The following is a 72,089-nucleotide window of genomic DNA, read 5'->3' as shown; positions in this document are numbered from 1 at the left end:
CTACCAATTTGTCTTCCTAATTATTATCTATTATTTATCATATGAGCCTGATTCGTTGTTAAACGCGTAGTTAATTTGTGAGGTGTATTTTTTTTTTAAAACGTTTGGATTAATAGACGGAATCACTCAAAATCAATTCACAAGTAATAACAGATAAAACAGTTATAAACAACCACACATAAATACATCACGAGTAGCTAGCAACATTCAGTTATCTAGCTTTTATTAGAGTATAGACCTTTAGTTAGAACACCCCTAGATATAGCTAGATAATAACTTTATACATATACATACATACAACATCCCAGGTCCTGACCTGTTCAAAGGTCTCTAAGCTGGCACCTAGGCTAGCCTAGACTCTTTACTCACCTAGTCCCTCTAAAATACTAAAGCGAGGGAAAGTATGTTCTAGGTCATCAAAATTCAAGCCAAGTGGAACGTCATCAAAAGATAGAACATCATCTGCTACTCCTCTGCACGATCAGACTTTTCCACAGGACGTCTCTCTGGTACCTCATGAAGTAGCCACACAATAGGAATCTCGTACACAGGATTTAGGTTAAAGTACGCATACGAACGGGGTGCAGACGTTGGCTGGTCTCACAGTATATACATATAATCAGAGAACGATATTCACCCTAGACTAAGAAGACTATCTAGAGCAGAATCCTCTTCTTGCGAACGGTCATCAGCGAACTATGGTAAGGTACTCTTACTTCCATCTGAAGGGGAAAGGGAGAGAGAAGGGGTAAGAACTTGGGAGTTCTTAGTAGGGTCGGGGTTATTAGTTACGTTCATTTATTTGGGGTCGATTAGTAGACGAGTAACATAATATAGCGAAGCAGTAAATAGAAGATAAAGATAGAAAGAGAAAGTAGAGACAACAAAAAGCAGAACACAAACAAAAGAATACAAGAAAATAAAACACAGAAATAGCATACGAGCAGACAAACATAAAGAAGTAGATCACACACAGAAAGGAATGCAACAGAGAATGATGCGCAGACAAGAATGATGCATGTCTAGCCCTAGCGCAGGCCATGAGCTCATGTGTCGGTTGGCTGCCCGCAATCCCGACATTTATCCGGTCACGAGTAATCCCGATTTCCCGAATACGATTTTCCGTTCCTAAATAAATGCGCATATAATAATAGCCGCTCATTTGAGACAGCCTCTGCTTACTGCAGGAAAATATATGTATACTCTGCTCTGCTCTGGGGAAGCGGAAAATAGCTGTAGGTAACTTAGTTTCCCTACAGAAGCTCTGGGTTGCATTAAGCAACTAATATATATTAAATATAGCTCTGGGTTGCATCAAGCAACTAATATATATATATAAATATAGCTCTGGGTTGCATCAAGCAACTAATATATATATAAATATAGCTCTTTATTATATTACTCTTCTCTTTATATCTCTTTACTCTGTTCTGGTTTCTCTTTTCTCTGTATCTCTTTACTCTGTTTTAATTACTCTGTTCTCTGTATCCTTTTTCTCTTCTCTGATTACTCTTTTTATCTGTATCTATATTACTCTTTTTCTCTTTATCTCTTTACTTTACTCTGGTTACTCTGTTTTCTGTGTTTCTCTACTCTGCTCTGATTTCTCTGCTTAACGTATGTATTTAAAGTTTATGTAAATTTCGGTATGAATAGTTCGCCTGTCCCAAGTATAGGTTCATTAAGTCTATACTGAAACAGTTTAACTTTTCATATTATACCTAACCCTAGTCGCAACTCAAGGACTAACTATGTTGCCCTAGTTCGTTCACTAATTTCTGTCTGTTTTTCTGTTATTAAAACCTTACAGACTTTTCTTTAGTTTTTATCTTTTCTTCAACTTTTTATCTTTCTTTTATCTTTGCCTCACTAATATGTTCTTACCACTCCCTAAGTATTTTATGAAGGTAATTATGAGATTCTGCGCTTAAAGTTGTCTTTCTAAACCTTTTACAGAAAACTGCCTTTTTCGCATTATTTTATTATTTTTATTAAAATATTATTTTTAAATAAATATTATTATTTAATATTTTATTATTATTTATTATTTTATTAATATATTTTCGAAAATTAAGTTACCTTTTACTTTTAACCTTTAAAATTTACTTTTTACCACCCGTAACTTTTAATATTTCTACTTTTACCATCCTAACTTTCAGAAATTACCAAATAACCCCTCAAACACCAAAATAATTACTTCCTTGCCCTTTTATGAATCAAAAAGGTGTTCTTCATTGTTCTTCACCACACTCAAAGTGTTCTTCATGTTCTTCATAAATTCTTCAGATTCTTTCTCTGTTTTTACCCGTTTTTCAGTCTTTTCAGCAACCGATTTTTGCCAAAATTCAAAATAAATTCCCAGCCACTAAAACCCCATCTTTTCTACATGATTTTAACACAAATTGAACCCCAATTTATGGCCTAGGGTTTCGTTTTCCAGCAGCCACAAGAACACACATTCATAGCTTGAATTTCATCAAATTTCATCAAAATTTCACCAAATTTTCACCAAGAATAAATCATATATGCAACCAATTTTTAGGACAGCTAAATCATACAACATTCACACATCTCAAACACAAATAATCAAGATTAATTTCGTGACACCCTACCTTGATTTGCTGCTCCAAATCCGGTTAAACTTTCAGGTGGTCCTGAAGCACTTTTTCCTCCCAAATCACATCAAGAACAACTTTAAATCCAAAAACTCTCAGCTGACCAAATATCACTCAGTATGTTAGGAAGAGATATCTCACCTTAGACTTGCTGGAAATTCACGTTTCTTGGCCCTCAAGTCAAGTTAAGCATGATTCCTAAGGAAGAACAACAAGAAAACACATGTTTTGCATGGTTTTCCTTGAAAACCGAATTGAAATGGGAGGGAGACAGCCATCTCACCTTATTTCCAGCCTTGATATGTTATATGGTTATGTAGAGGAAGAAGAGAGGATCATTTTGGTGAAATCGGAATTTTGATTTGAGTTTTAGTTCAGAAGAAATCAAGCTTTGAAGATTAAGTGTTCATGAAAGTTTCTCTCTTTTCTCTCTTGTTATTTTCGGCCAAAATGATGAAATGAGACAGCCTTGGAGGTCTTGGGGGTGTAAGGTGAATTGTGATTGGTTGGCTTGAAGGTGGATTAAAATAATATTAAAATATCTCTGGTGTACAACTACTAAAACTAGGTGTACTGGAACACTCGTAAAAACATCTCTAAAAATTATTTTCTGAGCTACTAGCATAAATGACACTAGTAACATATTTATTATGATAATAGAACATGTATAATGAGGCCTTGGTATTACTAAATTCATCAGAGAGTGTTGGTGCTAAGCTGCACCAGTAAACCGTAAACCCGGTTAAACCGATTTTCTGTTTTTAACAAAAACAGACCAGGTAACCTTATAATATCATTCAAGCATTTTCTAATACTAATATAATGATAATATTATACTATTATCTCTCTCCTCTCATGAATCGAGTCCGGTTCGTCAAACAGAGACTATTTACGAAAATCAGAATCAAAACTGCCAACCGATACGGTTCAAAAACTAGGTTCTTCGCGATTGCATTATCGAGCTTGCCTCAAAGGAGGTTCTAGCTTAAGGATGACGTAATGATAATGAGGATTGAGATTCTTGATGATATAACAGAGGTGTTCCCTTTACTGATTTTCTGGAGAAACCCGTACTTTCAGAAAAGATCTCATGTACTCGAAAATCAGGGTTGTTACATTCTACCCTCCTAAAAGAAAATTTTGCCCTCAAAATTTCAGTTACCTAGGAATAAATGCGGGTAATCATCTTTCATCTTATCTTCCAGTTCCCAAGTGTGCTCTTCCTCTCCTCTTGGTTCCCATGCTACTTTTACTAAGCGAATAACTTTGCCTCTTAGCTGCTTATCACTTCTTTCTACTATCTGAACCGGTGATGCTTGATATGTCAAATCATTTCGTAACTGTACTGTATCTGGTTGTAAAACGTGACTCTCATCGGGAACATATTTTTTTTAAGTTGCGAGACATGAAAAACATCATGAAGGTTTGATAAATAAGGAGGAAGGACTATTTGATAAACTACTAGACCGACTCTTTTAAGTATTTGGAAAGGTTCTATGTATCGTGGGTTAAGCTTTTTAGTCTTAAGGACTTTACCTATTCCAGTAATCGAAGTTACTTCTAGAAAGACATGATCTCCCTCACTAAACTCTAAGGGTCTATGTCTATTATCGGCATAGCTCTTTTGACGGCTCTGTCCTGTCTGGATCTTCCGACGAATCTCCTTTATCTTCTCAGTAGTTTCTTACACTAAGTTTGGACCTAAGACACTAGCTTCTCCATCGTCATTCCAACACAATGGTGTCCGACATCTTCTTTTGTAGAGAGCTTCATATGGTGCCATCCCGATACTTTATTGGCAACTGTTGTTGTAGACAAATTCGACCAACAGCAAATACTTATCCCAGCTGCTTTGGTTGTCTATCATACATGATCGTAACATGTCTTCTAATGTCTGGATTGTCTGCTCTGATTGTCCGTCTGTCTGAGGATGGTATGCTGTACTCATGTGCAATTTTGGTCCCAACACTTTCTGGAAAGCTCTCCAGAATCTGGATGTAAACATCGGATCTCGATCTGAAACAATTAACAAAGGTATCCCGTGCAATCGTATGATTTCTTGAATATATATCCGTGCCAACCTTTCTAAAGTATAGTCAACTCGAATCAGAAGGAAGTGCGCTGACTTTGTCAACCTGTCCACAATTACCCAGATGGCATCGTGTCCTGTTGAGGTCCTTGGCAATCCCGTGACAAAATCCATAGAAATCTGCTCCCATTTCCATTGTGGTATTTCTAAGGGTTGCAGGGTTCCTGACAGCTTCTGATGTTCCACCTTCATCTTCTGGCAGGTTAAACACTTTGAGACATAATCAGCTACTTCTTTCTTTAAGCTCGGCCACCAGAACATTTGTTTTAAATCTTGATACATCTTTGTCACTCCAGGATGCATAGAAAGTCTACTTTGGTGAGCTTCAGCAAGAATCTTTTGTCGCAATTCTCCAGAGTTAGGCACACAAATTCTTTTCTTGTACCTCCATAGGCCACTACGATCCTATCTCACAGCTTCTTCAGCTCTGCAAGCAATGGTGACATCCAATACAGTGCTATGGAAATCGGTCCGGCTCCAGGTACTAGATCAATGCTGAATTCTATCTCTCGCTGAGGAAGAGACTCAGGTATGTCGTCCAAGAAAACATCAGGAAATTCCTTCATCATTCAGATTCGTTCTAAGCTTAATTCACTATCATTCGAGCTAGCCGCTAACAGAACGTACCCCTCACAATCACTCCCGCCTAAGGTAACTCTTACAGAATTCAGATATAAGGTGTGGGACAGAAATGGTTTAGTACATAGACTATCAGATGGAATAACAACAGTTCTTTTAAAATAATCAAGGAAAACATGATACTTAGATAACCAATCTAATCCTAAAATAACTTCTAAACCATATGGAGGCAAACAGATTAGATAGTGTATAAAAGTCCTGTTCCTAATAGCGAATGGTACTTGCAGGCACACTAAACTGGTCAAAGCATTTTGGGATGCAGGTGTATGGACAATCAAGTAAAAATTCAATTTAAAGAAATATAATCCTAACTCGTGAGCAATAGTTAGAGAAATAAAGAATACGATGCACCCGAATCATACAGTACAGTTAGAAATCGATTCTTGACATAACACTGACCTTGAATGAGGCCGTCCGATTGCACAACATCGTCAATAGTGATAGCAAACACTCGTCCTTATTGTTGGGTTCTGACTGGATTTTGAGTAAATCCCTTCGGACAATCCTTGGCAATATGTCCAAGTTCTCCACAAGCATAGCAGTTAGGTAATCCAAACTGGCAAGACCTGTTACTATGATCTTTTCCGCATTGCTTACATGCAGGGTTTATGTAAGCCTGACGGGCTCGTTTACCATTGCCTTGCCTTACTTTACCTCCATTCTTACCCGTAAGGCGAGCAGTAATGTTACCAACTTATAGGTTCTTATGCTGTCATATGCCACGCGCTTTAAAATGCACCCTTCTTCCAGCTGCCTGATGATTGCTAAGACGCCTTGGTGGAAATCCTTGGCAACTCACCTTGGCCACATTCACTTTCTTAATACATTCTTCTACTAACTTACTCTTGTTGACTAATTCAGCAAAATTACGTATCTCCAGCGAAACTATTGAACTCATCAGATCATCACGAAGGCCTCCTTCAAACTTCAAGCACTTCCATTCTTCAAAGTCAGTAGGACTCCCTTGACAGATCTTAGAGAAACGACACAAGTCATCGAAATTACGAGCATACTCGGCAACAGTCATACCCCCTTGCCTCAGCTGCATAAGCTCTATCTCTTTAGCATCACGCACTGCTCTTGGGAAATATTTCTTGTAGAATTCATCTTTAAAAATATCCCAAGGAATGTCACCTTCATTACGTTGTAGCAGTCGCTGTATCCCTTGCCACCAGTACTCAGCTTCTCCCTCGAGCATATAAGTAGCAAACTCCACGTGTTGTCCTTCCGAAACATGTTGCGCTCTCAGTGATCGTTCAATACCTCGAAACCAATTATCAGTGTCAGTCGCAACGAGTGTACCCTTGAACTTAGGCGGATTAACCTTCAGAAATGTCGCAAGGGTCATAGGTCTTTCAGGATGCCCTAAGTTGTTCTCATCATTCCCATTATATTCTCTGTATTCATTCTCGTTCCCATTTCTCACCCCGAGACGTTTAACAGCCCTAGCCGCTGCTACAGCAGCTTCACGCACTACTTCAACCACGTTGTTCATGGTAGCCATAAACGTTTCCTGTTCCCTCTCGTAGTTAACATTAGGAATTTCTTCCCGTACGCCTCGTCTCCATGAACCCATTGTAGTCTTGTTCACACCAAACAATCATTGTTAAGGTGATCAGTCTTAACACTTCAAGTCAAGTGTGAACATTCCCAAAATGAAAACACAGAGACAATCATGCAGCATATATCACTGGGATATCCTATACGTATGAGACACACAACAGAGTATGCAATGAAGCATAGTCAGTCCACTCCCCAGGCTCTACTGGGAACGAACTGCTCTGATACCAAATTGTAACGACCCAATTTTCAATATGTCTAGATCATACCGAAAACTGAGCGCTACCAATTTGTCTTCCTAATTATTATCTATTATTTATCATATGAGCCTGATTCGTTGTTAAACGCGTAGTTAATTTGTGAGGTGTATTTTTTTTTTTAAAACGTTTGGATTAATAGACGGAATCACTCAAAATCAATTCACAAGTAATAACAGATAAAACAGTTATAAACAACCACACATAAATACATCACGAGTAGCTAGCAACATTCAGTTATCTAGCTTTTATTAGAGTATAGACCTTTAGTTAGAACACCCCTAGATATAGCTAGATAATAACTTTATACATATACATACATATAACATCCCAGGTCCTGACCTGTTCAAAGGTCTCTAAGCTGGCACCTAGGCTAGCCTAGACTCTTTACTCACCTAGTCCCTCTAAAATACTAAAGCGAGGGAAAGTATGTTCTAGGTCATCAAAACTCAAGCCAAGTGGAACGTCATCAAAAGATAGAACATCATCTGCTACTCCTCTGCACGATCAGACTTTTCCACAGGACGTCTCTCTGGTACCTCATGAAGTAGCCACACAATAGGAATCTCGTACACAGGATTTAGGTTAAAGTACGCATACGAACGGGGTGCAGACGTTGGCTGGTCTCACAGTATATACATATAATCAGAGAACGATATTCACCCTAGACTAAGAAGACTATCTAGAGCAGAATCCTCTTCTTGCGAACGGTCATCAGCGAACTATGGTAAGGTACTCTTACTTCCATCTGAAGGGGAAAGGGAGAGAGAAGGGGTAAGAACTTGGGAGTTCTTAGTAGGGTCGGGGTTATTAGTTACGTTCATTTATTTGGGGTCGATTAGTAGACGAGTAACATAATATAGCGAAGCAGTAAATAGAAGATAAAGATAGAAAGAGAAAGTAGAGACAACAAAAAGCAGAACACAAACAAAAGAATACAAGAAAATAAAACACAGAAATAGCATACGAGCAGACAAACATAAAGAAGTAGATCACACACAGAAAGGAATGCAACAGAGAATGATGCGCAGACAAGAATGATGCATGTCTAGCCCTAGCGCAGGCCATGAGCTCATGTGTCGGTTGGCTGCCCGCAATCCCGACATTTATCCGGTCACGAGTAATCCCGATTTCCCGAATACGATTTTCCGTTCCTAAATAAATGCGCATATAATAATAGCCGCTCATTTGAGACAGCCTCTGCTTACTGCAGGAAAATATATGTATACTCTGCTCTGCTCTGGGGAAGCGGAAAATAGCTGTAGGTAACTTAGTTTCCCTACAGAAGCTCTGGGTTGCATTAAGCAACTAATATATATTAAATATAGCTCTGGGTTGCATCAAGCAACTAATATATATATATAAATATAGCTCTGGGTTGCATCAAGCAACTAATATATATATAAATATAGCTCTTTATTATATTACTCTTCTCTTTATATCTCTTTACTCTGTTCTGGTTTCTCTTTTCTCTGTATCTCTTTACTCTGTTTTAATTACTCTGTTCTCTGTATCCTTTTTCTCTTCTCTGATTACTCTTTTTATCTGTATCTATATTACTCTTTTTCTCTTTATCTCTTTACTTTACTCTGGTTACTCTGTTTTCTGTGTTTCTCTACTCTGCTCTGATTTCTCTGCTTAACGTATGTATTTAAAGTTTATGTAAATTTCGGTATGAATAGTTCGCCTGTCCCAAGTATAGGTTCATTAAGTCTATACTGAAACAGTTTAACTTTTCATATTATACCTAACCCTAGTCGCAACTCAAGGACTAACTATGTTGCCCTAGTTCGTTCACTAATTTCTGTCTGTTTTTCTGTTATTAAAACCTTACAGAATTTTCTTTAGTTTTTATCTTTTCTTCAACTTTTTATCTTTCTTTTATCTTTGCCTCACTAATATGTTCTTACCACTCCCTAAGTATTTTATGAAGGTAATTATGAGATTCTGCGCTTAAAGTTGTCTTTCTAAACCTTTTACAGAAAACTGCCTTTTTCGCATTATTTTATTATTTTTATTAAAATATTATTTTTAAATAAATATTATTATTTAATATTTTATTATTATTTATTATTTTATTAATATATTTTCGAAAATTAAGTTACCTTTTACTTTTAACCTTTAAAATTTACTTTTTACCACCCGTAACTTTTAATATTTCTACTTTTACCATCCTAACTTTCAGAAATTACCAAATAACCCCTCAAACACCAAAATAATTACTTCCTTGCCCTTTTATGAATCAAAAAGGTGTTCTTCATTGTTCTTCACCACACTCAAAGTGTTCTTCATGTTCTTCATAAATTCTTCAGATTCTTTCTCTGTTTTTACCCGTTTTTCAGTCTTTTCAGCAACCGATTTTTGCCAAAATTCAAAATAAATTCCCAGCCACTAAAATCCCATCTTTTCTACATGATTTTAACACAAATTGAACCCTAATTTATGGCCTAGGGTTTCGTTTTCCAGCAGCCACAAGAACACACATTCATAGCTTGAATTTTATCAAATTTCATCAAAATTTCACCAAATTTTCACCAAGAATAAATCATATATGCAACCAATTTTTAGGACAGCTAAATCATACAACATTCACACATCTCAAACACAAATAATCAAGATTAATTTCGTGACACCCTACCTTGATTTGCTGCTCCAAATCCGGTTAAACTTTCAGGTGGTCCTGAAGCACTTTTTCCTCCTAAATCACATCAAGAACAACTTTAAATCCAAAAACTCTCAACTGACCAAATCTCACTCAGTATGTTAGGAAGAGATATCTCACCTTAGACTTGCTGGAAATTCATGTTTCTTGGCCCTCAAGTCAAGTTAAGCATGATTCCTAAGGAAGAACAACAAGAAAACACATGTTTTGCATGGTTTTCCTTGAAAACTGAATTGAAATGGGAGGGAGACAGCCATCTCACCTTATTTCCAGCCTTGATATGTTATATGGTTATGTAGAGGAAGAAGAGAGGATCATTTTGGTGAAATCGGAATTTTGATTTGAGTTTTAGTTCAGAAGAAATCAAGCTTTGAAGATTAAGTGTTCATGAAAGTTTCTCTCTTTTCTCTCTTGTTATTTTCGGCCAAAATGATGAAATGAGACAGCCTTGGAGGTCTTGGGGGTGTAAGGTGAGTTGTGATTGGTTGGCTTGAAGGTGAATTAAAATAATATTAAAATATCTCTGGTGTACAACTACTAAAACTAGGTGTACTGGAACACTCGTAAAAACATCTCTAAAAATTATTTTCTGAGCTACTAGCATAAATGACACTAGTAACATATTTATTATGATAATAGAACATGTATAATGAGGCCTTGGTATTACTAAATTCATCAGAGAGTGTTGGTGCTAAGCTGCACCAGTAAACCGTAAACCCGGTTAAACCGATTTTCTGTTTTTAACAAAAACAGACCAGGTAACCTTATAATATCATTCAAGCATTTTCTAATACTAATATAATGATAATATTATACTATTATCTCTCTCCTCTCATGAATCGAGTCCGGTTCGTCAAACAGAGACTATTTACGAAAATCAGAATCAAAACTGCCAACCGATACGGTTCAAAAACTAGGTTCTTCGCGATTGCATTATCGAGCTTGCCTCAGAGGAGGTTCTAGCTTAAGGATGACGTAATGATAATGAGGATTGAGATGCTTGATGATATAACAGAGGTGTTCCCTTTACTGATTTTCTGGAGAAACCCGTACTTTCAGAAAAGATCTCATGTACTCGAAAATCAAGGTTGTTACAAGAACACTAGTTAAATAAAAATTAAAGCATTTCAGATTTTCAGTAAGCTAGCATAGTAATACCTCATACTTTTACGAAATCTATTTGTCCAGTCCTTCAAGAGATAATTAACTTCATTTAAAAGCTTTCATTTTTGTTGGACCCACATGATAACACTTGTCTATATTCTAGTGGATATTTGAGCATTTCGACAAATTCGGAACCGCAATCCTTAGGCACGGAAGAACTCACCATATTTAAATATAGGTGAATTCTATCCAACCCTCTCTAAAATAACATGTAAGTTGCCTTTCATCATATGTCACATTGTAATTGATCATTATCTTAAAAGTAAAAGACATATCGGTCGCTGACCTTTTTAAAATTGGACATTTTCGTCCCTTAAAATTTGAAAATACTTTTAACCCCCTCACCTTGTAAAATCTTGGACAATTGAACCCCTCCGTTGATCTGGGTTGGAAAACGTCACCGGAGAAGGCTGATGTGGCTGGGGGGAGTGTGAGCTGTCCGTTTAGGTTGCTGAGCTGGATGGGAAACTTAAATTTCAAGGACAGAATGATCCCTCACACACAAAATGATGTTGTCCCCTTCCCTGAGCCCTATTTCACATATTGTTATTCCCATAACACCCAGAAGCCACGCCTATAATTACTGAAAACTCTACCAGAAGACAAACAGTTTCTTTCTCCCTCCAAAAAAAGAACGTCTTCAACTCGTTGAGAAGGTATTGTGTGCTCAGTGGACGTTGCGGGTGGCGAAGGGTTTGACAGGATTCATCCACCAAGAAGCTGCCGTCTGCTACAGAGGTAAGAGTATTAGTGGAATATATTGTTCGTTCTTGTTTCAGAATTTGGTAGAATATAATGCATGGGGTTGGGGTTAGTCATGATCGCATGCTCTGTTTCGGAGAAAAGACTGAAAAAAATTCTATAGGGATTTAACTGATTTCAAAATCTCAGGCACTTGAAATAGGGTTTAATGTGTGATTGCTATATCTGTGCATAATGCAGATGGTTGATATATATGTTGTACCTGTTTTTTACCATGGAGGTCATTTTGGTAGAGGACCCAGTGGCACTCTTGAGTATGTTGGTGGGAAGGTTGAAAAATTTCTAGAGATGGATTTGGACTTTGTGAATTTTGGGAATTTGGTTACACTATTCAAGGGTCTGGGGTATGCAACATACAGGGCCGTGTATTGGTATGACCCAACCAGCAATGATCTTGAGACTGGACTGCACATTCTGAGAGGAGATGCAGGAATCAATGAAATGCGAGAGAACAAGCTGAGGAATTCAACTAGCAACGAGTTCTACATTTATTTCGATCACCCTATTGATGAGCCACAGATTGTGGAAGAAGATGCTGCTCTAGAACAGGGGCCAGAAGAATTTGATGATGCAGTTGATGTGGACAGTATCATGCGGGAGCTTCAGTCATCACCATCGACAGCAGGGGATGGGAATGGTAGTGGGGAGGATGAGTTGTATAAACCTCCTCCGAATGGCACTGGAACTAGTTCTGATGATGACTCTTCTAGCTATGATGAGGAGAATGATGTTATGAAGAAAAGAAGAACTCTGAAAGGAAAGGAGAAAGTGCTGCCAAAAAGAATGGTTACTGTCAAAGAAGGGCCAGGAGCAAAGTCAAGTGGGAACAAAAGAGGTGCTAGGAGAAAGACTGCATGTGTGCCTGATGGCAAAGGTACCAGGCCAGCTGCCAAGCCCAAAGGAACTGGGCCTAGTGCAAAGCCCAAAAGAACCAGGCCTACAGCCAAGCCCAAAGGAAGTGTGCCTAATGTCAAGCCCCAAAGAACTGGTGCTGCTATGCATGCTGAAGAAGATGTCCCATCTGTGCAGCCGAATGACAGGCCTCCAATAGGGCTCTATGTGAATGAGGAGGATTCAGATGATGATGACCCAGTTTATGAGTATGCATCTGAGGACCTTCACACACCAGTGTCCTCAGAGGATGATGGAGACAAGCATGAATTTCCAGTGTTTAATGAAGAGTATAGGTTTGGAGAGGGGAGATTTGAGGTGGGTACCAAGTTTACAACCATAGATGGCGTCAAAGAGGTTGTCAAAGATATGTTCATATCTGAGGGAGAGAACTGTTGTGGATAAAAAATGATAAGGAAAGGGTGAGAGTTGGCTGCAGAGGTGAAAGCTGTCCACGGCTGGCACATCTATCTTACAACAAGACACTGTTATGCTTCCAGATTAAGACTTATAAGTCTGAGCATACATGCGTAAGAGATCTGGGTAGCAATGTTGCTGATCAACACTGGATCAGTAAGAAAGTGGAAAAGAGAATGGGAAGTCAACCTCATACGACAACTAATGAGGCAATTGATTTTTTCAGAGAGGAGTTTAACTTAGTTATGCATCCGAAGATGGTATATAGGGCAGTAAAGGAAGCCAAGGAAAGGCTAGTGGGAAACGAAAAAGAACAGTATGGAAACTCAGGGACTATGGGATGGAGATTCTCAAGAGCAATCCTGGGTCGACAACAAGAATTGATGTGAAGCCTATCCCTTAGTCCCTCCCTGTCTTTGACAAGATATATATCTGCTTCGAGGGCTGTAAGCAAGGATTCAAGAGTGGATGTAGGCCTTTCATCCATCTAGATGGAGCCTTCCTTAAGACATACCATGGAGGTCAGTTACTGTCAGCAGTGGCCCAGGATGCCAACAACTAGTTCTATGTTGTGGCTTTTGCTGTTGCAAGATCTGAGACCAAGGAGTCATGGAAATAGTTCCTGACACTACTCCAGGAAAATCTGGGTGATGCCTCCCAATTCGGTTGGAACTTTATGTTCGACCAGCAAAAGGTAAGACTCTTACTTTCCTTTATGTGTTTATTGAATTGGTGTTCATTGAATTAGCCTATAATTTGCTTATTTGTTGGTGTTTATTGAGTTAGCCCACAATCTGCTTAGTTGTTGGTGTTTATTGAGTTATCTTATAATCTGTTTATTTGTTGGTGGTAATTGAGTTAGCTTATAATGTGTTTAGTTGTAGGGTTTATTAAAAATAGATAGCCCGCAACTGATTATTTGCTGGTGTTTATTACTTTCCAAAAATATATTTGACTAGGGCCTGCTACCAGCATTAAAAGAGGTAATGCCAAGGGCACATCATAGAAACTGTGTCATGCATATATGGAAAAACTTTATTAATCGGTTCAAAGACATGCATATTAGAGACATTGTGTGGGAGTGTGCTAGGTGTACAACTGAACCAGAATTCAAGGAGAAAATGGATAGGCTGAAGGGGGTTAACAATGCGGCATGGGAATATTTGATAAAATTTGAACCTACCACTTGGGTTAAAGCCTATTTTAGTCATGGACCCAAGGTGGATAACCTGACTAATAATATGTGTGAAGTGTTCAATGCAAAGGTAGTAAAATACAGAGTTAAACCTGTTTTGACAATGTGTGAGGAGATTAGATGCTACTTAATGAGGAGGATGACCAAGCACATTAGAATGTTAGAACACCATAGTGGTAAACTAGCACCAGTTTAGGGGAAAAGGTTGCAGATGAAGATAAAACCAAGCAGTAGGTGGATGGCTGAGTGGGTGGGAGACAATGAAAGAAAAAGGTTTGAGGTCACTAGAAAGAAGACGAAAGTGGATGTGGATCTAATCAAACACACCTGTTCATGCAACACATGGCAATTGACTGGTAAAGGGTTTAACCCCAAAGCTTATCTAAAATTATGCTGGTTTACATGTAAGTTTTACTGATTATGCAGGAATGCCGTGCATACATGCTATTGCTGCTATCAGAAAGAGGCATGACCAGGTTGAGGATTATGTGCATCCATGGTTGTGTATGGAGTCCATTCACAAGACATATGCACATTGCATCAAGCCCGTTCCTAGTGAAGAATTCTAGACTGCGACTGAGCAGCTGAGGCCTATCCCGCCACCTATCAAATGGCCTATTGGGAGGCCAAAGGTGCACAACCGCAACAAGGACCCTGCTGAGGCTCATATTCAAGGAGACAAGCTGAAAAGAAGCTTCCAGGTTACATGTAGCAAGTGCAACGAGAAAGGGCATAACTATAAAACTTGTAAAGGAGCTCCAAGCAACCCCAACTGGAAACCAAAGAAGAAAAAATCCAAGAAGACAGTTGACAACTCACAAGCTCTGGTGCTGCTTCCCCTTTCACAATCAGCCCCTCAACTGGAGGTAAGCCAGCACCAAAAATACTTTAGGACCATTTTATACTACTTATTATTAGTCACTAAATAAACATTGGTTAGGTTAAGCACTAATTACCCCATTTGGTTACATTTCTGTCTTGTTGTTACATAGGATTAAAATCAATCACAGGGTGAAAAATTGAGTGAACCTAGTGCTGGGGAGGCATCTGGGTCTGCACCAGTTCCTGCTCCATTTATGGCCCAACCTTCTGCTCTAGCACAGACTCCATTCAGACCTCCATCCTAGCTGCCAAGAATGGACCAACCAGACTCCAATGCTGCTGCACCTACTTTCAGACCCAAGCAACCAATTGTTCGACCCCCAACAAGTGCAAATCCACCACCAAATCCACCACCAAATCCAACACCACAGACACAACAAACTCAAAGCAGAAACACCAGCAGGGGACCCTCGAAGGAGACCTTGAAAGCAGCTACCAGTGCCACAAAGAGAATTCTGAAGCCTCAGAAGAAGTGAACAAAGCAGCATCAACTCTGTGTGTGTGTTTTTTTTTTTTTTGGGATAGTTATTAGTATGACATTAGACAATACTTTTTAGCAGAGTAATCTTGACAAACTTGTTTACATGCCAACCAGACATTTTCATATTTTGGAGTTAACTCATGTTGTTTAGCTATGTTTTGGATTAAATCAGATATATTGTCATTCTAACGTTTTGGTTAAAATTTATCCAGAATTACTATGTTGCATAATGCTTGGAATAATGTTTAGATGTTCTAAATACAAAACAAAAATGGAATCAATCCACTAATATACCTTTCATTCAAAAGCTAGCAATGACAAGTTTCATTACAACCAATTCCATGTACATCAATCATTTTTACCCCTTCAACATACATACAGCAATAACAACAACTACTACACCAATCACAGTTATATGCCACAAACTCAATTTTTTTCCTTCAATAGACAACAACTTTCTCTCCAACTCTTCTATTTTTTCCTCAATATCCTGATTTCGAAGCACCTGTTCTACAACGGCTACTCCCTCAGCTTCATCCACCGCACCCAAGGCTTCAGGCTCCACGGCCCTAATTTTTTTGAAATGTTCATCCAGCCAGACAAAGTACCGGCAGTACGGTTCTTTTGCCTGGAACAAAATTTCAGTGAATCACCCATTAACACTCAGCACACAATAACTCAACTATTGTAAAAATCGCTCACTTACCTTGAATAATGGACACCCAAAAAACACTCTATTAGGGTTACTAGTCGTTCTTGACTTGTACATGATGGCATAGACACCACAGTAGCACTTGGGCGCAATCGCATCTCGCTCACATCGTCCAGGCACAGCGCATGAAGATCCCCCTCCAGGTCTTGTGCATGAAGAGCTCCCTTCACTCATCATGGACGATCGCAGCATCAAGACCCATGTCTTCCTCCAAGGTTTTCGATCAAATAGGGCTCAGGGAAGGGGACGACGTCGTTTTGTGTGTGAAGGATCGATCTGTCCTTGAAATTTAAGTTTCCCATCCAGCTCAGCAACCTAAACGGACAGCTCACACTCCCCCTAGCCACATCAGCCTTCTCCGGTGACGTTTTCCAACCTAGATCAACAGAGGGGTTCAATTGTCCAAGATTTTACAAGGTTAGGGGGTTAAGAGTATTTTCAAATCTTAAGGGACGAAAATGTCCAATTTTAAAAAGGTCAGGGACCGATATGTCTTTTACTCTTATCTTAATTATAGTTAGGTTATTTTGTAATTTATTACTTGAAATGGTAATGATATAATTTTTTAAAATATCAACACCCCACTCCTGTTAATGGAAGTTTCGGTCCTTCCAAGTATCGCCGTCGCCGTAGTGACAAGAAGCATGATGTCGTCGTCATCTACGGTCCTCTCAGTCAATTTCTCTTTCTTCATCCTTTAACGACGTCGTTGAATTACCGTCGTCAGTAACTTTGCCGTCCTATTCAATGTAGCCAGCGTCGACATCATCGCTATCTCCTATCCTCTCACTTGATCCCTCTTTCTGCCGTGGATCACTCTTTACTAACAACAGTAATATTTAATTTAGTTATTAAATTTTTTTATTAAAATAAAACTTTATTTAATTACACAATAGAACTATATTCATATGTAAAATATAATATAATAAAATAAATCTATTCAGAGTACTTAAAAGTATAATTAAAATCAGGAACATACAAATATAATAATAAAATTTATACTCTAAACAAGTAATCATATCTTTTATCATACATAAATTATTTTAAAAAAGAATAAATTTATAAAATTAATAACACAAGTTTAAAATTATAAAATCTAACTTTTTTACAAGTATTTTATATAATATTTATATTCTTTTAATTTTTAATTTATTCGTATTTTATTATTTAATTAATGATTAAACAAATTATTTTCATGAGAAATTATTTTTTGTATTATCTTAACGAAGAGAGCAATATAACAGTTTAAAAAAAAATATAAAAATAATTTTTAAATAAAAAATAGATAATATTAAAATTTTTAAATATAAAAGTAAATTGTATAGATAGATATTTAAGAGATAAATATGAAATACATGTCTAAAATAAATAAAATAGACAAAAATAATTTTCTACTTCTTAAGAGTACTCCCATTTTATCTGTTTTATTTATTTTAGGTATGTATTTTATATTTATTTCTTAAATATTTATACAATTTATTTTTGTATTTAAAAATTTTAATATTAAATATTTTTGTTTAAAATATTATTTTTTAAACTGTTATATTGGTATCTTCTCTAATATAATACAAAAAATAATTTTTATAAAAATAATTTGTTTAATTATTAATTAAATAATAAAGTACTAATAAATTAAACAAATAAAAATACTATAAAAAATACGGTAAAAAAATTAAATTTTATCATTTTAAATTTTTATTATTAATTTTAATAATATATTTATTTTTTAAATAATATATATATGATAAAAAATATATTTATTTGTTTGGAGTACAAATTTTATTATTATATTTGTATGTTCATAATTTTAATTATATTTTTAAATACTTTGAATAGATTTATTTTATTATATTATATTTTATATATAAATATATGTTCCATTACGTAATTAAATAAAGATATGTTTTTAATGAAAAAATTTAATAACTAAATTAACCATTAACTATGTTGGTAAGCAGTAATCCACGGCAAAAAGACGCGCCGAAAGCACAACGAAGTTACGGTGGACAGAATTCAACAACGTAACTAAGAGATGATACACTGAAGAAAGAGAGATTTTGTGGGAGGAAAGTAGATGGCGACAACGTGGGAGTGGGAGTTTGATATTTTAAAAATTGTATCATTTTCAGTCTCAAATAATAAATTATAAAATAATCTAACTATGATTAAGATAAGGACAATATAACCTATAATAAAAAATAACTTACATGTTATTTTAGAGAAAGTTAGATAACATTCACCCGTATAAAATAATCAAATGGACAATTAAAATAAGTTAACGAAATATTCCGTGACTGGAATTTGCATTAGCTAGGAATATACTCTAATTAAATTAACTGACCCATCATTATAGATGATAACTAATATTTGGAATGGAATAGGATTCTATATCCAAACTAAATACTTAATTAAATTTAATTAAATTATTATAATTATTTTTTAAATTATACATTTTTTTTAATTTTTATTTTTTTACTAACATTTCAGTTATTATTTTTTTGTTATTATTTTTATTATTTTCTTCTCTTTTTTTTTATTTGATTTTTTTTTATTCGTTTTTTTTTCTTCTTCTCCATCATCATCATCATTATTATTATTATTATCATCATCATCATCGTTATTATTGTATCATTATCATTGTCATCATTATCGTCATCGTCATCTTTTTATTATTTTTATCATTATTATTGTTATTATTAAATTTTTGTCATATTAATGAGGTTGTCTGATCCAAAATTAATTTAGATGTGTTTTGTTCATGATTTAGTCTTGTTTGTGTGCTTATTCTTTAACTGAATTTGCGTGTTGCAATCATTAAGTAATTTTGGTGTAGAAACTAAAATTTATGTGTATTTGTTAAGAAGTTTCGGTGTATTTTTATTCTAATAAATTTTGCATAACTCAAAACTCAACACAATGGAGAAGTCCAACCATTCCTTCTTCAAGGTGAAAGAGAATATTATCTACAACCCGGTTAAAAAGCACATAATTTATCTGATTATTCCTGCACATTAACTTGCTAATGAGATGTCGCAGTACTAAAGTGTTAATCATTCCATAACTACTTACATTAGGTCATGATAAATTACTCTAGGTCTTGCAACTGTTTCTTCTTCTTTTTCATCATCATCATCATTTTCTTTTTTTCTTATTCATCTTTTCCTTCTTGTTTTACCTTCTTAAGTTTCTTCTTGTTTTACTCTCTTAACAAGAGTAAAAACAATGAACCTATATTCATTCAACTAAAAGAAAGAAAAAACTAAAGAAAAAAAGAAGAAAAAATTGCAGCATTAAAAAAGACATTTTTGTGCTTTTATAGCAAAATTTTGGTGTAAAAACTAAAAAATTTATGTCTATTTGTTAAAAAATTTCGGTATATTTTTATTCTGATAAGTTCTACATAATTTAGAACTCTTCCTCTTCCTTTTTTTGAACGAAAGCTCAACACAACAGGTGGAGCAAAGGGATAATCAGCATAGAAAGAGTAAGGTAAAAACTAAAATAAATAGACCGAACAAATGAAGTTGTAGATCTCCCTTTGTCATCTCCGGCATTGCCATCAACAACAGAAAGGGTCAACCCCTAACCACTCCTTGTAGCTCAACGCACACATGTTGATAATCTCCTCAACCCCTTTTCCTTTGTTCTGAAAAATTCTGCGGTTCCGTTCCAACCATAAGTTCCAGATGATCGCGCATAAACACACCATCCATCTCTTGCATTCCTGTTTTGTTCTTGAGCTCTCAGTCCAACTCAGGAAGTGGTCTTTTACTGTACCTGGGCACACCCAATGCATTCCAACATATGATAACCAAGCACACCATACCTGCCAAGCAAAGCTACAGCCAAGAAATAGGTGATGGATATATTCTACATTACTGTTACATAAAACACACAAAGTATCTTGTTGGGGGATGATCCCAAGTCGACTCAGCCTCTCCTTCGTATTCACCCTGCCAACCAGGACAAACCAGACGAACAATTCTACTCTGGGTGGGACAAGGCCTTTCCAAATGGTCCTAGTAAAGCTGTAACTATGTATATCCTCTGGAGCCATTTCCACCTGCAACACCTGCACAAATGAGTTAGTAGAAAAAATCCCTTGTTTATCATACTTCCATACAACTCTATCCTCTCTCCCAAGATCAAGTTTGACCAGTCTCAGAGTGAGGTGAAGCTGGTTAACAAGATCCAATTCCCATTGGAATAACTCTCTCCTCCACTGAAAATTCTATCTCCACTTTAACCCATCCTAAAACCCAAAATCCCCTATCATTGATCCTGTTTGGTTTGAAACTGAGAACAGCCTTGGAAAGCGGTCTTTCAGAGAACCTCCATCAATCCAGACATCCTCCCAAAATCGAGTTCGTCTCCCATCACCCACCTCCATAGACAACCCAGTAAGCATCTTTTGTCGGATTTCTTGACTCTTGAACTGTAACTGACAGATATCCTTCCACCGGCCACCTCGGGTAGGTAGTTCCTGGGAGAATAGGGGTTCATTTGGACTGAGGTTGTTACAGGAACATACCACCTTCTTCCACAGGGGGCACTCCTCTTTAGAGAACCTCCACCACCGTTTAAACAAAAGAGCTGAATTTCTTATCATAGCATCCCCAACCCCCAACCCACCTACCTTCTTAGGGGCCTGAACCACTTCCCACTTAACCAAAGCCATACCACCCTTTCCATCCTCTTTATTCCATAGAAATCTTCTCTGCAATGAAATCAGTTTTTCTGCAACAGCCTTTGGCATCTTGTAGAGGCTCAGATAATAAACCAGTAGACTATTTAATACAAATTTGATAAGTACTAGCTTACCAGCCTTATTGAGGATCTTGGCCTTCCAGAGACTAAGCTTCTCCTCCACTTTGTCTATTACTGGCTTCCACGTCTTCACCAGCCTTGGGTTTGCTCCTAGCATGATACCGAGATATTTAACAGGTAGATTGGCTTGCTTACAGCCCAATACTCCGCACATACGTTGTATCCACTGTTCATCACAGTTAACAGGAATCAAACTGGATTTATCAAAGTTAATGCTTAAACCTGACATCAACTGGAAGCATCTAAGCAACCTCTTGTAGTTCTTAATTGTGTCTTCCTCTGGAGGGCAGAACAAAATAGTATCATCTGCGAACTGTAGATGCGACAGCTCAACCTGATCTCCCCCAACCATCAACGGTGATATGCGACCGTTTCTCACAGTTTCTCCAATCATCCTATGTAGGACATCGACAACAAGTACAAAGAGAAATGGGGACAGAGGATCCCCTTGTCTCAGGCCCCTTTCCATCTTGAACGGCTTGGATGGTGAACCATTTATCAGCATTGACATAGAGCATGTGCTAATACACTCCATCACCCAACTCCTCCATCTTCGACCAAACCCCATCTTCTGCAATACAAGGTCTACAAAACTCCACTTGACTCTGTCATATGCTTTCTGGAAGTCCAACTTTATTATGATCGCTTTCCTCTTCCGTTGTTTGATCCACTGAACCGTTTCACATGCAATTAGAGCCCCGTCATGAATCTTCCGACCCTTTACAAAAGCACTCTGTGTCTCGCCTACTAGTCCTGGCATAACCCCTCTCATTCTCCTAACCAGCATCTTCGAAATTACCTTATATACACACCCCACCATGCTAATCGGACGCAAATCTTTGATTTCCTTAGCACCAGGAAACTTGGGGGCCAGCGCCACCCATGTGACATTAGCATCAGGCGGTAACCTTGAGGATTGGAAAAAACCCAACACCGCTGCCGTGAAGTCCGATCCTATATCATTCCAACACTTCTTTATGAAGTTCATGTTGTACCCATCACATCCTGGGGCCTTGGATGATTCACAATCCCACACCGCCGCTTTGATCTCCTCAGGTGACGGTAGTACCTCTAGTGCAAGAGAATCCTCCTCGCTGATCCTTTCCACCAGACCATCTCTGAATCCCACCTCCGGGGACCTCTCTTGATGATATAATTCTTTGTAGAACTCCCTAATGGCAATTTTAATCCTAGCTTGATTCCTTATCAATCTTCCATTAATAGCTAGTGTATCAATTCTGTTATTTTGCCGTCTCGCCGAAGCTAAGTTATGAAAGTATCTCGTATTTTTATCCATGTCCCTTGCAAGCCTCGACCTTGACATTTGCTTCCAATGTAATTCTTTCCTCACATACCATTTCTCACAGCACTTAACCAACGCCTTCCTTCTTGCTTCCACTGTCTCATCATAGTTTCCATTGCTAACCATGTCATCAATCTTCTGAATCTCTTCCTCAAATTTCAAAATTTTCCTGTCCATATCACCAAAGTTGTCTCTGTGCCATCTCCCCAAAGGAATCGTCAACGCCTTCAGTTTATCGGTGAATTGTATCTCTCCCAGCCCTCTCTATTCCTCCTTAACCATCCTTAGAAACCCTTCATGAGTAAACCACGAATCCAGACTTCGGAACGGCCTCGGTCCAACTCTTAGTCTCTTCTCTTCCACTAAGATGGGACAGTGGTCTGACAACCCCCGTAACCCACCTCTCAAACGAGTCTCCGGAAATGCCTCCATCCATTCCAAACTAACCAGAGCTCTGTCAATGCGGCTACATGACTGTCCTCTGAACCATGTAAACTTACGATCTGAAATTGGCAAGTCCACCAGACCCATGTCATGTACCCAATCGTTATAGTCTTGTGCCGATGGAGGTAAGCTTTCTAGACCTCGCCTTTCTTCCACTTGTCCAATCTCATTAAAATCCCCCATAAAACAACAAGCGCCTGGACATAAACCAGCCATGTAACTCAGCTCCTCCCACACAAAACATTTCTCATCTCTCGTGTGAGCCCCATAAACCAAGAAGAATGCACAGTTAACAGACTTCTCTGCCAGTACCCCTTCAACACAGAACCATCGCTCACCTTTATAGCAATTTTGAATTTTAAAGAAAGCATCATCCCATATCAATAACAGGCCACCGGAGGCACCATCAGACTCTACATATTCCCATCCCGCGCTTCCACTCCCCCATATTTTTGATACATCAAATCTTGTCACTAACTGTCTTTTAGTCTCTACCAAGCCTAACATATCCAACCTATGTTTCCTCTTGAGTTCTTTTACCATTCTCAGCTTCCCGTCACCCCTTAACCCCCTAATATTCCATGAATTGATAATCATTTTGAATTATAATTACACACCTTTTTGATATTTTTTGGCCTGCTTCGTCTTGCTTTAGCCTTCTGTTTTGCCACTTTTTTATTCCGAGCAATCTCTTCATTATGTTCTTGGAGGATAGCCATAATGACTTCTTCTTCATCAAGCAACATTGCTCCAGACTCTTTTGCTAGCTCTCATGTCTTGCGGTTTTCCAGCATTTTCATCCAAGCTTTCATACTCATGACTGCTGTTCTCATCTTCGTTGAGGTGTCTTTGTCCCTCTTTATGATCACCTCTATCACCATACCCTTCTCCACATTCTGAACGGCCATATTCTTGTCACTAGCCAAATCAGTTCTCAATCCTGGCTTCTCTAAACTTGCATTGCCATTGATAATAGTTGCGTGATTGGCCTCATTACTATGCCGGTTCCCTTCCTCAACCGGTTGAACCTCCTCATGACTCATCACAGACCTCTCCTTCCTGACAACATTTTTCCCAATCCATAATCCCCTGTCCTTACCTCTTTGTCGCCTTCTGCAGCCTCCCGGTCTCCATCGATACCGTCCCTTATCGGCGCACAGCTAACAGTCATCCGGGCATCATCTCTGTCAGTTACTCTCCGTCTCGATGATTTCCGGCCGATGGACGCAGAACTCCATCCTTCTTCCTCGCTCTCAGATCCGGCACCCTCAACCAGCTCACCCTCTTCCAACCTTTCCGCAGTGCAGCGTTCATCACCTCCTGCATCGTGCACAACGCATTCTCCGCCACCTTCCCGCTTACCGAACTTGCCGCTCGACGCCTCTAGCACGCGAGGTTCCCCTAGCGGCGCAGTTGGGACAGCAGGAACCGATCTAATCTTTTGGGGCTGTCTGGCCCGACCCGCGAAGGCATGGTGGGTTCCTTGGATCAGACCAACCCGGCCCACAGGACTGTCCTCCAGTCCAGCGAAGCAAGTGCCGCTTCTACCCACCCCAGCTGTTAAAGAATTTGGGCCTCCTTGGCCCAACATGGCTTTTTTATTTTTGGTTGAATTGGTGGCCCTTCCTTCTCTCACACATGTTCCATTGGGCTTCCCTCTTTCTAGCCCATTTTGGTTGCAGGTGTAATTCCACGGAATTGTTAGCTCCGAATCAGTTTGATTACTCTCTCCCAATCCCATGAAATCTGCTAAGCCATCAATAGGACAATAAATTTGCTGATTCTTACCCGAATTCATTTGATTGAGCTTTAAGTGGTCATAACTCCATTCATTCAAAATTGACTCCGAAATTACTACTCTATCCTCATCTTCTTCTTCCCGTCGTACCCTTCCCGCAACCACTAACGCTGCCTGATCTCCATAGTCTAACAACTTTGTGAGGTCTGGCGACATTGCAGCATCAGCATCAAGATTTCTATCTCTAACGTTATTTTGGAGAACGCAGGGTACACCTTTATCCGCTCTTCTTTCCAACTGACATTGTGAACTGTAAACTTCTTGTCCCACCTCTTTTACCAAGACGTCAAAGCCACTGGTATCTAGAGTGATATGAACCCATTCATTGATCACATCCATAACACAAGTATCGATTAGTACACGACCGACGCTAAACGAGGCGCATGCTTCCGTCCCTTTATCACACCCAACCACCTCTCCCCATTGACCTCCGATTTTCTTGAAGGTATCCATTGACCAAATATGTAGCGGGACCCCATAACACTCTAACCAGACTCTTCGAGAATCACTTTTCTCCGATTTGTCCCACCTCCATACGTTATGAAATATTCGTAACAGGCTATTCATTTTGAATGTGTACGTCTCTTCCGCATTCAACAAGCTATCGAACGTCAGCAAGGCTTTGTAAGCTCCCAATTCTCGTACCTGAACAACTTGTGGGAAGTTCTTAGTAACCAGATCCTGTAGCAGTCCATAGTCAATGGCCGTCGTTGTTCCACCTATCAGGCTTTTCTGCAACCAATGCAAGTTCTCTTTCGCCATAGCCACTTCCAGCTTCTTTGTCCAACCGTTCCCACGTGGGTCTGGTATCTTATCTTTTCTCACATCCTTAGAACTACTAGCTGGGAGAGCTGGAGCATCCTCCCGTTCCTTTTCCGGCTGGCGGTCATTTTCTCACCGAACAATCCCTCATTCCTGCATCTTCTGTTTGCCAACTACAGGCGCCAGTCTCCTGTATTTTGCTTCCCCAACAAACACAATCTTGCCTCTCAGTCTCATACGATTCATCTCTGTTATGGCCTTTAAAGCCCCTCCCTTCGTGGTGTATCGTATGAACGCGAATATGTATAAACTACCATTTTTTTGCTTCCGAGCAAGATATATGTCGTTTATGCGTCCAGTCCAACTGAATAGTTCGAACAGTTCTCTCTTTGAGATGTCCTCTGGAAGGTTATCCAGGAAAATCGAAAAGGACTCCGTCTCCAACCGCCGATACTCTTCTCGATTCCAAACTCTAGGATCTTTGATCGGATTCCTAAACCTACCCCCCACTGTGTTTCCCACCCACACTCTCTCTCTCTCTCTCATTCTCTCACTTTTGTATTAAAGCCACGTTATACATATCCATACATGAATCCAAGCCATTAACTCTTCCTCTTCCTCTTCCTTATTTTCTGCTGCTTCTTCTTCTTTTTTTCCATTATCATCTTTTTTTTCTTATTTATTTTTTTCTTCTTGTTTTACTTTTTTAAGTTTTTCTTGTTTTACTCTCTTAACAAGAATAAAAACAAAAAAAAAATCAAACAAAGAAGAAGAAAAAAGACATAATGTTGCAAAATTATTAGGAAGAAAATAAACATACGTTCATTCAACAAAAAGAAAGAAAGAAATAAGGAAAAGAAGAAGAAAAATACGACATTAAAGAAGACATTTTGTACTTTTGTAGCAAAATTTCGATTTAAAAACTAAGAAATTTATGTGTATTTGTTAATAAATTTTAGTATATTTTTATTCTGATAAGTTCTGCACCATTCAAAAATCTTCCTCTTCCTCCTCTTTTTATTATTCATCTTTTCTTTCGTATTTTACATTTTTAAGTTTCTTCTTATTTTACTCTCTTAACAAGAATAAAAACAAAAAAATCAAACAAAAAAAATGAAAAACACATAATGTTACAAAATTACTAAGAAGAAAATGAACATACATTCATTCAACTAAAAAAAAAGAAAGAAATAAGAAAAATGCAACATTAAAAATGACATTTTTGTGTTTTTCTAACAAAATTTCGGTGTAACAAATGAGAAATTTATGTGTATTTGTTAAAAAATTTTGGTCTATTTTTATTCTGATAAATTCTGCATAATTCAAAACTTTTCCACTTTTTTCTCCTCATATTTTGCTGCTTCTTCTTCATCTTATTATTATTATTATTATTATTATTATTATTATTATTATTATTATTATTATTATTATTATTATTATTTCATTTTCTTATAATTCTTCTTATTTCACTTTCTTAAGAGGAATAAAATAAAAAAAGACAAAAAAGAAATGCTGCAAAATTACTAGAAAGAAAAAGAAAAAAAATGCAACAATAACAACAATAATAAAAGAACGACGATGGAGAGAAAATACGCGAAGAAGAAGAAGGAATACGAAGACCTAAAATGGTATGTTTGCGTTGGTGATACGTGCGTGTGTACACGCTGGGTGTAATGAAAATAATTTTTATTAGGTCTGGACTAACTTGATTAAATTTGGTTGACAAAAAAACTTAAATGTAACAAAATTATTTGAAATTTTGGATTAGTAATTATGGATAAGTTAAGACTTTTGTTAGTAGAAATTCTTTAATAAATATATTAAAATTTAAATTTTATAAATTTTTAAATTTCTTTTCAACTGATATTTTAATATTTATTTTTAAAATATATATTAACTAAATTCTATTTTTTTTTAAGCAAATCATGGATGGGTATTACCACTAATTTATTTAAGAATGATATTACATACACAAAATTTTTTATAATCAAATTCAATCAAGTTAATATCAGTTGAAAAAAAAAATACAAATATATAATGTAGTAGTTTTTTATTTTCGTATTTTTTAACATAAAAATTTTATTATAAAGAACACAAATTTTTATATATAATACAAAAAATTTGTAGTAATACATAAATTTATGGATATAATATAAAAATTTTTATACCATAAAAAAGTTTGTGATATAACAAAATTTTTTTGTATTGTATGTGTATTAATTTTTTTGTTATGCATTAAAATTTTTATGTTGTGTATTAAATTTTGTGTTTAATATTTTTGCTGAATGATGATGATAATAAAAAAGAATGAAAAGAAAGAAAAAGACAGTAATAATAACAATAATAATGGTGACGATAATAGTGATAGCAGCGTAGCGATAATAGTGACGGCAACGAAAATGACAAAGACCATATTAAAAAAAATGCATAAAAAATATATAATGAATGATGAACAAAAAGAAAAAAAAAAGTAATACGTAAAAAGAAGAAAAAGCATAGTTAATTGGAATTTGGTTTACAAAACGTTTGGAAGCTTAATTTTATTGTTTATTTAATTAAATATAATCTCTCAAGCGATATGGAATTGGAATCTAAGACGAAGGTTAGGCTAGAGAAATCGGATCAAATAGTTTTGGTCGCTGGTCATTACCCAAGAAAATAATATAAACAAAAGAGAATATTCTAGCACATTCATTAGCTAACTCTCGAAATTAAAAAATAATATACCTCTTGTCGTGGAATATTCGTGTGTGGGGCACTATTATCATGATTATTGCCTTGTCTTATATGCAGAAGACTCCAATTGCAGCTTTCATCCTTTGTTTTTCGTATATCGAGTGTGAACATATAATAATTGGCAACTACTCAAATGAAGATGCTAAAAACATCTTTTTATGAAGATTCTTGTGTTAAAAGTGTACTTTGTTTGTTTAGCCACACTTTAAAAAAAATAACACTTTTGCAACACATCAAAATCAAACCATACATTTTATCATCTAATGGTAAAAAAGAAGTATCTTCATATGAAGACAATAGTAAAATCTTCATGGTAGTATCCAACATCAATATAAAATCTAACACCATCCTCATGCATGTAAAAGTAAAGTTTCTTTATTTAAATAAAATAATGAGAGATCTAAATTACTTAATTCTTTTAAATCGTATTTTATCACGTAAATTTCCTATTTGAATTAATATATAATTCGTTCTAAGATGATGCGGTTTAATTAATATATTAAATCTTACACTTTATTAGAACGATTTATGTGTAGAAGTTCTCTCATATAATAAGTATAAATCATTCTAAAGTATTGAACTTCTCAAAATGAATGTAAATCGTTTTATCTTAAAATGATTTATACTTTTACACATAAAACATAACAATCTGGCACAATTTATGTTCAAAACATAAATTTTAAAACTCTGTAATAATTTATATATAAAGAGTTAAATTCTTAGGATTCTGTGATAATTTATGTGTAAAAAACTAATTCTTAGGATTCTATGGCAATTTAAGAAGATAATAACTCTATAAATAAATGAGAATACTCTAACGTGAAGTTAGAATTTTGGAAGAGATGATTGAGTGTATCTTTACTAGTTCATCATCGAAGAAAAATTGACAAAAACACAAGTGAGAGTGTTACATTTTCTAGTAAAACGTAGATTGATCTGTTTGTCAATCTGTCAATGAGCTTGATGGATTTATAAAATAATATATTACAGAAGTTAGGAAAGTGTGGCAAAAAACGTGTAAAGCAAGTTTTTTTTTCAGATTTCTATCTTACTTAGGTAAGGGTATGTCAAGTTTGGAAAATATGAAATTATAGGCGATGACGACGTGCGAGTTATATTTCATAGTCAAGCTAGATTTTCATATTTGGGTGCTATGGAGTTGTTTGCGAGAATGGTTGATGTAAAGGGTAGCTCTGGTGGATCTACTCCAAATCCGCCAACCGGCGGAATAGAAGGGAGTTCTAGGGCCATTCCAGCAGTTCAATAGGTTACTGCCTATGTTTCATCTCCATCATTTGCAATAGATTTGCCGGTCCAGGCAGATAATACAGATGACTTGGGTGATGTGCGTACCTTTGGGGAGCTTGCAGCTGCAATGAGAGCAGCACCTGTATTGAACGGTGCACCCGCATTCATGGAGGTCGGAGAAAGAAATCCAATTACAGAAGTTATAGGAGATGATGGGTCAGATTCGGAACCACACATCATTGGTGATGGTAGCGATGGCGAGGAGAACACTATACTTGGTGGAAGGTCGCAAGCCTAGTCAAACTCTCAGACACAACAGTACCCTCCACACTTCTCTAACTTGGATCTTGAGGCAATGAATAAATCTGCATTTCCATATCAACAACTTCCTGCTATTCATGGAGATGGACCTGGGATGCTTAGTGTAACACCCTCACTATCAAAATGTCACGCTTCTAACTGCGCCACTATGATAGCGAGAATATTACGACGACTTTCATATATTTAATAATATGATATTAGCCTTTAACTCAAAACCACATCACTATTTTCTTGGAAAAACTGAAAATACTTTTAAATTTTTACCAACATGCATATACATATATACAAAACTTCTTACATAAGTAACTTATATATATTATATACATACAAATCATACAACTCCTATCCCTCTTACAAAATTATAATGATAAAGGCAAGGAAAAAACTATGACTAATATATATACAAACAGAAACAGTGCAGCTAAGGACTTAGCAAAAACTTCATTAGCTTCCTCGTCTGTCCTGAAAAGAGAAGTCTGTAGGAGGTGAGAACATCGTCCTTACTAGTTCTTAGTAGAGGATTTTTAAGAATTGTCATAAGAAGATATTTTAAATAAAACTATTTTCAATCGCAGTAATCGTCAGTTCATTATCCAAATCTAAAACCCATATTTTTCTTATAAATATTTCACGCAAAATAATATTTCATACATTTCACCACTTACTAAGGAACCATTTTAACCAGAACTTACCACTAATCCAACATATCACGGCCTCCGGCCCAAACGCAATCAGTTCACAGCCTTCGACCCAACATATAATCAAATCAATAATCAAATAATCACATCAAGAAATGACCTTCAGTGTCACCACCACCAGCATAAGGGATCCTTAGTTGTTCAAACATATACAAAGCATTACAAGAAAAACACAAATAGAGAGAGCAGGTACGGCAAATAGATCAAGTAGCAGTTAATTACAGTTAGAAAGTAGGCAAGCCAAATGTAAAATCCAGAACTTTTGAAAAGTCTTATTATGATCAAGTCTCAAATCATATGGTTATTTATAGCCTTAATTTTAGAAATTATTTTATTAAAGGTAATTAAGACAAGTTTTGATTTATTGGATTTGAGATAAGTTATGATTATTATCCAATTTTACAATTATTGGATTATTTTCTATATGTAAAGTATAAGGTTGATAGTTATGAAATAATAAGGATTTTATATGATTTGGATTAGATAAGTAATATTTTAATTTATTGATATTGCTATTTTAAAAAATAGAGAAATTAATTATATTAATTCTAAATTTTGGATTTGGACATTTTATTGAAAATAAAGTGTGAAATTGATGAGCAAATAATATTTTATGCACTATTATTGTTGAATTAGAATTTATTTCTAATTACTACATTATACCTATTTTTAAGTGAAATTACCGAATTACCCTAACCCTAATTTTTGAAAATGAAACACTCTAACCCTGAAAACCCTAACCAGAACCCGTTTCCCCCTCTGAGCCCATCAGCAGCAATACGCATGTTTTCCCTTTTCCAAATTAGTATGCAGTAACCATGGAGAAAAGGAGGAAAGGGTTAGAAGGAAACGGGTAGAGACGGAAGAAGGGGAGGAGAGGAAGAAGGAGTTGACGCCGGCCAGGGGGAGAAGAGTGCTGCCACCACTACGTCACGCCTTGCCGCCGTGCCTCGCCTTGCCGCCGTCGTCCTCGCAGGCATGAAGGAAACCCTTGCTGCCACTGCTGCCCGTGGATCCGACGCCATCGCGGGTCAGAACTCAGGCGGGAGAGAAGGTCGCGAAGGAGGAGGGAACCGCGCCATTCTGCCTCGCCATCGCCACTGAAGCCGCACCCAGCCCAGCCGCGCCGCCGTCCCTGCGCTGTCGCAGAGCAGATCTGAGGCGAGGGATAGGATCGCGATGGGGGAAAGAGTCGCGCCACCCAGTCGCCGGTGTTGTCGCGAGGAAAAGAGGGAGAGCCCGCCGGAGAAGAACCGCCGCAGAACTGTCCCTGCCGCTGCACCCAACTGCTGTTGGGAGCCTTGTCGCCGCTCATGGGGGTGCGCCGGTAAACCTCTGCCGCCGGAAACGCCGCTGCCGTCGCCGGAAGGCTTTGTCGGTAAGGATTTTAAGCTGGTTCTCATTCTCCGTTGAGTTTCTGGGAACCTCATTGTCCCTACATGTTGTTCAGGTCGCCGCTGCCGCTTGAAGTGGCTGCCGGGCCGCCGCCGAACCGGTTCAGAGATCGCCGCTGTTTCAGTTCAACCATTCTTCCTCAGTCTTGGTAAGCGTTTTGGTTTGCGAAGCCTTTTTGTTGCTGTTCAGATAATTTAGGCTGAGGTGTTGTGGCGTTATTTGTCACAGGGTGGTGTATCGATGCTTGCGTGTCTTGCTCGGAGTTTGCGACTGCCTCGTTTCGCTAGTTCAGTAAGTAAGTTATGTTTCGAATAGCCTCGCGTTAGTATTCGGTTGTGTTTGATTAATGAATATGAGTCTTGGTAACGTGGGATCGAGTCCTGATTATTATATGCTGCGATTAGTGTTGCTATGGCTATTGCGAAGGTGGCTTGGAGCTGAGGATTTGGTTGCCGTTAGTTTGGGCTGAGGCGGAAAGGACTCTGTGAGACGTTTGGGTTATGGATTTGCGTTTCGAGGTAGGGGCGCTTTCCAAAAACTATATTGTATATATTGGAATTATTACATATGGATACTGATGTGAGTGAATGTGTATTTGGTGATTGTATCGGCCTTATGTATGGCTTGATTTGCCTTGGTTGGTTATGAACGTCTGTTGGTTGAATTGTTATGTGGTTTTGTGAAACGAAATGCTTTTCAAGTTGATTCTTTTAAAGCTTTGAGATCGAGTTTAACCTGTTGAGAATTGATTTGAGTTAATTTTATTGAGAATGTGAAAAATAGAATCCACCCTTGAATTCAGCCTGGCTTGCTTTAAATGATCTGGTTTGATAAATGAATGTTGCGGAACCGTTTCCTTAAAGCTTTGGAAATGAGTTGATTTAGTTGATATGGTGTGATTTTGAAACGGTTTTCTTGAGATATGCCAATGAGGCGACTGTTGGATTTAGCTTGATTTTGGATTCTGGACTGTTGAAAAGGATTGTGGAACGGTTTAGTGGGGACCCGAACCGGGTGGCAAAGTCCAAGTTTTAGGGGAGGTGCTGCCGAAATTTCTATAAAATTCGAGTCTTTATTGAATGTTGTCTGAAAAAAATGATGAGTTAAAGACTTCTACTATTTTACTTGAATTATCAAGAAAAGAATGATTCATGCTTTTGAAATGAATTATTAAAGAGGAAATTGTGATTCAGTCTTACTTCTTAAGAAATGCATTGTATCTTTTCAGAAGAAAGTTATTTAGATGAAACTTGTGTTTTAAAGCTGTTTGGATGTAAAAAGGGTTTATGCCTTCGAATTTGACTTGGGGGTTTTAATTAAAGGAGTTTCAATGACTTTGAAAGAACCTGAGTGTCTATTGACAAGTTTCATTTTGAAATGTTTTGAGAAAGGTTTGAGTACTCTTTGAATTCTGAATCCTTGCAAGACTAAAACAATTTTAACAGATGAAACGTTTTAGAATTTGTCATGGGGGTTAAAGCTGGTTTTGCCTAAGTAGAGGAAACGGCTTTGAAGGAAGTAAATGATTACGTGACTCGGTTTGGCTTGGATCCTATTTTATTACTCAAATCGGAAAGCCAATGTTTTAATGATTTTAAATGAATTTGGCGAAATGAGTTATGCTGTTCTCCCCTAAGGACTTGGGACTCTGCCGAGGAACTTTTGTTACAAAAATCTCATTGTTGGATGGGTGATTTTGAATGAGTCAAAAGGAATCTTTAACTTTCCATGGTTTTGGAAGTTTTGGAAAGAGGAAGCCGAGAGTGGCTTATTTCAAAAAGGGAATTTTCCTTGAGTAAAATTGGCTTATGAGCCTGAGATAATTTGAGAAATGAGATCTTTAAAGCCAAGGCTGAAAAGAGTTGAAACTTGATTTCAAAGTGAAATGAATTGAGAAAATGATTTATGGCTTAAATGCCGATTTTATGAATTTGATGATTTTGAATGTGGAAGTGCTGTTTTATTATGAGCCGGAATGACTATGTATGATTATGAATATTGAGTGGTTCTGGATTGAACCGTGAGCCAGAATGGCTGTGTGTGATTATCAATATTGGCTGGTTCTGGACTGAACTGTAAGCCGGATGGCTGAGATGGATGTTGATCCATGGATGAGAATGAATGCATGTATATGCTGAATTATTGATAATTGTAATTTTTGCACTTCCACTATTGGAGATGAGGGTTTCCCTGGGTAGTAGCAATGGCTAGCCACCATGTGCTCCAGGTTGAGACTCGAAGCTCTGTTAACCCAATGTCGTAAGTGTGGCCGGGCATTGTGAAAGGCCCGGATGAGCTCGCCCCCATAAATATTCACCAGTGATGGTGATGGATAAATATTCACCAGTGAGGGTGATGGATATGGATCATGATTATGATCAAGTTTATGATGAGTATAACTCGAGTTGGGGATGCACGACAGAGGGACGTCCAATGGTTAGCTACCAGGACTTGTCGGGTTGGCTCTATAACCGACAGATGATATCATCAGCCACTAGGGACAGGCATGCATCATATGCATTTGTGTGACATTGGTTGGGTGTGCATATTATACTTGGTTTGCCTATGTGATTAATTGCTAACTGTTTTACTTGTAATAACTGTTTGTTTGTGCTTGAACCTCCTATCTGTGTTTGCATCTGGGACTCTGTTGGATTGTGGTGATTGGTTGTTGGTTGGATTGTTTGGGCCTAGGGCCGTGGTTGGAATGAGATGAACTGATGGTTGATTTCGGTTTTGTGTTTCTGGTTTGGAATAAAATATGAAAGGCTATTTTGGTTTCGCTTAGATAAACCGCTTTGAAAGGCTTCTGAGTTTTTGAGAATTGAACGGTTCTTCTTTCCGAAAAGATTTCCGACTTTACTTTCATTGTAAACCGTTGTTTTTGAAAAGAGGCATAAGACGGTTATGAATCACTGGTACGGTTTATCTTCACGTATCCTATTACAGTAATTCCTAAAAACCCTCTACTGAGAACCCTTTCGAGGATGATGTTCTCACCCCCCTACATTTTTCCCCTTTCAGGATATGGGCGCAGAAGTTACGAAGAGCTTATTTAATTGTTGTTGTAATGCTCTGTATTGTTTTAGTTATGGTTTATTGTACCCTCGCCTTTATCTTGATATAATCTGTAAGAGGGATAGGAATTGTATTGGATTATGTTTGTAGTATTACTTATATATATGTATGTATATATATGGATGTACTCTTTATGAGTTTTTGTACGTTGTATGGTATTTATGGATGTACGTTATCGAACGAAAGAATTTTTGGGAGCGGTATTGCGGTTTAAAGTTTTAAACAGGCTCATATTTTAGTATTAAATAATGTAAAAGTCGTCGTAATGTCCGAGCTATCAAAGGCGCGCAGCCGGAAGCGTGAGCTTTGGTAGTTAGGGTGTTACATTATGGTATCAGAGTAGTTCTTCCTGTAGAGCCTGAGGAATGGACTGACTATGCTTCAATTGCATACTCTGAGTGTTTGTCATGTATTAGGTCTTGTCGAATGACGAGAATTAGAGCTTTATGCACATGACGGTCTATTGATTAACGCTGTTAGTGTTGCATTGCATAATTTCTGATATTAAGTTTGGCCGGCTTAATACTAGTGAATTATGTATATGAGAGCACTAATGGGTTATCATAGATGATATACAAGTTTTGAGTAAAGCGAATCGCAGGTTTTGGGAACGTTGGAAACTATTTCTCGAGGCTATTCAGTTGTGTGTCTTGAATTTTGTTCGAGTCGACCTGTTCTTTTATATCCTAACTTGAAGCTCTTGTTTGCTAGTTCTTTTGAAAAGTAGTTTGATTTTTCAACTCTATTCCTCTATCCATATGCATTCTTGTTTGACCTTAAGTGCATATGCTGGTTTAAGATCCTTGTTGCATCTATCCTCCTCTGTTTGAGTTCTTCTTGATTCAAGTATTCTTTGATATAGCCTTGAACTTGTCTTAATGTGCTGTGACTTTTAACTCCGGGTTCCGTGTTCATTCTTAGAGAACTTGTTGATTCAGTTTTCCTCTTATTTGACAGTGATTACAGCTAATTTTGAGATTTTTATAAAAATTGCTGTTGACTAGATATACACTTATCTATATGTGAAACTTTGAAGATTTCTTACACATTTTAACAACTACTTATCTTAACACATCGCCTGTACTTTTACTGGTTTACGGAACTGCACTTACTTTAAAAGTAAATTGATTTTCTAGTAATTTCACTATAGTTCCAATGCACATCTTCATTTGATTATGTATTTGGATATTTTTCAAAATTTTGAAAAGAAGGGATTTACTAATTTTGTCTCAGTTGAGTTTCGTTTGATAAGCTTTACTTAACTTATTTTGAATTGAGTTTGATTTAGCATGCTATATGGTTTATGCCATTGTTGTTCTTTTGAAAATGTTGGATTCATAGCTTTCTTCTTATGAATGGAATCGTTCCTTCTTAAGCTTTTCACCTCTATGAATGTCATACGTGATTCTGTTTTTAACTAATCTTTTGCACCTTGTGAACATTATCATTGATCTTGGTTTTTCCTCCCTTGTGAATCTCACTCTTATGTGAGTCAGCTTGATTTGTTTCAAATTTGTGCATCGTCTATCCTCTCATTGTCTTTACAAGAGTTTTTAATCAAAGATTTATCCTTGGGAAATTTCTAATGATTGATTGATCTTTCCCTAAGGCTTAGTATTCTCTTGGATCAATGGAAAGCTTGTTTGATGACTCATGCCTAGTGAATCTTGTTTGAACTACTTTGGTTTAAGATTCTTTCTTGTATGGCTTGACTCCTTTTTAAGTACATCCTAATATTCTTGAATATCCTTTTGAAATGGTGATTTCAAGTATACTTTTGGAGTCTTGTTTTGAACTTTTAAGGAAGTTTTAAATTCTCTTATAAGAAGTTTTAAACGGAATTTATTTTCTGTTGTTTGATTGAGATTGAAACCATTGTTCAATTTTGGCGAAGTTAATTTAAAGTTGGCATGCACTATTTTAAATGAAGTTTTGAAAAGCTTCCTTGTTTAGTGGAAATCGGTTCGTTTGTAACGCACTACTTATTTCCTTTACCAAATTGTAAGCAAATTTTTACTTCGGAGTTTCTTTTCTAAAAAGAGTTTAACTTCCTCTTTCGTACTTGCTATAAGTGTTATACACGCTTGTTTGAATATGAATTTTTAGAATTTTTGAACAAGCATTTGATCACTTCCGAGTTTTTATGAACTGCTTTTGGTTAAGTTGTGCTCTAATTATCTTTCTAAAATATTTGAGGAAATATTTTAGCTCTTAGCCAAAGTTGTGTGCATTTTGTTTTTGGAACTCTACAAAATCTACTTCAACATGAAATTGTATTGAAGTAAAGCCACGTTTATCCTTTTGTTACTCCCTTGAAGGATGTTTGTTGTTTAACTTCTCTTTTAGACTGCGAAGTGATATTTTTACAAGTTTTCGATTCTTTTAAGAACAATGTATTCGGAAGTATTTCAATTATGCTCTTGAGTTCTGTGAGCTTTGTCTTGGGTTTGAGAGATTCTTCTCTATAAACTTCATACTTCTTCGACTCACCTTGAATTTATTTCAAACTAATGCGCTGATCCTTCTCCTTGTTGATCCTATTGGATTTCTTTGATTCAAGGGTTATCTTTGAGGTTGTCAATTGAATTGTGTCTAGTAAACTTCATTGCTTGAGTATCCTTGGTTATCTGGGATTGGATATATTCTCTCAAACCTATTATTGCTATCCTTGACATTTGACTCTCCTTTCTAAATCTTGTATCCTTCTGAGTAGACTCGAGAATTGTTTTGATATCACGTGCGACTTGTAGACGTATACGTAACGCGATGAGTTAGTTCTTTAAGACGTGATATGTGTATATGGAAGTTGAAACGGTAGGTGTACAACGCTATGAGTTATGGGTGTTTTGTTCCTTGCGAACGGGTTTGCGGTTGTCAGGCTTGTGATCGAGTATGGGGATTGTAAAGTGCTTGATGGAGTTGGAAAGTTGAAACTTCGAGGTGGATATGAGATTAGTGTGCGGATGTTAAGCACGTCGTTTTAACCCCATCATGTTTTATAGCCTTAATGCTTTGCCCTTCTATCACATGATTGACCCATGTTATCTTTTGCATTGAGTCTACCTTGTAACGTTTGCTTTGCAATCACACTCCTACCTTTACATCCTTATGCTTATGACAATCAAAGTATTTGAAAATCGTATATATAATTATATTGTGAGATATTTTTGCTTCTTCCTTAAATGTGTTCAAGGGTGAACTGTTTGGAATTTCTTTCATTTTGTATCAATTTTCGAGGGCGAAAATTTTTATAAGGTGGGTAGGATGTAAAATCCAGAACTTTTGAAAAGTCTTATTATGATCAAGTCTCAAATCATATGGTTATTTATAGCCTTAATTTTAGAAATTATTTTATTAAAGGTAATTAAGGCAAGTTTTGATTTATTGGATTTGAGATAAGTTATGATTATTATCCAATTTTACAATTATTGGATTATTTTCTATATGTAAAGTATAAGGTTGATAGTTATGAAATAATAAGGATTTTATATGATTTGGATTAGATAAGTAATATTTTAATTTATTGATATTGCTATTTTGAAAAATAGAGAAATTAATTATATTAATTCTAAATTTTGGATTTGGACAATTTATTGAAAATAAAGTGTGAAATTGATGAGCAAATAATATTTTATGCACTATTATTGTTGAATTAGAATTTATTTCTAATTACTACATTATACCTATTTTTAAGTGAAATTACCGAATTACCCCTAACCCTAATTTTTGAAAATGAAACACTCTAACCCTGAAAACCCTAACCAGAACCCGTTTCCCCCTCTGAGCCCATCAGCAGCAATACGCATGTTTTCCCTTTTCCAAATTAGTATGCAGTAACCATGGAGAAAAGGAGGAAAGGGTTAGAAGGACACGGGTAGAGACGGAAGAAGGGGAGGAGAGGAAGAAGGACTTGACGCCGGCCAGGGGGAGAAGAGTGCTGCCACCACTACGTCACGCCTTGCCGCCGTGCCTCGCCTCGCCGCCGTCGTCCTCGCAGGCATGAAGGAAACCCTTGCTGCCACTGCTGCCCGTGGATCCGACGCCATCGCGGGTCAGAACTCAGGCGGGAGAAAAGGTCGCGAAGGAGGAGGGAACCGCGCCATTCTGCCTCGCCATCGCCACTGAAGCCGCACCCAGCCCAGCCGCGCCGCCGTCCCTGCGCTGTCGCAGAGCAGATCTGAGGCGAGGGATAGGACCGTGATGGGGGAAAGAGTCGCGCCACCCAGTCGTCGGTGTTGTCGCGAGGAAAAGAGGGAGAGCCCGCCGGAGAAGAACCGTCGCGGAACTGTCCCTGCCGCTGCACCCAACTGCTGTTGGGAGCCTTGTCGCCGCTCATGGGGGTGCGCCGGTAAACCTCTGCCGCCGGAAACGCCGCTGCCGTCGCCGGAAGGCTTTGTCGGTAAGGATTTTAAGCTGGTTCTCATTCTCCGTTGAGTTTCTGGGAACCTCATTGTCCCTACATGTTGTTCAGGTCGCCGCTGCCGCTTGAAGTGGCTGCCGGGCCGCCGCCGAACCGGTTTAGAGATCGCCGCTGTTTCGGTTCAACCATTCTTCCTCAGTCTTGGTAAGCGTTTTGGTTTGCGAAGCCTTTTTGTTGCTGTTCAGATAATTTAGGCTGAGGTGTTGTGGCGTTATTTGTCACAGGGTGGTATATCGATGCTTGCGTGTCGTGCTCGGAGTTTGCGACTGCCTCGTTTCGATAGTTCAGTAAGTAAGTTATGTTTCAAATAGCCTCGCGTTAGTATTCGGTTGTGTTTGATTAATGAATATGAGTCTTGGTAACGTGGGATCGAGTCCTGATTATTATATGCTGCGATTAGTGTTGCTATGGCTATTGCGAAGGTGGCTTGGAGCTGAGGTTTTGGTTGCCGTTAGTTTGGGCTGAGGCGGAAAGGACTCTGTGAGACGTTTGGGTTATGGATTTGCGTTTCGAGGTAGGGGCGCTTTCCAAAAACTATATTGTATATATTGGAATTATTACATATGGATACTGATGTGAGTGAATGTGTATTTGGTGATTGTATCGGCCTTATGTATGGCTTGATTTGCCTTGGTTGGTTATGAACGTCTGTTGGTTGAATTGTTATGTGGTTTTGTGAAACGAAATGCTTTTCAAGTTGATTCTTTTAAAGCTTTGAGATCGAGTTTAACCCGTTGAGAATTGATTTGAGTTAATTTTATTGAGAATGTGAAAAATAGAATCCACCCTTGAATTCAGCCTGGCTTGCTTTAAATGATCTGGTTTGATAAATGAATGTTGCGGAACCGTTTCCTTAAAGCTTTGGAAATGAGTTGATTTAGTTGATATTGGTGTGATTTTGAAACGGTTTTCTTGAGATATGCCAATGAGGCGACTGTTGGATTTAGCTTGATTTTGGATTGATTTTGGATTCTGAACTGTTGAAAAGGATTGTGGAACGGTTTAGTGGGGACCCGAACCGGGTGGCAAAGTCCAAGTTTTAGGGGAGGTGCTGCCGAAATTTCTATAAAATTCGAGTCTTTATTGAATGTTGTCTGAAAAAATGATGAGTTAAAGACTTCTACTATTTTACTTGAATTATCAAGAAAAGAATGATTCATGCTTTTGAAATGAATTATTAAAGAGGAAATTGTGATTCAGTCTTACTTCTTAAGAAATGCATTGTATCTTTTCAGAAGAAAGTTATTTAGATGAAACTTGTGTTTTAAAGCTGTTTGGATGTAAAAAGGGTTTATGCCTTCGAATTTGACTTGGGGGTTTTAATTAAAGGAGTTTCAATGACTTTGAAAGAACCTGAGTGTCTATTGACAAGTTTCATTTTGAAATGTTTTGAGAAAGGTTTGAGTACTCTTTGAATTCTGAATCCTTGCAAGACTAAAACAATTTTAACAGATGAAACGTTTTAGAATTTGTCATGGGGGTTAAAGCTGGTTTTGCCTAAGTAGAGGAAACGGCTTTGAAGGAAGTAAATGATTACGTGACTCGGTTTGGCTTGGATCCTATTTTATTACTCAAATCGGAAAGCCAATGTTTTAATGATTTTAAATGAATTTGGCGAAATGAGTTATGCTGTTCTCCCCTAAGGACTTGGGACTCTGCCGAGGAACTTTTGTTACAAAAATCTCATTGTTGGATGGGTGATTTTGAATGAGTCAAAAGGAATCTTTAACTTTCCATGGTTTTGGAAGTTTGGAAAGAGGAAGCCGAGAGTGGCTTATTTCAAAAAGGGAATTTTCCTTGAGTAAAATTGGCTTATGAGCCTGAGATAATTTGAGAAATGAGATCTTTAAAGCCAAGGCTGAAAAGAGTTGAAACTTGATTTCAAAGTGAAATGAATTGAGAAAATGATTTATGGCTTAAATGCCGATTTTATGAATTTGATGATTTTGAATGTGGAAGTGCTGTTTTATTATGAGCCGGAATGGCTATGTATGATTATGAATATTGAGTGGTTCTGGATTGAACCGTGAGCCAGAATGGCTGTGTGTGATTATCAATATTGGCTGGTTCTGGACTGAACCGTAAGCCGGATGGCTGAGATGGATGTTGATCCATGGATGAGAATGAATGCATGTATATGCTGAATTATTGATAATTGTGATTTTTGCACTTTCACTATTGGAGATGAGGGTTTCCCTGGGTAGTAGCAATGGCTAGCCACCATGTGCTCCAGGTTGAGACTCGAAGCTCTGTTAACCCAATGTCGTAAGTGTGGCCGGGCACTGTGAAAGGCCCGGATGAGCTCGCCCCCATAAATATTCACCAGTGATGGTGATGGATAAATATTCACCAGTGAGGGTGATGGATATGGATCATGATTATGATCAAGTTTATGATGAGTATAACTCGAGTTGGGGATGCACGACAGAGGGACGTCCAATGGTTAGCTACCAGGACTTGTCGGGTTGGCTCTATAACCGACAGATGATATCATCAGCCACTAGGGACAGGCATGCATCATATGCATTTGTGTGACATTGGTTGGGTGTGCATATTATACTTGGTTTGCCTATGTGATTAATTGCTAACTGTTTTACTTGTAATAACTGTTTGTTTGTGCTTGAACCTCCTATCTGTGTTTGCATCTGGGACTCTGTTGGATTGTGGTGATTGGTTGTTGGTTGGATTGTTTGGGCCTAGGGCCGTGGTTGGAATGAGATGAACTGATGGTTGATTTCGGTTTTGTGTTTCTGGTTTGGAATAAAATATGAAAGGCTATTTTGGTTTCGCTTAGATAAACCGCTTTGAAAGGCTTTTGAGTTTTTGAGAATTGAACGGTTCTTCTTTCCGAAAAGATTTCCGACTTTACTTTCATTGTAAACCGTTGTTTTTGAAAAGAGGCATAAGACGGTTATGAATCACTGGTACGGTTTATCTTCACGTATCCTATTACAGTAATTCCTAAAAACCCTCTACTGAGAACCCTTTCGAGGATGATGTTCTCACCCCCCTACATTTTTCCCCTTTCAGGATATGGGCGCAGAAGTTACGAAGAGCTTATTTAATTGTTGTTGTAATGCTCTGTATTGTTTTAGTTATGGTTTATTGTACCCTCGCCTTTATCTTGATATAATCTGTAAGAGGGATAGGAATTGTATTGGATTATGTTTGTAGTATTACTTATATATATGTATGTATATATATGGATGTACTCTTTATGAGTTTTTGTACGTTGTATGGTATTTATGGATGTACGTTATCGAACGAAAGAATTTTTGGGAGCGGTATTGCGGTTTAAAGTTTTAAACAGGCTCATATTTTAGTATTAAATAATGTAAAAGTCGTCGTAATGTCCGAGCTATCAAAGGCGCGCAGCCGGAAGCGTGAGCTTTGGTAGTTAGGATGTTACACCAAAATAAATGCATACTCAAACAAATCATACAAGTGCATATGATGCATGTCTGCCTTATGGCCGATGATATCATATGTCGATTATACATCCAAACCCGACATGTCTGGTTGCGAACCCTGGACAGAAACACCACATCACGGAGCAAGTGAAACTAAGCCACAATCATTACATACTATCCGCTTAACTCAGAGCAAGTAAAACGAACCACTACTCCTGCGTACTACCCAGGCGGGTATTTACAAACTCAATTTGGAGTAAATGGGACAAACCACAACCCTTGCATACTATCCAGGCATAAAAAATAATAACCCAGAGCAAGTGGAACAAACCACAACCCTTGCTACTACCCAGGTGTCTCAATTACTAACTTGCAACAAGTGAGATGAACCACAACCCTTGTATACTACCCAGGTGTCTCAAACATTAACTCGGAGCAAGTGGGACGAACCACAACACTTGCATACTACTCAGGAAGTGCAAGTATCAAAATATGTTTTAAAACCAATTCACATCCATTTCTTTTTCATAAAACTCCTTTTCACCAAATCAAAAGTCTCAAATTTTATAAAAAAAAATTCGACAGCACCTTCTCTAAAACTTGGACTTTGCCACCCTTCAAAAGTCCCAACCAAACCACTTCTCAACCTTTTTCAACGGGTTCAAAACCAAATCATTTTCCAAAAAAAAAAAAATCAAACTTCCAAATATCAAATCATTTTCGATATCAAACCAATTCAAAATCAAACCGCTTCCAAAATCAAATCATTTCCATATCTCAAATTATTTCCAATTCTCAAAATTATTTCCGATAAATCAACAAAACCAATTCCGATGTCTCAAATCATTTCCAATAACGATTCATTTTCAATATCAAATTAAATCCAAAACCAAAGAAAATCACTTTTCATAATATTCAATCAATCAACTTTCCAAATCAATTTCTTATTAACAACCGCACACTGACCCAAACAAATTAATAATTCAATCAAGCAAATAAGTTTATTCATCCAAAGCAATTCAGTTCAATCATTAAAACTCACATAATCATAAAAATATTTCTTTCATATTAATATCGACTTGTAACAATTCTTGAAAGTAAAATGAATTTAAGAAAAGCACCCCTACCTCGAATAGTTGAAACCCCATAAACCAAAACACGTCAAAAAAACCATTTTCTCTCGAACCGCAACCAACGGCAGCTGCAACCACAGCTCCACTATATCTGTAGTCATAGCAACAACTTTAATTCACCAACATGAAATAACCAGGATTCTATCTTACAAATAACTAAGAACACCGAGTTGCGGCAGCTTCAGTGATGACGCAACAACTTGATGTTGCATGCAACACCCACTAAACTCAACACGCAAGACTCGGAACACGACCCTATGTTACCATTATCTCATAACCTTTAACAAATCAGAACAAAATACTAATTTCAATGGTTACAAAAACAAAAATGCTTACCAAGAAGACATGGGCTTCAGCGGTGGTTTTCGGCAACCAAAACAGTGGCGACGGTGGCAGAACACTACGGCAGTAACAGTGAACCCAGCAACGATGACGGCACGGCTTTCTCCCGCTCCATCGTGTTCTAGTTCTCTCCCGGCGACGATGTGCATGCGACGGCGACAGATCCAATGGCAGTGACAGATCTGGCGGTGACGAGTGGATTCTTCTCCGGCAGCGGCAATGGTGGAGCCTTCGATAATGGTGACAATAGCTCCGTGACAGCTCCCTTTCACGTGTCTTCCCTCTGTTTGCGAACCTCCATTGACGGCAGCGATGAAGACCTCGACGGCGACAGTCTCCCTTTCGCGCAGGACCCAACAGCGCTCTCTCTCTCTCTCTCTCTCTCTCTCTCTCTCTCTCTCTCTCTCTCTCCTCTGACGCGCGATGATGGCAGTAGTAGTAGGATGCGGCGGTGGCGAGCTGAGCACGACGATGGCGTGGTGGCGGTGCGGCTTTCTCCTTCCTTCTCTCCATTCTGGTTCGCATCTCCCTTCTCTTCTTCGCTTTCTTTTCTTTGTTTTCCTTATTCTCGTGTGTGTGTGTGTGTGGGTGAAAGGGTGGGGTTGACGGTTGAGGGTGAGTGATGGTGTGGTAAGTGTTTATTTTCTAGGATTAGGGTAAAATTAGGTAATTTTAATAAAAAAAAGGGTAAAGTACTAATTGAAAACCAATTTTTATCCAACACTAATATTTATAAAAATACTATTTAATTGTCAACTTGCAAATTATTTTCAAATAAATACTCTAATTCAATAATTAGAGATAATCAAATTAATTTCCTTTAAATCATAAAATAAAGTTCAAAGTATAATTATTCAAATTAAAGCATATAAAATCCTCATTATTTTTCGATTATTAAAGCTTTTAAATCAATAATAAAAAAGTAATCAATTAATATAAAAAATTTTGAAAATATGTTCTCGAATAAATAAAACAAATCATTAAATAATTTATTACTAATTTTCAAAAATTTGGGGTCTTATACTTGGCACACCCGAGTTTAAAATCGGCATGCAGTTCGAAAGCAAAGAAGAGGTTGTACTCACGATGAAAAGGTATAACATTTATCGGGGAGTTGAGTATATTTAAGTCCAATCAAATGAAGTATCATGAAAAGTGTGTGCAGTTTGGGAATGGATGCATTTTGGGAAGTATCATCGATAAATCCTGCAATATGCGCAATACCGTTTAGGCAGTACATATCACCTTTATTGGCGGCCATCCTTGTTCCAAAATGCTGATTCTCCCTGCTCCGCCGCACCGTGCCCCTCCGCCGCACTGTGACCCCTCTAACGCACTACGCCGCTCAACCCTCTTCTTCCTCAACCTTTCTTCTCTCTGAAAACTTTGAAACATTGGTGGCTGGCTCTTTGGCTAATGTTAATCACAGCAAACCATTGAGGATTAGCTCTTTACACATAAATTGCCATAGGGTCCTACGGGTTTAGCTCTTTACACATAAATCGCTACTGGGCCTGAGATTTACGTTTTGAACGTAAATCATGTCAGGTTGTTGTGTTTACGTGTAAAAAGTATAAATCCTCCTAGAGTGGAATGATTAACGTTCACTTTGAGAAGCTCAATACCCTAGGACGATTTATGCTTATTATTTGAGAGAGCTTCCATGCATAAATCATCTTAGGTTGTAACTATTAACATATTAACTAAACCACACAACCCTGGGACGATTTATATATTAATTCAAATAGGAAATTTTTGTATTGAAAAACGATTTAGGAAAATCAAGTAATTTTGGATTCTCTTTATTTTATTTAAGTAAAAAAGCCTAAAAGTAAGCTAATATTTATCTTATCTTGAAATCTTTTCATACGTGCAAAATGAATTATTAGCCAATTTTTTAGAATATAATAAAAATTATTTAATTTGTTTTTGTACGCACACAATTAAATTTCTAACACTACACAAAAAATCATCGGATTTACCGGTAGATTTATTAAGAAAATTTATGGGAAATTTATTTACTATTGGATTTAGTGATAGAATAAATTCAACAGTATAAACCTCGCCAGTAATTATTTACCAGCAATTTTTTTCATTCACTGCTAATTACCGGTAGATTTGTGATGCATGAGCATCTTTAATTGTTTTTCCTTTGAATTTTAGTCCATAAGCTAATGATTCTTGTCATTATAAGTAATTATTTCATGGTTTAATGCATATACTTTGAGTTGTGTGAATTCTTTTGTTACAAGAGATTTTGAAAGCAATCAAACAAAAACAAGAAGGAAGAGAAGCAAGCAATAGAAACAAGCAGGACAAGGATAGAAGGAACTAAACAAAAGAGTTTCTGGACAAAGTAGAGGAATTTTTGTTCATCATAGAGAGCTCTCTAGATGGCCAAGCTTCCCTGTGTCTAACACAGGCCCTCATACATCTCACGCAACCTCCAAACTCACCTCCAGGGGCTGCCCTCCACTCTTTCGTCTAACGCAAGCCTCCCTATGTCTAAGGCAAGCCTTTGTGTGTCTAACACTGCCTCCCAATTCACCTCTAGGGGCTGCTCAACCTTGCTTGCATCTAACGCAATCCTTGGTGTGTCTAACGCACTATCACGGAGGCCCAAGAATCCTCAAATTGAGCCATGCGTTAGACGTAGCCTCGAAGCATATAATGCACCAACAATGGGCCAGTCAAAGGACTTGTGAATCCTTCATTAGTCCTCCTTAATCTCTTACTAATCTCTAATTCTTTAAAGCACTTGAGTTGATGATTAAAGTCTGTTCATCTTTTTATGGAGTATTAATCTAAGTGTTTTACTTTATTTGAGGTTTATGCTTTGTTCTATTTCATGATTGAGTTTTCGTTCTTCATCCTTAAAGATTTAGAATTGTTGAAAAATATTCTAACTCAATTTTGAATTCTAAATATTGTTTTGGAAAAAAAGTAATATTGGAATTAGCTTGAAAACTCTTGCTCAAGTCTTTTTTATTTAACTAGGAATAGTGTTTCAAAGAGTTTGCGACACTTATGATTTTTAATTGCTCTAATTTGAATAAGTGACATAAAATTCGGATTAGAAAACTTTTGGAACCATTTTTTCTTGTAAGTTTCAATTGTTTAGGACTAGCTTGGATAAGTGACATAAAATTCAACCTAAGGACTATTCTTGAATCTTGTTTGAAACTAAAATAGATTTGTGCTTCATCTCTTTTCTTAAATAAATTGGAAGGAATTAGCGATTAATTAGGTTAAAGAGAAATTGAATTACCAAGGAATTGGAATTTGATTATTTATGATTTGTCATGATTGATCTCCTCATGCCTCAATTAAATGAACATAAGGATTATTTTTATAAAGAGTGAATATCTTTAAAACCTTAACATTCTCACTATCGTTGTCTTCACATTCACTATTTGCTATTTTTATTGCTCTCTGTTGACACGTTTACTTTAATTCCTAATTCATTCCTCTGTTTCTTGAATTATCTAATTAGAATGATCAATTAATCATTGTTGCTTAGTCCTTTAATTCTCGTGGAAATGATAACTCACTCACCATGATATTACTTGATACGATTCGGTGCACTTGCCGAGTTGTGGTTTTGAAAAATTTCGCATCAAGTTTTTAGCATTGTTGCCGGGGATTAATTGAGATTGACAACTACCACATTAATTAATCCTCCAAATTATATTTTTTTTCTCTTTTCTTATTTTTATTTTATTTTCTTTTGCTACTCACTGGAATTCCCATTCACTGTGACGTTGAAAATTCTAACTTTTCTTATTGTCTGTGTATTTTCATGCAAGGTAACAAGGACAAAGAACCTCTTCAATTTGATCCAGAAATAGAGAGAACCCTCAAGCAACTAAGAAAGGAATCAAGAAATTAGAGAGAACTAGAAGAAATTGAGGAGCTTGAGCCAGAAAGCATGGCAAACAAGAATGCCAATGCTAGGAAGACTCTTGGGTCTTTCACCAAATTCACTTCTAAAAATTGTAGAAGTAGTATTGTGGCACCTGCTGTGGAGGAAAATAACTTTAAATTGAAGCCTCAACTCATCATCTTGGTGCAATAAAATTTTCAAATTAGTGGGAGTCATCAAGAAGATCCTAATCTTCACATATCTATCTTCCTACAAATATGTGACATAATCAAATCCAATGGTATCTCTGATGAAGCCTATCAATTGAGGTTGTTCCCATTCTTTGTAAGGGACTGAGCCAAGCAGTAGCTTGAAACTCAACTAAAGAAGAGCATAGCAACATGGGATAATTTAGTCAATAAGGTCTTAATCAAATTCTTTCCACCACAGAGGTTAGCAAAGTTGAGACATGATATCCAGACCTTCATACAAAAAAGATGCAGAATCCCTTTATGAAGCTTGGGAAAGGTATAAAGAAATGCTAAGAAAGTACCTCCTAGATATGTTTGCTGACAGGGTACAACTCCAATTTTTTATGATGGAATTACTCCCAGTTCAATGAACTTACTGGACTCCTCACCTGGAGGATCTATGCACATAAAGACCACTGAAGAAGCCTTGGAGTTAATTGAGATAGTGGTCAACAATCAATATTTGTATTTCTCCGAAAGAACAATGAAGAAAGGAGTGATGGAATTGGATACACTGGACACTATCTATCACAAAACAATGCTATGGCTCATCAAATCAGCACACTCACTAAATAAATGAGACAAATACAGGTCTTAGTAGTGGGAATATAAGTGATTTATAACTTATGTGGAGGAGCTCACAAGGATGACGAATGTGGGTTACTATAGGGAGAACAAGTATCTATGGAGCAAGTAAATTACATAGAAAATTTCTCAAAGCTACCACATAATGACCCCTTCTCAAAAATTTATAATCCTAAATGGAAAAACTACCCTAATTTTAGTTAGGACAATCAAGAGCAATAAAGCTTCACTGCATCTCATCAACAACAATTTTATCCCATACAACAACAAATTCAACAAAGACTCTCCTCTCTTGAAATGAAATTCTCTTCCCTTGAAACCACCATTACAAAACTAGCCCAATCCACTACCATACTAACCCAATCCACGTCCACATTCATGGAGGAGACAAGAGCCAACTTCCAAAATCAAAGAGCATCCATCAGGAACCTAAAAGTGCAAATAGAACAAATTGCCAAGCAACTCACAGAGAGGCCACCCAACACTTTTTCAAGTGATACAATTTTCAATCCAAGAGAAGAGTGTAAGACCATTAGTTTGCGAATTTGAAGGATGGTTAGCAAAAAGGATGAAAATTCTACTAAAGCACTAAAGGAGGACGTGGAAGAAGAAAAGCAAGAGAAAGAAGGCAATGTTCATGCACCAACAATTAAAGCTCCAAAAGAGAAGGAAATAGTGACTCCTTGCCAACCAAAAATTCCTTTTTCTCAGAGGTTCAAGAAACAGCACCTTGATGGACAATTCTCCAACTTTTTGGAGCTGTTCAAAAAAATTCACATCAACATTCTATTCATAGAAGCTTTAGAACAAATGCCATTGTATGCTAAATTCATGAAGGAGCTATTGTCCAAAAAGAGAGTCTTGAGAGGAGATGAAACTGTGGTGATGACCAAAGAATGTAGTGCCATAATTCAAATAAATTTTTTAAGAAAAATGCAAGATCTAGAGAGCTTCCAAATTCCATACACCATTGGGAGCATAACTTTTGAAAAAACCTTGTGTGATTTAGGGTTAAGCATTAATTTAATGTCCTTGTCTGTGATGAAAAAGCTACAAATCAAAGAGGAGAAACCAACAAGGATAGCACTCAGGGGTGGAGCTAGCCTCAATGTAAAAGAGGGGCCAAAAAAATAATTTTACATTTAAATACAATAAAATAAAACTTTTAGAGGGGCTAAATTAAATTATATGTATAATTTGTAGAGAAAAATTGATAGTTTGGAGAGGCCATTACCCCCCTTACCCTATATAAGGCTCCACCTCTGATAGCACTATAAATGGCAGACAAATCAACAAAGTATGCACATAGAATAGTTGAGAATGTCTTGGCCAAAGTGGAGAAGTTTTTCCTCCCAGCAGATTTTGTGATTCTTGACATGGAGGAGGATGAGAATAACTCCATTATTCTAGGGACACCATTTTTAGCCACTGAAAGAACTCTCATTGATGTAAAAAAGGGGTGAATTAATATTGAGGATGCATGATGAATGCTTAGTTTTTAATGTTTTTAAAACCATGCATCGTTCAAGTGAGAAGAAAAATTGCATGAATGTTGAATCAAGTGATTCAAGCCTCCAAGAATCCCCTGACATCAAGCCTAAGTTTCGTGCTGGGTGTGTATCATCAAATGAAGAATACGAAGTATCCAGAAAGAAGACCAAAGATTGGAAGAACAATATACCCACAAGTAATTTTTCATTTGGACAGAGAGCACTACAAGTCCATCTACCAGGGATATGGTCAACAAGATCCCCCACATGGTCAAGGTCTTACATAGTAAACAACATTCTCTCTTTTGAATACATTGAGATCATAGATGAAGACATAGGGAGAAGATTTACAATGAGAGGGGAGAAGTTGAAGCACTATAATCAACCACCACCTTAGCAAGAACCAACCGTCAAACTAGTTACGATAAAAGTGTACTTGTTGGGAGGCAACCCAACCGTTGGTAGCCTTTTATTTTGTCTTTTATTTCATTTTATTTTTAATTTCATTTGTTTTATTTGAATAAGCTTTTGCATCACTTATTTACTTTCTCCAGATAATCATGATTATTCATAATTTTGTCACCACTATTTTTCTTTGTTGCTTGAGGACAAGCAATCATTCTAAGTTTGGTATTGGAGACTATGCTCTACGTAGCCTAGAAGATGATGAAAAAGGAGGTAACTCTATCCCTGAGTTTTTATTTCTTATATATTGCATCTAGTTGATAATCATGATTTATTCCTCTTCATCTCACCTTACTTTTGAAATTGTTTGCACCTAATATCTTTAAGCATGCAACAAAAAGCTTTAGATAAAAAAATCTAAGAAAAATTTTAAATTTTGGGACAAGTAAGATTAAGAGAAGTGGAGGTTCTGATAATGTGAGTATGCCATGAGGTTTCATGTTTATGAAAACTTGCATAGGGAGCTCTAAGACATGGAATGAAGTTTACAGAAATATTTTAGAGGTTCTCAAAAATCTATAAAACTAAGAAGCAACAAGAAAAAAAAAAAGCAAAAAGAAAAAGAAAAGTAAAGAGCAAGACCTAAGGCTCTGAGCACCAATGGCTAGGAAGGTTAAAAAGAAACAAAGCTCAAAGAGTTGTTTTCCTAGTTAAGTGCTTGTGATGTGACTGCGTCAAGGAGAGATGCTTAAGCAAGTAAATTCAAGGGGTGCTTCATCACCCGATACCTTGAACCAACTGGTTTGGAAGTGTCGATTGAAAACTCATCTAAAAAGTAGCCTTGAGATAGAACATTTCGAGTCAAAGCCAAGTGCAATTACCCCACAAAAAGAAAAGAAACAAAGCATTACAAAAAAGAAAAAAAAAAAGAGAAAGTTGTTCTCAAGGTGAAAATATATAAAGAGACCTCCGTAATATCATTCGAATGGAATTCCTAAGTTCTAAGACTTTCAATTGTAAGCCTAGTAAGCACTGGGATACATACATGCTCACACAATTCAGAGTTTATCCCATTGTCACTTGATCACTTTGATGCCAGGGCATCTTAGGCTAGTTTCACTATCCTTTTTTCTTTGTTTTTGATAAGTTTTATGCACTTTCTTGAGCTATAAGTAAGCAATTGGGTTAGGAATTCATGTATGCCTATGTTCATTTAACCATGAGTAATTTGATGCAATTTCATGATGATTTATGCTATGATTACTTGTATGCTAAGAATGATAAGAATTCTCATTACTTTAGCAAGGCTTTGATGCATTCATTGGTTGATGATAGGTGAAGGAAAGCATGGAGGAAGGTTGAAGAAGGAGCATAGAAAGGATGAAGAGGAAGCAACGTTGGTGGCCAAGTTGGACCACCAACGTTGCCTCAAACGCTGGAAGAGAAACACAATACGTCTCTGTAAACAATGCTGATGCTCACGTTTGAGGTAGCGTTGGACATCCAACGTCAACCCCAACATGGTGATAAAAACTTCAATTTTGGAGCCAAATGAATTTTGAGTGGCGCGTACGCGTCTATGACGCGTAGGCGTGAAAAAGCAAAATTTGATATCCGCGCGCAAGCGTACGTTACGCACACGCGTGGAATTGCAAAAATTGACCATTCACGCATACGCGTGGCTCACGCGTATTACGCGTCAAAATCGAACGTTGGAGGTCCAACGTTACCTCAAACGCTAGCCTCCAACGTCCGCAATGCTCAGCCCAGAATTCAAATTTGAAAATTTTGAATCGTATGCGTGGATAGAAAAAAAAGTGATGCACGCTTAAGCGTGTAGCATGCGTACGCGTGGATGAAAAAAAATACCAATGCACGCACAAGCGTGGAGTACGCGTACGCGTGAAAACGCTAACGTTAGAGGGAACGTTGGGGGTCCAACGTTGAAGCCAACGTCCCTTGCTTTGTTTTAAAACTGCAAAATAAAAATCTTGCACCCACGCGCACGCGTGAAGCACGCGTACGCGTGGATGAGCATTTTTGAACCTTTTGTGCGGAAGCGCAAGGTACGCGTACACGTGGGTTAGCTGACATTGGCCCTCCAACGTTGAGTCAAACACCAATGACAGCAAGCTTTTTGGTTTTTCTGGTTTCGTTCTACATGGTGTTCGAGTCAACATTGGCCCTAAAACGTTGACTCAAACGTGAAGCATCAGGATTCAAATTTTACACAGATCTCTTCTCAACACCAAGGGCAACAAATTGGAGCCATTTTCAACCCAATTCCATTAAGGCCAAAAGCCCAATTCAGAGCTTGAAGATCAATGGAAGAAATTGTATAAATAGCTTAGAATTCAAGTTAGAGGGGGACGACGGGGACTTGACCATTGTTTTTACTTTGCTGGGCACTTTTACCATTTATTTTTCATTATCTGTTTTGTGAATTTCTAGAATGTATATTTCAATTCCAATTTCCATTTTGAGAGCTATGAACAACTAAACCCCTTTCATTGGGTTAAGGAGCTCTGTGTAATTCAATGGATCAATATTAGTTTTCATTCATCTTCTTCTTTCTTTTCTCTTGATCTTGCTAGAAAGCTTTCGTTCTTCATCAAATTGGATAGTTATCTTGGGAAAGAAGCTATTCATAATTGGATCTCCTCGAAACCTTGGAAGAGGAATGACGAGATCATGCTAGAACTGCTTTCTCACATTGGATTAGATTGGGGTTTGGATGGATATAGTGACATGTAATCCTACCAATACTTTGAACTATGAATTTGTGTGGTATAATCAGTGACCAAACTTCATCTCTTCCCATGAGCACTTAAATCAAGGAATTGGGCAATTGTTCATGCTTAGAGAGATTCGTGAGCCAAGGAATTGGGATCCAATCACTTAAGATTGCCAAGGAGATCAATGAATGTATTGATTGTGGAAGAGATGAAAATGAATTTGATCCAGAGAATTATACATCTCCTGAACCCAATGAATTTCCCATCTCTGATCTTACCCATTCTATTTACTTTCTGCTCTTTAATTTGATGCTAATTCCCCGATCCCTTTTAATTTCCAACAATTTAAGATTCTGTCACTTTAATTCCCTGCAATTTAATTTTCTGTTCCTTTATTTTCTTGCAATTTAAGTTTCCCCGCCAAATATACTTTCTGCAATTCCAATTTTATTCTGATTTTGCTCAAATAGTATAATTCACCAATTAACATTGATCGATCTACCAATCCCTGTGGGATTCGACCTCACTCTACAGTGAGTTTTTACTTGATGACAATCCGGTACACTTGCCGGCAAGAAAATTGTTGAGAGACAGTTTTCGAGCGTATCACACTTCACTCACTAAACTTCATGCAGCAATTCTTCAACCCACTCAAATTTAGAGGACTCCTTTGTGCATAGTTCTTTTCTTGCTCGGGGACAAGCAAGATCTTAAGTTTGGTGTTGTGATGCATGAGCATCTTTAGTTATTTTTGCTTTGAATTACAGTCCATAAGCTAATGATTCTTATCAATATAAGTAATTAGTTCATGGTTTAATACATATTACTTTAAGTTGTGTGAATTCTTTTGTTACAGGAGATTTTTAAAGCAATAAGCAAAAACAAGAAGGAAGAGAAGCAAGTAATAGAAACAGGCAGGACAATGGTGATCTTTGTTATATTTATACTACTCTTAATGACTAAGGATTATAGAACATAAGATAAACTAGTCTTATAGTGCGAAAATTCACTTCTGGGGCCCACTTGGTGAGTGTTTTGGTTGAGCTTGAGTGTCTCCCATGAACTAGACCCTTCTTGGGCATTGAACACAACCCTTGGGCTCCCTTTGGGTGTTTCAACACCAGCTGCTCCCCTTTGGGCATTGAACAGCAGGGATGGGGCTGGAAGCTGGCGTTGAACTCCAGTTTTGGCCTTCATTTTCGAAGCAAAGTATGGACTATTATATATTTCTGGAAAGCCCTATATGTTAGATTTCCATATCCATTGAGAGCGCACCATTTGAACTTCTGTAGTTCTAGAAAAGCTCCATCGAGTGTACAGAGATCAGATCCTGACAGCATCTGCAGTCCTTTCTCTGCTTCTGAATCAGACTTCTGCTCAAGCTCCTCAATTTTAGCCAGAAAATACCTGAAATCATCGTAAAATACACAAACTCAAATTAGAATCCAAAAATGTGACTTTTTCACTAAAACCTATGAAAACTTAATAAAACTTAAACAAAACATACTAAAAACTATATGAAAATAATGCCAAAAAGCATATAAAATATCCGCTCATCAGAACACCAAACTTAAAATGTTGCTTATCCCCAGGCAACCAAAAACAAAGTATGATAAAAAGAGAGAAGGATACAATAAATCTCAGAGTTCTCAATGAAGATCAGTTTCAATTAGATGAGCAGGACTAGTAGCTTTTTGCTTCTGAATAGTTTTGGCATCTCACTTTCCTTTGAAGCTTAGAATGATTGGCATCTTTAGAAACTTAAAATCCAAATGATATTATTGACTCTCCTAGTTTATTTCTTTTTGATTCTTGAACACAGCTTTTTTAGAGTCTTGGCCGTGACCCTAAGCACTTTGTTTTCCAGTATTACGACCGGATACATAAATGCCACAGACACTTAACTGGGTGAACCCCTTAGGATTGTGATTCAGCTTTGCTAGAATCCCCAGCCAATGGTGTCCAGGGTTCTTAAGCACACTCTTTTCTTTGGACCACGACTTTAACTGCTCAGTCTCAAGCTTTCACTTGACACCTTCACACCACAAGCATATAGTTAGGGAACCATTTCATTTAAACTGTTTAGGCCAAGATTTTGTTTCGTTTAGACCCTCCTAACTATTGATGCTCAAAGCCTTGGATCCTTACTCTTGCCATTTGGTTTAAAGAGCTATTGGCTTTATCTTCTTTTTATTTATTTTTCTGCTTGCTCTTTTTTTTGCATATTTTTTTTTTCTTTTATTGCTTTTTGCTGATTTTTCTTGCTTCAAGAATTAATTTTTGGATTTTTCAGATTACCAATAATACTTCACTTTTATCATCATTCTTTCAAGAGCCAACATTCTTTAACTCCAACATCAAATATGAACTATTCACTAATGCATTCAGAAAATAAAAGCAATGCTACAACATCATATAATTGAACTACTCTTAATATATAACTCGAAATTCATGCATCTTACTTTTCTTTTTCAATTAAAATTTTCTTTTAAGCAAGGTGATAGATGCATGAAATATTTCATAACCTTAAGACATAAAGTGATCATGCACTAGAAACAGACAATAGAACAAAATATATGCAAAACAGAAAAGTAACATAAGCAAAGGGAATTAAGGGAACGAATTCACCTTAGTGATGGCGGCTACTACTCCTTCTGGAGGATCCAATGGAGTGCTTGATTTCTTCTTTGTCATGCCCCTGCCTCTATTGTTCTTCCCTCATAACTCTTTGTTCTTCCCTCATGGCTCTTTGATCTTCTCTTATGTCATGGAGGATGGTAGAATGCTCTTGATGTCCCATCCTTAGTTGATCAATGCTGGAGCTCAATTTTCCTAGAGAAATGTGTAATTGGTCCCAATAGCCTTGGGGAGGAAAATGCATCCCTTGAAACATCTTAGGGATTTTTGTTGAGGCAGCTCCACATGCTCTTGCTATGGTCCATGTGCTGACTCTCTAATTTGCTCCATCATCTTCTAGGTGATGGGCTTGTCCTAGTCAATAGGAATGTCTCATTCTATAAAAATTCCAACTGAATTGCATAGGTGACAGATAAGGTGGCAGAATGCCAACCTTGCTAAGAGTGAAGGCTTTTCAGCTTTCTTGTACAAGTCTTGAAGTATTACCTCATGTACCTCCACCTCACTTCCAATCATGATGCAATGAATCATGATGGCTCTGTCAATGGTCACTTCTGACCGATTGCTAGTAGGGATGATAGAGCGTTGGATAAATTCCAACCATCCTCTAGCTACGGGCTTGAGGTCAAGCCTTCTCAGTTGGATAGGCCTGCCTTGAGCATCCCTCTTCCACTGAGCTCATTCCACACAAATGTATGAAAGGACTTGGTCCAGTCTCTGGTCAAAATTGACGCTCATAGTGTAAGGATGTGGTTCTCCTTGCATCATTGGCAAATGGAGCACCAACCTTACACTCTTCGGGCTGAAATCCAAGAAACGCCCTCGGACCATGGTATGCCAACTTTTAGGACTTGGGTTCACGCTTGTATCATGGTTTTTCGTGACCCATGCATTGGCATAGAACTCTTGTACCATCAAGATCCCAACTTCTGGGATAGGATTGGTTAGGACTTCCCAACCTCTCCTCCAGATTTTTCTTTGGATCTCCGAGTACTCATTCCTTTTCAGCCTAAAAGGGACTTTAGGAATCACCCTTTTCTTTGCCACTACTTCATAGAAGTGGTCTAGATGAATTTTGGTGATGAATCTCTCCATCTCCCAAGGTTCGGAGGTGGAAGCAAATGCTTTCCCTTTCCTCTTTCTAGAGGATTCTCTGACTTTGGGTGCCATAAGTGTGAATAGAAAGCAAAAAGCAAGGATTTTCCAACACCAAACTTAAAAGCTTTGCTCGTCCTCAAGAAAAATAAGAAGAAAAGGGAAGAAAGGAGTAGAAGAAGAATAGAATAGAGGAGATGGATAAGGATAGTGGATTCGGTCAAGAAGGGCTTTAGTGAATGGATGGTGTGTGTATGAAGGGTAAAAAGAAGGGGTATTTATAGGAGTGAGAAAGGGTAGGGTTCGAATGAATGGGTGGGAATTGGGTGGAAAATTTTGAATTTGAAGTGGGTGGGAAGTGAAATGGATGTGATTAGGTTAGGGTTTATAAGGAAGAGTGTGTAGAGAAGAGTGAAAGTAAGAGAGAGAAGAATGTGGGATAGGTGGAGATTTTATGGGACCCACTAATCCTGAGAGGCTAGGGAATTCAAGTTCCCTGCTCCCTTGTGGGCATTGAACACCCAGCTCTTGCTCCTGGCTGGTGTTCAACGCCAGCTATGTACTTCTTCATTGGGCGTTGAACGCCCTTGAGGGACCTCCTTCCTGGCGTTCAACGCTAGGTTTATGCCTCTATTTGGGTGTTGAACGCCCAGGTTCTGCCCCCTGACTGGCGTTCAACGCCAGCTTCAGGCTCCCTGGATGGCGTTCAACGCCAACAATGCCTCTGCTCCAGGGTGTTCTATTTCCAGCTCTGACTATTTCTGTTTCTATTCTAACTGCTGCACATGATCACAAACTTAAAGAAAACATGAAAATTAAATGGATATAACTAAAATAAATGTAATAAAAAACATAAATAACCTTAATTATGGTTGGATTGCCTCCCAATAAGCACTTCTTTAACGTCACTAGCTTGACAATTAGCTCCTTACGGAGATGGATAGGGGCTCAGAATTTTGCCCCTTATAGTGAACTTCTTGCCTGTGCTCTCATGGATAAGGTCCACATGTTCTAAAGACAGGATCCTATTCACAGTGTGAGGAATGATTGGATTGTTAGTGAAGGTGACTCTCATGCCAGGTGAGAATCCTTCAGTGGGGATCTTCTTTTCCCTCCAGCCTTTAGGTACTTTCTTCTTAGTACCAATGTTTTCAGTGCTTAACAATGGCTGTCCAACACCAAACTTAGAGTTGGTGTCTGGGGTTCTGTATAACCTTGCACTGAGAGAGAAGGTTGGAACACTAGGTGTTGCACAACTGTTTCTCTTTTGTCAGGGGGAGAGTTAGGGCTAGGCATCTTGAACAAGATGTGATCCTCCCATAACAGTAAAATTAGATCTCAACTTTGCCACATCAATGATGGTGTTGGCAGTGGCTAGGAAGGGTCTTCCAAGGATGATTGATTCATCCTCTTCCTCCCCAGTATCCAGGATTATGAAATCAGCAGGGATGTAAAGGTCTTCAACCTTTATCAAGACATCTTTTACCAGTCCATAAGCCTTTTTCATGGACTTGTCTGCCATCTCTAGTGAGATTCTTGTAGCTTGTACCTCAAAGATTCCCAGCCTCTCCATTACAGAGAGTTGCATAAAGTTTATGCCTGACCCTAGGTCACACAGAGCCTTCTCAAAGGTAATGGTGCCTATGGTACAAGGAATCAGGAAGCATCCAGGATCCGGTAGCTTCTGAGGTAGTTTCTGCTGAACCAAGGCATTGAGTTCCTTGGCGAGCACTGGAGGTTCTTCCTCCAATGGCTCTCTACCAAAAAACTTGGCATTCATTTTTATGAGGACTCCTAGGTAACGAGCAACTTGCTCTTCCCTAGTTTCCTCTTCCTTATCAGAGGAGGAGTGATCCTCATAATCCTTGATTTGCAACAAGGCTTTCAAGGGTACTTCTATAGTATCCTCATGAGCCTTTGTTTCCTTCAAATCTTCAATAGGGAAGCCTTGAGTGGGCATTGAACATCCAGTAAGGCCTTCCTTACTGGCGTTTGGTGCGGAATTTACAACCACAAACTAACCGGCAAGTGCACCGGGTCGTACCAAGTAATACTTCAGGTGAGTGAGGATCGATCCCACGAGGATTGATGGACTAAGCAACAATGGTTAAATGACTTAATTAGTTAGGCAAGCAGAAAATAGTGTTTGAGAGTTTAAATGCATTAAATAGTAATTAAGAATATCAAAAAGCAAGCAGTAAATGAGTTGTGAAATATATATGGAGAAAACAGTTAAGGCTTCAGAGTTATCTATTTTTCGCATTGACTTTTCTTACTAACTATTTTAATCATGCAAGATTTAATTCATGGCAAACTATTTGTGACTAGGCCCTAATTCCTTAGACCTTCCTAGTCTCCTCTAAAATTCATTAACCGTCAATTCATTGGTCAATTAATTTCAATTAGAGGGTGATGATCAAATTCCAGTTTGTATTCCACCAAAATCCTAATTACCCAAAAATAAGAGGATTATATGTCACGTATCCCGTTAAACCCAGATAATTAGAATTTAGGAGAAATTGTTCTCAAGCTGTTGTTCAAGTAAATAGCTTTTCCAAGTTATATAAGAACTCAATTAGAAAGAGGGTCATACTTCCGTTCCACACAAATTCATAAGATAAAGAACGAAAATAATTCTTGAAATATAAATCAAAACATGAATTAAAATAGAAAAATAATAGTATCAATCCATACAATAGACAGAGCTCCTAACCTTAACAATGGAGGTTTAGTTGCTCATGATTCAGAGAAGAAAACTAGGATTGTAAATTGGACTAAGGTGGAATGAAAAGTTAACTAATGTTCGGATCCCCCTCAGAGAAGTTTCTTTTCCCTTTTATATTTAATCTTAATTAATTTAAAATCTAATTTCTAAAACTAAAATAATATCTTTTCCTATTTTAAAGATAAAAATAAAGTTTAAATCAGAATCAATTAAATAATCAGCAAGTCTTCAATTGATGGATGGGGACCACTTTCTTCATAGGACCCACGCCTAACTTGGGAAGTAATGATAAGTGTTCCCTGATTCCTCCATTCTGCAGCCTCTGATCTGTACTTTCTGAGCCGAAAACTGGGTCAAAAACAGCCCAGAAATCGCCCCCAGCGTTTTCTGTACGTAGCGCATGTCACGCGTACGCGTCAGTCACGCGTACACGTCGGTGGTCTTCTTCGCGTGTCACGAGCACGCGTCAGCCACGTGCACGCGTCGCCATGGAAAGCTCCAAATCACGCGCACGCATCAGGTACGCGCACGCGTCCCTCCTCGCTGTCCTCTCCTTTAATTCTTGTGCTGCAGAAACGCCATCAAATCCAGCCGAATGCTACCTAAAAATAAATAGAAATGCACAAGACTCATAGTAGCATCCATAGTGGCTAAAAGATAATTAATTTTTTATTAAACTTAACAAATTAAATGCAAATTCACTAGGAAAAGATAGGAAAGATGCTCACGTATTAGCGTTCAACGCCAGTAATGGTGCTTCCTTAGGCGTTGAACACCCAGCTTGTGTCCCTTGAGTGGCATTCAACGCCAGTGAGTGTGCCTTTTTGGGTGTTGAACGCCCAGTAAGGTCTTCATTACTGGCGTTCAACGCCAGTGATGGTGCCTTTCTGGGTGTTGAACGCTCAGTAGGGAGTTTCTTATTGGCGTTCAACACCAAATCATCTCCTTCAGATTCGGCCTCAATGTTCACTGTGATGGCCTTGCACTCTTCTCTTGGGTTCACTTCAGTGTTGCTAGGAAAAGTGTTAGGAGGAGTCTCAGGGATTCTCTTGCACAGTTGACCAACTTGTACCTCCAGATTTCTAATGGAGGACCTTGTTTCAGTTATGAAACTATGAGTGATTTTAGAGAGGTTGGAGACTATAGTGACTAAGTCAGAAAAGCTCTGCCTAGGAGTCTCCATATGTTCCTGAGAAGATGGGAATGGTGGTCTATTGTTGAACCTATTTTGGTTTCTTTCACCTTGATTATTGTTGAATCCTTGTTGAGGCTTCTGTTGATCCTTCCATGAAAGATTAGGATGATTCCTCCATGATGAATTATAGGTGTTTCCATAGGATTCTCCCATGTAATTCACCTCTTCCATTGTAGGTTGATCTAGATCATAAGCTTCTCCTTCATAGGAGGCTTCTTGAGTGCTGCTAGTTGCAGCTTGTGATCCAGTCAAATGCTGAGAAATCATATTGACCTGTTGGGTCAAGATCTTTTTCTGAGCCAATATGGTATTCACAATGTCAACTTCTAGGACTCCTTTCTTCTGAGCTATTCCATTGTTCATAGGGTTTCTCTCAGAAGTATAGATGAACTGGTTGTTTGTAACCATTTTAATGAGTTCATGTGCCTCTGCATGCATCTTCTTCAAGTGAAGTGATCCACCAGCAGAATGATCCAAGGAAATCTTGGATATCTCAGATAGACCATTATAGAAGATTCCTAGAATAGACCATTCTGAGAGCATGTCAGGAGGACACCTCCTGATCAGTTGCTTGTATCTTTCCTAAACTTCATAGAGCGATTCACCCTCTCTTTGTCTAAAGGTTTGAACTTCCACCCTGAGCTTACTCATCTTTTGAGGTGGAAAGAACTTGTCCAAGAAAGCATTGACCAACTTTTTCCAAGAGTCTAGGCTTTTCTTAGGTTGAGAATCCAACCATATCCTAGCTCTGTCTCTAATAGCAAAGGTGAAAAGCATAAGTTTGTAGACCTCAGAATCTACTCCATTGGTCTTAACAGTGTCACAGATTTGTAAGAATTCAGATAGGAACTGATGTGGATCTTCTAATGGAAGTCCATAGAACTTGGAATTCTGTTGCATTAGAGAGACTAACTGAGGCTTAAGCTCAAAGTTATTAGCTCTAATGGCAGGTATAGAGATACTTCTGCCATAAAGGTCAGAAGTTGGTGCAATAAAGTCACCAAGAACCTTCCTTGCATCTCCTCCATTGTTTGGCTCAGCTTCCATATTTGTGTTTTCACCTTCTTGTTCGAATAGCTCTGTGAGGTTTCCTCCGGAGTGTTATGCTTTAGCTTGTTGTAAACGCTTCCTTAGGATCCTCTCAAGTTCAGGATCAAGATCAAAGAGAGGTTATTTATCCTTGTTCCTGCTCATAAACAAGAAAAAGAAGACAAGAAAGAAGAAGAATGAGAGCTCTATTTCAAAGAATAGAGGACTCCCTGTGAGATGTGTGATGAGCGGATATTTTATATACTTTTTGGCATCACTTTCATATAGTTTTTAGTGTGTTTTGTTTAGTTTTTATTGAGTTTTTATAGGTTTTAGTGCTAAATTCACATTTTTTGATTTTACTATGAGTTTTTGTGTTTTTGTACAATTTCAGGTAATTTTTGGCTGAAATTGAGGAGCTGGAGCAGAAGTCTGATTCAGAGACAGAGAAAGCACTATAGATGCTGTATGGATCTGACCTACCTACACTCAAAAGAGCTTTTCTGGAGGTACAAAAGTCCAAATTGAGAGCTCTTAATGGCTATGGAAAGCTGACTTTCAGAGCTTTTCAGCAATATATAATAGTTTATACTTTGCTTCAGATTAGAAGGCCCAAAACTGGCGTCCAACGCCAACTTTCTGCCTCCTTCCTAGCGTCCAGTGCCCAAGAGCAGACACCGGCATCCAAACGCCCAAAGAGGACCCCCTAGCTGGCGTTCCATGCCCAAGAGACCTCATAGCACGTGGATCTCATCAAAGCTCAGCCCAAACACCAGCAAGTGAGCCCCAGAAGTAGATTTTAGCACTAAATAGACTGTTTTACCCTTACTAGTCATCTATTTAGTATTTAAGGGATTAAATTTATGTAATTCAGACCTTTAATCATCATCTTCGAACCTTTTACACCATATTTTCGTTTTACATTGTATTTTTACTTCAGTATGAGTTTCTAAACCTCCTAGGTTGAGGGGAAGAGCCCTGCTGAGTCCTATGAATTAATAAAAGTATTACTGTTTCTTCTCCGATTCGTGTTTGATCTGTTTCTAAGATGTATATCCGATCTTCATCGTGGTGAATAGGATGATCTGACAAATTAGCTCTGTTCATCACATTAAGACAAACGTGTCTAACAAACAACTGTGTCTACTTGCGTTCGTGTGAATACGTGACTGGAAAGCACGAGCCAATAGCTATGTTTATACATCTCTCAAAAGGTTAATCCATGACTTCGTTGGGGACTTCTTGAGACACCAGTTCAGCCGATTTTCTGGGAGATTAAGGTCTCCGTGGTATAGGCTAGAATCCAAAGAAGCAGCATTCTCTGATCCGAAAGATTCGACCTTGTCTGTGGCGCTTTGAGTAGGATCGCCAGGAGAATGACTTGCTAGCGCTTCACCCTTCATCAGATTGGATGACCACGGCCAATGGCGTTCAATCTGTAGCAGAGGAGATCAATGACCATGGCCCATGGCGTTGATCACATACAACCTGCCACAGAAGAAGATCATTCACAAGCAGAGAAGACAGTAGTGCCAAAGTTAATTCAGAAAGGCAAAGCAACTCCAATCCTCAACTCTATCTTTAATGTATTAGCACCCTATTATAAAAATCCTAAACTCCATAATCTAACAACCTTCTGATCTGTCTGACTAAGACCTGCAAGATAACCATAGCTTGCTTCAAACCACAATCCTCGTGGGATCGACCCTGACTTGCTCATGTATTAATTGGATGACCTAGTGCACTTGCTGGTACAATAGTACGAAAGTGTGGGGATTCGTGCTACCAAGTTTTTGGCGTCGTTGCTGGGGATTGTTGAGTTTGGACAAAATGAAGGATTGTCTTGCTCCCTAGATTAGGTAATTTTTATTTTGTTAAGTCCTTGATTTTGATTTTCTTCTTTTTCAAATTTTCGAAAAAATAAAAAAGCTTTTCAAAAATATTTTTTATTTTCTTTGTTTAATCTTTGTTCTTTGTTTGAGTCTTGTGTTCTTGTTATTGTTGAGTCTTGCGTTTTCTTTGAGTCTTTCTTTCAAAAAATTTTCAAAAATATTTTCTTTGGTTAAATCTTGTTTCAAGTCTTTAAGTTTGGTGTCTTGTTATTTTTCTTTTGATTTTCGAAAATTTATGTTTGGTTTTTTAAAAATTTTAAGTTTGGTGTTATGTTTTTGTGTTCTTTGAGTCTTTGAGTCTTGTTCTTGTTGTTCGTTTTAGTCTTCAAAGTGTTCTTGAGTCCTTGTATGTTTTGATCTTAAAATTTTTTAAGTTTGGTGTCCCTTTATGTTTTCCTCCAAAATTTTCGAAAACTTGGGGTGCTATATCTAAAAATTTTAAGTCTTGTGTCTTTTACGTGTTTTTCTCTTTCATCATAAAATTCAAAAATAAAAAATATCTTTTCTAACTTAATTTTAACCATAATTCTCGAAATTAACCATAAAAATTCAGATTTCAATTTAAAATTTTTATCTTATCTTATCTTAGTTGTCAAGTTTTCAAAAATAAAATCTTTTCAAAAATAAAAATCATATCTTTTTCAAAAAAATCTTATCTTTTTCAAAATCTTATCGTATCTTTTTCAAAATTTAAAAATCTTATCTTATCTTTTTCAAATTTCAAATTTAAAAAAAAATTCAAATCTTTTTCAAAATCAAATTTCTAATCTTATCTTTTTTGTTTCTTATCTTATCTTTTCTAACTTTCAAATTTTAAAATCATATCTTTTTCAAATCTTTTTAATTTCTTAGCTTATCTTTTTTCTAATTTCAAATTTTAATTTCAAATCTTTTCTTATCTTATCTTCTATCTTATTTTAAATTCAAACCTTTTCTTATCTTAAAATCTTATTTTCTCTCTCATCTTTTTCAAAACTTCCTAACTAACTCTTCTCTTTCTTAATTTTCGAAAAATATCTCTCTTCTTCTCTCTCTTCTTTTTCAAAAATATCTAACTAACTCTCATCTCTCTTAATTTTCGAAAACTTCTTCCTCTTCTCTCTCTTCTATTTTCGAAAATTCATTAACTAATTTTCAACTCTTTTTAAATTAATTAACTTAATTTTTTAAATTAATTAAATAAATAAATAAAAATAAAAATATTTTAATTCTTATTTACTTTTCTATTTATACTTCTCTTCTTCTTACTTCTATTTATTCGACTTCTATCCCTCTCTCATCTTCCATCTTCTTTTATTTACTTCTATCCCCTATTTTCAAAGTATCCTTCTTCTAAATCTTTTATTTCTTTTCTATCTTCTTCTTCTCTCTTCACATCTAACTGGAAGCTCTTTGGTCCAAGTGGTACAAAAAGCTTTCTTCTTTTCTTTCTTTTCTTTTCTTTTTATTTATGACCAGGAATAGGGATAAAGAACCCCTTTTGACTCCTGATCCTGAACCTGAGAAGACTCTAAGGAGGCGTTTACAACAAGCTAAAGCACAACACTCCGGAAGAAACCTTTCAGAAAGTTTTGAACAAGAAACAGAGGACATGGCCAAACCTCAAGAGGAGCCAAGAAAGGTCCTTGGTGACTTCACCATGCCTACCTCTGACTTTTATGCCAGAAGTATCTCTGTACCTGCCATTAGAGCTAACAATTTTGAGCTTAAGCCTCAGTTAGTCTCTCTTTTGCAGCAGAACTGCAAATTCTATGGACTTCCAATAGAAGATCCACATCAGTTTTTAGCTGAGTTCTTACAGATCTGTGATACTGTAAAGACTAATGGAGTTAATCCAGAAGTCTATAAGCTTATGCTCTTTCCCTTTGCAGTAAGAGACAAAGCTAAGTTATGGTTGGATGCCCAACCTAGAGAGAGTCTTGACTCTTGAGAAAAGTTGGTTAATGCTTTTCTGGCTAAATTATTTCCTCCTCAAAGGATGAGCAAGATTAGAGTGGAAGTTCAAACCTTCAGATAAAGAGAAGGTAAATCCCTCTATGAAGCTTAGGAAAGATATAAGTAACTAATTAGGAGATGTCCTCCTGACATGCTCTCAGAGTGGTCCATCATAGGTGTGTTCTATGATGGCTTGTCTGAGATATCTAAGATTTCATTGGATAGCTCTGCAGGTGGATCCCTCCACTTAAAGAAAACACTTGCAGAAGCTAGAGAACTCATTAAGATGATTGCTAACAACCAATTCATGTATACTTCTGAAAAGAATCCTGTAAACCATGGTACCTCTCAGAAGAAAGGAGTTCATGAAGTTGAAACTCTGAATGCCATCTTGGCTCAGAATAAGATATTGACTCAAAAAAGTCAATATGATTTCCCAGTATCTGGTTGGAATGCAAACTGTAGCTGGCAGTGCTCAGGAAGCTTCTCTTGAAGAAGAAGCTTATGATCCTGATCAATCCACCATGGAGGAGGTGAATTACATGGGAGAGCCCTATGAAAATACTTACAACCCTTCATGAAGGAATCACCCTAACCTCTGGGGATTCTAGCAAAGCTAAATCACAATCCAAAAGGATTCACCCAGTTAAAGTGTCTGTGGCATTTATGTATCCGGTGGTAATATTAGAAAACAAAGTGCTTAGGGTCACGGCCAAGACTCTGAAAACTGTGTTCAAGAATAAAAAAGAACTAAACTAGGAGAGTCAATAATATCATCTGGATTCTAAGTTCCTAAAGAGACCAACACTTCTGAGTTTCAATGGATAGTGAAATGCCAAAATTATTCAGAAGCAAAAAGCTACTAAGTCCCGCTCATCTAATTGTAACTGAGCTTCTTTGGAAACTCTGAGATTTATTATATCTTAATTTTCTTCTCTATCCTACTGTGCTTTTAGTTACTTGGGGACAAGCAACAGTTTAAGTTTGGTGTTGTGATGAGCGGATATTTTATACGCTTTTTGGGATTGTTTTCATATAGTTTTTAGTATGTTTTGTTTAGCTTTTATTAAGTTTTTATAGGTTTTAGTGTTAAATTCACATTTTTAGATTCTACTATGAGTTTTTGTGTTTTTGTACAATTTCAGGTAATTTCTGGCTAAAATTGAGGAGCTGGAGCAAAAGTCTGATTCAGAGACAGAGAAAGCACTGCAGATGCTGTCCGGATCTGACCTCCTTGAGCTTGGAAGAGCTTTTCTGGAGATATAGAAATCCAAATGGAATGTTCTTAACGACTATGGAAAGCTTACTTTCAGATATTTCCAGCAATATATAATAGTTTATACTTTTCTTCAGATTAGAAAGCCCAAAACTGGCATCCAACGCCAGCCTTCTGCCCCCTTCCAGGCGTCCAGTGTCCAAGGAGAAGAGACTAGCGTCCAAACACTCAAAGAGGACCCCCTAGCCAGCTTTCAATGCTCTAGAGGCCTCCTAGCACATGGATCTCATCAAAACTCAGCCCAAACAATCACCAAGTGGGCCCAAAAAGTGGGTTTTAGCACTAAAAAGACTATTTTACCCTTACTAGTCATTTGTTTAGTATTTAAGGGATTAGATTTACATCATCTAGAGACTTTTTTGCCATATTCGAGTTTTACCATTGTATTTTCCTTTTAGTATGAGTTTTTAAACCTCCTAGGTTGAGGAGAGGAGCCCTGCTGAGTCCTATGAATTAATAAAAGTATTATTGTTTCTCTTCGATCCATGTTTGATTTAATTCTAAGATGTATACTCGTTCTTCAATATGGTGAATAGGATGATCAGTGACAATCAGCTCTGTTCATCATACTAGGACTGCGTGCCTGACAACCACCCGTGTCTACTTGGGTTCGTGTGAATACGTGATTGGAAAGCGTGAATCGCCAGCTTGATTATACATCTCTCAGACGGCTAATCCACAACTTCGTTGGAGACTTTTCTAGACACCAGTTCAGCCAATTTTCGGAGAGATTATGGTCTCTGTGGTAGAGGTTAGAACCAAAAGAAGTAGCATTCTCTGATCCGGAAGATTCAACCTTGTCTGTGGCGTTTTGAGTAGGATCGCCAAGAGAATGAACTACTAGAGCTTCACCCTCGTTCAGATTGGATAACCACGACCAATGGCGTTTGATCTGAAGCAGAGGAGATTGATGACCATGGCCAATAGCGTTGATCACATGTAGCCTGCCATAGAAGAAATCACTCACAAGCAAAGGAGACAGTAATACTAGAGTTAATTCAGAAAGACAAAGCAACTCCAATCCTTAACTATATTCCTATTACTGATTCTATTTTAATTTACAAAGTATTTTATTCCTTTCATCTCAACCAAGTTTAGATCTCACAAATCCAAAAACTTCTGATTTCGCCTGACTAAGACCTGCAAGATAACCATAACTTGCTTCAAACCATAATCCTCGTGGGATTGACCCTAACTCACTCAGGTATTACTTGGACGACCCAGTGCACTTGCTGGTACAGTTGTACGAAAGTGTGGGGATTCATGCACCAAACGCTAATCGGGTCGGGAATCGCACGGAACCCATGTAGAATAAGGGTGATTGTCATAGGTCACCCTCAATTCATAAGATGAGGAACGAGGTTGCATAAGAGAATAGAATCAAACATATTGAATGAAAACAATAATATTATTGATCCATGAAACTCAGCAGAACTCCTAACCTTAACCTTAGGAGGTTAGTGACTCATACTGATAGAAAATACAATGAAAGGTTCGAATGGGCAAAGATCAAAAAGTTCTTTACAATGGTGATCTTTGTTATATTTATACTGCTCTTAATGACTAAGGATTACGGAAAATAAGATAAACTAGTCTTGTAGTGCGAAAATTCACATATGGGGCCCACTTGGTGAGTGTTTAGTCTGAGATTGATTTGTCTCCCATGAGATAAACCCTTCTTGGGCATTAAACGCCACCCTTGGGCTCCCTTTTTCGGCGTTTCGATGTTAGTTGCTCCCCTTTGGGCGTTGAATGCCAGGGATGGGGCTGAAAGCTGGCATTGAATACCAGTTTTGGGCCTTCATTTCCAAAGAAAAGTATGGATTATTATATATTTCTGAAAAGCCCTGAATGTTAGATTTCCATAGCCATTGAGAGTGCGCCATTTGGACCTTTGTAGCTCCAGAAAAGCTCCTTTGAGTGCACAGAGGTCAGATCCTGACAGCATCTGCAGTCCTTTCTCTGCTTCTGAATCAGACTTCTGCTCAAGCTCCTCAACTTTAGCTAGAAAATACCTGAAATCATCATAAAACACACAAACTCAAAGTAGAATCCAAAAATGTGAATTTTGCACTAAAACCCATGAAAACTTAATAAAACTTAAACAAAACATACTAAAAATAATATGAAAATAATGCCAAAAAGCGTATAAAATATCTGCTCATTATTAATCCTCTTCAATCTCTCACTAATCTCAATCCTTTAAAACACTTAAGTTGATGATTAAAGTCTGAGCACAGAGCCCATGATTTGAAACATTAATTGACAAATATGAAGAATTACCTATAACTTGACTTGAGATGGAAAATTATTGGATAAACATTGATTAGATTATATTTGATCCTATTTTATTGTTGATTTGTTTTGGAATTCTAAATTAGGTTTAGGGTTAGCATATATAAAGGGTGAGAGACACTTATGTGACTCGAGTCCTTTGGCCGTTTTTCAATTCATAGTTTTTGTTTCCTTTGCATCATGCGTAACTAATCTTCTTTGTTAAGTTTAGGAGTTCTATTTATCTTTTTATGGAGTATTAATCTAAGTATTTTACTTTATTTGAGATTTATGCTTTGATCTATTTTATGATTAAATTTTTGTTCTTCATCCCTAAAGATTTAGAATTGTTGGAAAATATTCTAACTCCATTTTGAATTCTAAATATTGTTTTGAAAAAAGTAATATTGGAATTAACTTGAAAACTCTTGCTCACGCCTTTTTTATTTAACTAGGAATAGTGTTTCAAAAAGTGTGTGATACTTATGATTTTCAATTGCTCTAATTTGAATAAGTGACATAAAATTTGGATTAGAAAACTTTTGAAAACCATTATTTCTTGTAAGTTTCAATTGTTTGGGACTAGCTTGGATAAATGACAAAAAATTCAACTTAAGAACTATTCTTGAATCTTATTTGAAATTAAATCATATTTGTGCTTTATCTCTTTTCTTAAATAATTGACTAAGAAATTAGCAATTAATTAGGTTAAAGAGAAATTGGAATTTGATTATTTATTATTTGTCGTGATTGATCTCGGCATGTCTCAATTAAATGAACACAAGGATTATTTTTCTAAAGAGTGGATATCTCTGAAATCTTAACATTTTCACCATCATTGTCTTCACATTTACTGTTCACATTTTCCTAAAGAGTGAATCTCATTCATCCCTCTATTTTTTGAATTGTCTAATTAGAATGATCAATTAATCATTGTTGCTTAGTCTTTAATCCTCATGGAAATGATAACTTACATACCATGATATTACTTGATACGATTTGGTGCACTTGTCGAGTTGTGGTTTTGAAAAATTGCGCACCAATTTAGCGGCAGATATTAACTTTAATTGGAAAAATTATGGAGTTTGTTACCGTAGAATTTATCCCCCAATAAATCCTATGGGTAAACTTAAATTTTATTTTTTTTTTAAATGTTTAAATTCAATCATTTTCAAATTAACAAAATTTAAAATTTTATAATTTTTCATAATAATTTGTCTATAATTTTTCGTTAAAAGTTCATAAATAAGTTTGCACAAAGTTTAAGACTAAAGAAGAAAAATAATAATTACTCATGTAAGAAAAAAGGTAGCACTATAAACATATATACTCTAAATGGTATATGTATATCTTTCAAGTAACATATCATGACATGTTAAGATTCTAAGTTATCCACTAATATGCAACTATGTATATCTCTCAAATGGTATATTTATTTAAACTTATACAATTTTAATAACTTATAAACCTAGTTAGAGATTTTGCTTCAGAAACCATTAATCTATGAACAAAGAATTACCAGCACCAGAGACCTACCGTCTACAAATGTATTTTCTAGAATAGCAGGCTGTACACCTTCAATTACAAACTATGAACATAATTAACACACAAACTATAAACATAGTCAACACAGAAATTATAATTAAATAAACAAATCAAAATTCATATATTCAAATGAGTAAATTATAATAAACTCAGTAAAAGTAACAACAATCAGCCCAGCAAAATTAATTCAAAAAATAATTAATTTGGACAATAATAAACTCAGAAATTTAACAACAATCAATAATAAGTTAATAATTAACTTAGAGAATTAACAACAATCAGTATTAATTAACTTAGAAAATAATTAACTCAATGAACAATAAACTCAAAAAATTAACAATCATTCAAAATACCATCAACTCAGAATAAACCCAAAATTATACCCTACCTAACCTAACATTATTTAATTTCTAATTATACTAAATTAATATAACAAACTCTAACAATACACTTCATTAAAAAAATTAATCAATAATTTAATAAAATACCTAACAAAATCTTAAACAAAGGAACAAAAAATCTAAAATAATACAAAAACTATAGAAAAATTATCTCTGATGGTCGCTGCAAGATGGTGGAAGTGTGGTGGTGTTAGGAGGCAACGATGAAACTTACGGTGGTGGAGTTAGAGTTTAGTAATATAACAAACATCTAAAAGAAAAAATGGACAACAACCTTACTTTTGGTGCGGTGGACTTTAGCCGCGGTGACGGCGACAAGGTGACGATTTCCGACGGCAAGGAACACTAACAACGGCGGCACGAAGGAGGCTTTCCATGAAGACTCCAGCAGCAGTGACGACAACGTGCTAATCTGCAACGATAATGTGGCTTACTGGTGCCGACGGCAGTTCCTGGTGGTGGCAGCGCAACCTTCTTCAATAGAGAAGAGGGAGAGAGATGAGAGAGAGACAAGAG

The 72,089-nt window shown here is 37.2% G+C and overlaps 3 protein-coding genes and 1 long non-coding RNA gene across 5 annotated transcripts; 1 reads left to right on the top strand and 3 right to left on the bottom strand.

The window, feature by feature from the left end:
* Positions 1-194: 194 nt before the first annotated feature.
* LOC140179532 (uncharacterized) lies at positions 195-3,055 on the bottom strand. Its single transcript, XR_011873031.1, has 3 exons — positions 2,899-3,055; positions 2,613-2,813; positions 195-722 (listed from the first exon to the last, which is right to left on the bottom strand). It is a non-coding gene; the product is annotated as an uncharacterized lncRNA (long non-coding RNA).
* A 12,917-nt stretch (positions 3,056-15,972) lies between these two features.
* LOC112748785 (uncharacterized protein At4g04775-like) lies at positions 15,973-16,503 on the bottom strand. The gene is made up of 2 exons (XM_025797027.1): positions 16,321-16,503; positions 15,973-16,242 (listed from the first exon to the last, which is right to left on the bottom strand). Exons 1-2 carry the CDS (start codon positions 16,501-16,503, stop codon positions 15,973-15,975), a joined length of 453 nt encoding a protein of 150 aa, XP_025652812.1.
* Positions 16,504-22,720: 6,217 nt separating this feature from the next.
* Positions 22,721-23,497, bottom strand: LOC140179297 (uncharacterized). Its single transcript, XM_072218012.1, has one exon. The coding sequence runs from the start codon at positions 23,495-23,497 to the stop codon at positions 22,721-22,723; it is 777 nt and encodes a 258-aa protein (XP_072074113.1).
* Positions 23,498-31,138: 7,641 nt separating this feature from the next.
* LOC112750541 (uncharacterized) lies at positions 31,139-47,063 on the top strand. 2 transcript variants are annotated; one of them, XM_072216696.1, is made up of 9 exons: positions 31,171-31,841; positions 31,914-32,006; positions 32,087-32,153; positions 32,263-32,376; positions 34,883-39,335; positions 39,408-39,500; positions 39,581-39,647; positions 39,757-39,870; positions 46,494-47,063. In XM_072216696.1, the coding sequence occupies exons 5-7, from the start codon at positions 39,137-39,139 to the stop codon at positions 39,637-39,639; spliced, it is 351 nt and encodes a 116-aa protein (XP_072072797.1). In that variant the 5' UTR covers positions 31,171-31,841; positions 31,914-32,006; positions 32,087-32,153; positions 32,263-32,376; positions 34,883-39,136; the 3' UTR covers positions 39,640-39,647; positions 39,757-39,870; positions 46,494-47,063. The 2 variants fall into 2 exon arrangements, with proteins under 2 accessions (XP_025655096.1, XP_072072797.1); XM_025799311.3 differs by lacking the exons at positions 39,408-39,500; positions 39,581-39,647; positions 39,757-39,870; positions 46,494-47,063 and having other exon boundaries at positions 31,139-31,841; positions 32,087-32,149; positions 34,883-35,082.
* Positions 47,064-72,089: the final 25,026 nt, after the last annotated feature.

The sequence above is a fragment of the Arachis hypogaea genome, chromosome 15 (genome assembly GCF_003086295.3).
Source record: "Arachis hypogaea cultivar Tifrunner chromosome 15, arahy.Tifrunner.gnm2.J5K5, whole genome shotgun sequence".
Taxonomy (NCBI): Eukaryota; Viridiplantae; Streptophyta; class Magnoliopsida; order Fabales; family Fabaceae; genus Arachis; species Arachis hypogaea.
The sequence above is the reverse complement of the archived record's forward strand: the minus strand, read 5'-3'. Positions and strand labels throughout refer to the sequence as shown.

What these genes read in the sequence shown, in the direction of transcription:
- LOC112748785 (XM_025797027.1), bottom strand. Translation starts at nt 16,503, where the DNA reads ATGATGAGTGAAGGGAGCTCTTCATGCACAAGACCTGGAGGGGGATCT. An exon ending in TTGGGTGTCCATTATTCAAG is followed by an intron (nt 16,243 to 16,320) that starts GTAAGTGAGCGA and finishes ATTTTGTTCCAG; the next exon opens with GCAAAAGAACCGTACTGCCG.
- LOC140179297 (XM_072218012.1), bottom strand. Translation starts at nt 23,497, where the DNA reads ATGATTATCAATTCATGGAATATTAGGGGGTTAAGGGGTGACGGGAAG.
- LOC112750541 (XM_072216696.1), top strand. Translation starts at nt 39,137, where the DNA reads ATGGGGGAAAGAGTCGCGCCACCCAGTCGTCGGTGTTGTCGCGAGGAA. An exon ending in GTCGCCGGAAGGCTTTGTCG is followed by an intron (nt 39,336 to 39,407) that starts GTAAGGATTTTA and finishes CATGTTGTTCAG; the next exon opens with GTCGCCGCTGCCGCTTGAAG. An exon ending in ACCATTCTTCCTCAGTCTTG is followed by an intron (nt 39,501 to 39,580) that starts GTAAGCGTTTTG and finishes TATTTGTCACAG; the next exon opens with GGTGGTATATCGATGCTTGC.